This window comes from Anoplophora glabripennis, unplaced genomic scaffold, assembly GCF_000390285.2.
Source record: "Anoplophora glabripennis isolate ALB-LARVAE unplaced genomic scaffold, Agla_2.0 scaffold5, whole genome shotgun sequence".
NCBI classification, from domain to species: domain Eukaryota; kingdom Metazoa; phylum Arthropoda; class Insecta; order Coleoptera; family Cerambycidae; genus Anoplophora; species Anoplophora glabripennis.
Window position 1 is genome coordinate 112,264 of NW_019416525.1, and position 59,704 is coordinate 171,967.

At 34.0% G+C, this 59,704-nt stretch overlaps 2 protein-coding genes across 4 annotated transcripts; both read right to left on the reverse strand.

Moving 5' to 3' along the window:
- Positions 1-213: 213 nt before the first annotated feature.
- On the reverse strand, positions 214-1,334 carry LOC108907424. Its single transcript, XM_018711091.1, has 2 exons — positions 1,281-1,334; positions 214-835 (listed from the first exon to the last, which is right to left on the reverse strand). Exon 2 carries the CDS (start codon positions 804-806, stop codon positions 252-254), a length of 555 nt encoding a protein of 184 aa, XP_018566607.1. The 5' UTR covers positions 807-835; positions 1,281-1,334; the 3' UTR covers positions 214-251.
- Positions 1,335-2,381: 1,047 nt separating this feature from the next.
- LOC108907396 lies at positions 2,382-34,397 on the reverse strand. 3 transcript variants are annotated; one of them, XM_018711059.1, is made up of 2 exons: positions 34,247-34,397; positions 2,382-3,077 (listed from the first exon to the last, which is right to left on the reverse strand). In XM_018711059.1, the coding sequence occupies exon 2, from the start codon at positions 3,057-3,059 to the stop codon at positions 2,517-2,519; it is 543 nt and encodes a 180-aa protein (XP_018566575.1). In that variant the 5' UTR covers positions 3,060-3,077; positions 34,247-34,397; the 3' UTR covers positions 2,382-2,516. The 3 variants fall into 3 exon arrangements, with proteins under 3 accessions (XP_018566575.1, XP_018566577.1, XP_018566574.1); XM_018711061.1 differs by lacking the exon at positions 34,247-34,397 and adding an exon at positions 11,022-11,078; XM_018711058.1 differs by lacking the exon at positions 34,247-34,397 and adding an exon at positions 4,676-4,758.
- Positions 34,398-59,704: the final 25,307 nt, after the last annotated feature.

Here is a 59,704-nt window from a genome sequence, read left to right on the forward strand (position 1 = left end):
GAAAGACAATTTTTTCTTGTTTGCCTTTTGATTTCAACTTCTCAATTTAGTGTATATGACATTCTAATGTTTACAATCCGGTTTCTAATGCGAGTAGATCAAATATTTTATTAAGGAAATTATTAATCACTTATACTCGTGTATTGTTCTTTATTTAAATTAGTATAGGTACAGTCTTACAAATGTTATAAGCTGATCAGTAGTAAAAGTAATAATTTTATTATGTTAATGTTACATGTTACTCATATTTCTCAAAGAACTTCTTCGGCCTTTCCCTGACTAGCCTTAATATATTGAGCGACGCGAACCTTATTCCTCTCTTTAAAATAGTTGACTATATACTTAGTCGTCACTTGGTCGGCCATCTCGTACTTGTGCAGGTCCTTCACTGAATATCTGAGCTGCTTGTTAGCAGCATCTTCGTCGCTGATGCACTTGTCGTGGTGCTGCCGAGAACATTGCAATTCTTCTTCGGCCGAAGCTAGTTGCCGCTGCAACGACTCCAAACGGGTTCGTAAGGATTTCACATTCGCTTGCTTCCTCCCGACGTCTTGCCTAGCTGACTCTTTGGCCGCCATTGCCTTGTTCACAAGGATCCGCGCCCTTCTGTTTCTAGCCAAACTCTCAGTCTTCCTCGTGTTAAGGTCATTCATCGTGTGTGTGAATTCTTTGCACGCCTGTAGCACGTGGTGTTCAAAATCTCCTGCTGGATCTGGATCTTCATTTTTCTCGTCAAAATCTTCTGTTGGTGTGTCTTCTTTCATGTTTACGTTTCCTGGGGCAGTAGGCAAGGTTTCACCGCTCATTGTTCTACTGGTTGCGAGTGAACAGCGATCTATGGAAGGAGAAGTTCAAATTAAAATTGTAATTTCACATCAAAACATAATAGAGCTGTATCTTCATTAGCAACAATAATATAGCAATTTGTAAGACAAAACAGAAGTGATGTGGGTCAGTTGTTGCTAATTTAATTAAATTGTTGATAAAATAGTGTCGTGTAATGGACTGTACAAATAAACAGGTTCTAAATAGCAATTAAAGCCAACTGTTACAGCAGGAAGATAATTTTCATAATTGTCTAAACAAGAAGTACAAAAACAAAATTTTATCTTTAGGTACATTAAATAGTTGAAGACTATGAACTATTATTTTAGAGTCGACTACAGCAACAGCACAAATTAAGTAACTTTAAGCCCATATTCAGGTACCATCGCAATAAATTTAAATTTAGGAAACTATTAAAATTATTTCTAATACTACTTTGTAAAAATTGTTCCTACCTGTTATGGTATAAGGTCTATATGATGCACAAAAAGGGAACTACAGGCCTATCGCTTCAAACAACTGGACAATGAAGCGTAGCGGGGGATATCCCAGTTTTATATGAAAGTTCAACCTTGAAAAGACCTTCAGAAAATTTGACCTTGAGATAAAACATAAACAAGGTTAGAACCAAGGCTGATACAAATACTTTGTTATCGCAAACATGAATCATTTTAATGCAAATATCTAGAAATGTATCTAGAAACTATAGGAGTGAAGGTATTGGCCAAAAGTATTCGACAAACTTAATTTTAGTGACCTTTAGAAATTTTGACCCTAGAAAAACCGTATACGTCAAGGTCAAAGTGCGAAGGTGATATTATTCGTGACCTTGAGCAATATAAGCCTCGTTTCACCATTATTTTTTTTAATAGTCAGTAAAAGTCACTCTGCATTTAGAAATTAAAGGATTGAAGGTCAAAAAAACTTTATTGATAGCAAATGACCTTCAGAAATTTTGACCTTGAAAAGTGTCAAGGTCAAAATGCGAGGGTGATATTGTCCATGACCTTGAATAATATTAGCATCCTTTCACTTTTTTTTGGAACATTCAGTAAAAGAGTATATTAAGGAATTATAAGGAAATATTTATTCACTTCATTGAAAGATAGTTGTCTCTACACAAATATTTAATAAATTTTAGAGGATATATAATTAAAACAAATTGTTCAAGGCAAAGATCGATTTTTTCATTGTCTATAAATATCACCTTATCTGAAGGTTGTACAGATCATTCTTTATACAACAGAGATACCTAATTTCATTAACGAAATAATACTTGCGAATTTTATAGAAAGGTATTTTATCACCTTAAGTACAATTTTATGATTTCTTATCGATTTATTTCATTTGTTACTGAAATTTTAAAGTCATAAGTATGGTAATCTGTATGATGTGATATTGGTTGAATGCTTATATATTGTGCAAATAAATTTTATGTGGGTTTTAAAAACGTGATTTTGTATACACCCTCAAAATTAAATAAATTCAAGTACAAATAAGTATATTTCTTAGCCTGCAAAAATAACTTAAACACTTTATTTTAAGGGCAGTTTTATTTAAGAACTAGTATACAGTCTTACAGAGGTTATACGGATCAGTACCTACTACAACAAATACATCAATGCAACTTTTACAAAAAAATTACATTTCTCCAATAATTTGGTAGGTACTTAGCATATTTCCATGGCGCTTCACTGGCCGCTTTTAGTACACTGAAGGGCGTAGGCTTTCTTCTTTTGTTGAAAAAAGTTGGTGAAATGTTTAGCCATGAGCGTTTCCGCCATCTCCAATCTGCGCAGATCCTTCACAGAGTATTTGAATTCCTTGTTAGCAGTCTCTTCATCCCTCAGCCATCTGTCATACTGCTTTCGAGAAATTTGCAATTGTTCTTCGGCCCAACTTACTTGCCGACGCAGTGATTCCAGACTTTCTCGTAAAGATCTACAATTGGCTTCCTTCCTATCTAAGTCTTGCTTAGCCGATGCCACTCCTGCGTTAGCCTTGTCCAGAAGGAGACGCGCGTCCTTATTTTTAGCCACACATATATCTTTCCTCGTGGCGAGATCGTTTATAGTTTTTGTGAAATTTTTGCAAGCGTTTACCACTTGGTATTCAAAATCTTCATCTGTTAGATCTGGCTCAGGTTCTTCCTCCTCGTCAGAATTTGTTGGTGGTGTGACCTCTTCTTCCGTTACTAGACTTTCTGTGTCGCTGGACAAGTTTTCACAGCTCATTTTTCCAGTTGCAGTGATCTGTTGAAAAAAAAATTAAATTTTAAAACTGTAATTAGTAAGGAATCGTTCATTGTAAGAATTGTAAAATATAAATTACTAACATAAGAACGCACCGAGGTCGACAGCTGTTCGACCCAAAAGACCTTGAAAACCTTCTCCTTGAGGAATACCATATTAGCCTTCGACTTAATTTTTATTACAATTAAAAACAAGTAGCAATTTTTGTATCAAAAATTACAAGTACCTAACTAGCGGTTCATAATTTTCTAATAGTTACATCCGAATCAACTTAAAGTGAAGTTATATTGAAAATAGTACCAATAAACAATACAATACAGATGGTCCATTGCTGCAAACTACCTGCTTATTATTATTTAAATCAAATTAAAGTTATTTGCAACGATAATACAGAAATTTGCGAGACAAAACAGCAGTTAGTGTAAATTAATTGTTGATAAAATAGTTTTGTGAAATATATATAAAATAAACAGGTCTTTATGACCAATTAGCACCAACTATTGCAGTGCCTAAACACATAACTTATGGCTTTTTGTCTAAATATTATTAGTTACAACACAAATATTATTACTTACTTTTTTACTCTATTTTAGAGATATTCAGCTAATACAAACAAATATTTTCTATCTAGGAAACAGCTTTAAAATAGAGTAAAAAATACGAGAACTAACAGTAGAACATACGTTTAAAAAAATTATCACTTTCCTCACAGTAACAGATGTAGACGATGGAAAGTACAGGCGTAGCACTTCTTAGGAACACTGAACTCTAGCGGAGGACATCCGCATTTTATACGAAAGTTCAGCTTGGCAAGATATGACCTTCAGAAAATTTGACCTTGGAATAAAACAAATATCGTCAAGGTCAAAATCCAAGGCTGATATTCGCGACCTTGAAAAATATTTACCTCGTTTCAATTGTTTTTGAATATTTAATTCATTAAAAGAGTTATCTTAATTAATAATGAAATATTTTGTCAATCCATTACAAGATAATGTCACAAATTACCTTTATACAAATAATAAAAAAATAATAGAGACTTTACACTGTTTAGAAAATTACAATACGACCTTAAAATATTATTTATAAATTTAAGACAACTCTTTCGGGGTAAAGAATGATTTTTTCGTTGTCTATAAATGTCACCTTATCTGAAGGTCATAAAAGGTCATAATCCTGTATTATTATGAATATTATAATCTGTATCACGCGAATTTCTGTAGTTTTTACAAAAACTCATTTGTATATACCTACTCTTAAAATTTAAGGAATTAAAAAAAATGCTTTGCTATCGAAAAGGTGAACGAAAATATATTTCTTGATTGTGCAGGTGGACGAGTTTGACCTCAATTACGACCTTGAGTTGCAAAATAACGAGAAATAAGAATCTAATAACATACTTTACAGAACTGACAAACTTTGCCTTATAGCTGTGTGAAATTTTTTTTTCTAAATGTCTAGCAGTTCGAAAAGTAGCATATTTATTTCACAAAGTCATTCTACGAAAAAAGCAGGAAAGGCAGAGTTTGCACAGGAAAATATCAAGATAAAAGCTCAGGCACAAGCCAATAGCTAGCGCTAAAAATACCTGACCTTACCATTAAAAATAGAATATTCATAACATTTCCTTCAATTAACAGTATACGTGGCCGTTTTCCAAACTTCAACCGGCCTGCTAAGCGCAAATTGTTCGCAAACTGAAACTTGAAAGAAAGCCTAGACTTTGTAATAAATCATATATGCTAGTCACTGCTCTTTTATCATTAAATACAAATCCATAGGTGCAAAATAATCATTCATTTTAAAATTAGAAAGATATAAAAATAACAAGGAACTATTCGAAATATGTATTGTGAGTATTTTCAATGTAACCTTGAAATGTAACTGACACAATTCGCAAAAAATTGAGTATTTCTTTTCCCTTTTTCATCTTCTGCGTCCATCAGACAAGTTCGTTTGTTGTTGTCAACTGTGACAAAATAATGATAGTTTTCTTTTCATCAACATATCGTTTTCAATCATTATTTACTTGCATTGTACGTACCTAGCACTTACTTCGACATTAATAATTATGTTGTTATTTAATTTTACTAAATTACATAACCTGGAAAAATATTTCCTTGAAGGGTTCAAACATTGTACCTACTCGTCTACAAAGCTACGTATTATATTGAAACTATGCTCGTTCGCAGTCTACAAGGTCATTGGGGACATTTGGATTTATGCCTAGAGTAGGTAGAGTAACATTAAAACTTTCTGTCGTATTCACAAAATGGTTACTATAAGACTTAACGACTGATAGGAATTTTCAAACGAGATTAAAATCTAAAAGAAACCAGCTGTTCAGCTGTCCAAACGTTGCTATGATAACGTTTTAAGTGTACAAAAAGACCCGCACCCTCCGATAGCGACAAATTTCACGTCTGAATATGGGGTTGGAAAATTTTTAGTACATGTCCTTCAAGTGGTTTGAAGGTCATATTCATTTTTCTCTAAATAACTCAATAACAATGTTTCAATTAAAATTCGTATGATTTTGAATTACAGAATAGATGACCTTGAATTTATCAGAACGTAACAATCTTTTGACCTTTGTTTGAAGAGGTCACTGTCTAATTTGTCTTTGAAAATCCTACAAATGTGAAATATTTTCGCAATATAAAACAGCTGTTAAAAAATAATTAAAATATTGTACTAACCTTAAGAGACATTATATTTTATGTTGATTCATATACTTTAGGACGTATTCACAATTTTTTTAACGAAAAATTAACCACTTGAAATTCGTTTTCAACTGAAGTTAAGGTCTAAACGAAACAAACGCTATAACACAAATGGTACTGTGGTAAAGTTTAAGAAACAAACAACCCTCAAGTTATCCTAACCGAATTCGTGAACTAAACATTAAAGCACCCTCACACAGGCTCAAGGCTGTATAGGTCAGGTAGATAACCCCTCTACCTGATGGTGGTAAATATGCCCGCTTGTCTTTTATAATTATGCTGTTGTGTTATTTTATTAAAGCATCACCGTAATCTCTGGAAAATATTCCCTGACAAGAAGCTTGAAAAGTGCACATTACATCGTGTTACTTTTTATTAAATGTATTGTAGTACAACCCCACTGCCTTTGTACGCAAAGCTGTGACCTTGTGAAGGTCGAATCATACCGAACATATTGAAAAAAATCTTTATTTCATTTAGTTACGCTTAAAACTAGCTAGCAAGTCTCATAAAATCGCAATGGTAATTACGCCAAGTGCTTAATCTGCATTTTAAAATAAATGCTTTTTCAATAGGTACTTGTAATCTATATTACAAGGTCGTCGACTTATTCTGCTTTGATGAGGACAAATAGATATGTCTATTGCATGTCGACATCTTGCAATAATCATGGCAGCTTTTATAATTAGGTTGCTATTTTATAACAGATGTAGTAGTCGCAGCCGCTTCAAAGTCGTTACGGACAATCTAGTCGAGCTTGGTACTTAAAGGCATGACCTTGCAAAGGTCAAATCTTACCTATACGTATAGAATAAATACTAGAAACTATGGTTAAACATCAAGAACTACTTTTATACAATCATACCAATTGGCGTTAATGTCACGTGCGTTAATGTGCCTAGATGTATACAAATTTTATTAGCAGTCTTGAAGGTCATTAAAAACATTGCATTTGAGCTTTGACCTTAAGAAACTTACACTAAACAGGTACAATAATCGATGGAAATATAGTTTTTACTTTAGTTACAGCCTTAATTATGCAGTTTTTTATAAACTTCTATGTAAAAGTATGTAGCAGACATGTTTAGTTGAAATTTATTGTTGATTTGGAATTTGTTTTGTGTCTACTTTTCCAAGGCTTTTAAAATGAGATAAGTGGCTTATCAAAAATGACTGTTAGTTGAATCTAGTAAGTTAACTGCATTATAAACCTCAAAACTTAAAATATAGCACTGAGAACCCCCAACCCAAGCCTTAGCTTGAATAACCTTGTAAACTGAATTCGAGTTTGAAGCATATTTCGTTGATTCTTTGAATTATTTTAATAAATCGTTGGAATCGTTTCTAATATCGGGAATTAATCTTTTAATGTAACACATTTAAACGTACGTAGTTTGAAAGGTATACCACATACAATCTTGTAGAAATAATCTACTAAGCCTATTTCCGTTATCGATAACTATATAAATATTAATTCCAGTTACAAACAAAATATGATGAGATATCAAAATTATTTTAAAAAATGTTATATCTCTAAGTTTCTCTTGAACAAAACAACATATTGAAGTGAAATTTGTGTGCAATAAAATAGGAACGAATAACCAGTGGCGTACGGATAAGGTATAATGGTTAAGTTTAAAAAATTAATATTAATACAAAACGGCGTTGACCTTGAAAATTTGAAAATATTCGCCTGCGTCGCTTTTTTTCTTTTTAGTCAATCAATGAATATACTTCACCTATTCTCAATTTCACGAGCCGCCACTGGTATATCGGTTTTAATATCTTTTTTTTATCGAGGGACCGGACGGACGTATTTGAGGACTGTCCGAAAAAATTGGAAAATTTTCCCACTGATATTAATATTAAATCAAAGAGAGGTTACGTCATTTTTCTCTGCGTGACGACCCCTCTACGAATTTCCCCCGCCGAGCCCATGGTCGCGCGGTTTGGTTACGTAAACCGATCTATCAACGCCGACCTTGTAACTTTCAGCTAAACAACCAGCGTATGTTGTGTTCATTCAAAGCAATCAATACGAAACACATTTACCATTTGAATATTTAAAGCTTCGGCTTTTGTGCGGATACGCCGTCCCCGCCAGTGGCGCGCTCATGAAAAGTTTCTGCAGCCTAATCCAAATATACGTCACGGCGGTTACTCGTACATCTGCCGAGCACATTTTATTATTTTATTTTCGAGACCCCCCCCCCCGGGGGCGCGCCACTGGTCCTCGCAGATACTGCACGGGGATAAGCGGGAAACCTTGAACTGATATATCGAATGTTTAGTAAAGTTGTCGGGCTGTAATGAAAAAATCTAATTCATTAAGTTCTAGGTCTTTCAGAACTGTGCGTTGGATGTTGGTAATGGTTTTTGTATGCATGGGTATAAGGTTTTCTAAGATCATGTATTTTCCATCCTCGAAACGTCCACGAGCAGGTTTAATGGAGACTAGGCATTTTTTTAATCTTCACAGAATATTAAACTGTTTATGTAGGTATCCCACCATTGGAGGAAAATTTGTTCGTGACGTCATGTTGCACAATATCTCTCAACCAACAATATTTCTATCTCTTTCACATACCACGAGATTTTCCCCAACGTTATTATTAGTTAATAATCGTTTTTGTATATCTAGATTTCTGGTATCGGAGACAAATTGTATAAAAATTAACTCAACATAACGAACGGCACTGGTTGAAAAGTGTAACTTTAAATTTTAATGTCAATTACTAACCATTACTAACTAGATCTGGATAAATGCCTATAAAAGTTCTAGTAAACTGAAGTAAAGTCCTTTTTTATAAAAGATTTGGGCAGAAAAAGATTCTATTGCAGCACTTATACAGGGTGTTTCAGAAAGACCTCCCGTAAATTCAGGGGGTACGACAAAAAATAAAAAAAAATTGTCATATGAACTATATATCTATCTCCTCTTGTTTTCGAGATACAGATAATAAAATTTTTTAAATATAATTTTTACGAAAATATCCAAACGGTGCGAAATATTTTTATGAAATTTGGTATTCCGGGATTTTTAAGGACGCCAAATACGCTGGTCTAATTATTTTTTGTATATTTTATACTTATGCTACATTCATAGTACATTTTAAGTTCTAATTTTTTTGAGGTTAGGTTTTTCGGGCTCCAATTTCTAATGTAATGTAATGTTTTATTTTCTAAAAATAATATACTCTTGTTAGAACTTCCTAATGTGGACGGTTTTCGAGAAAAATATTTTTAATTGAACTCTTACAATATTACGGTGTAGAAAATAAGTGACTTTTCTCAAAGTAGTAGTATGTCAAAACTTATTGATGGATGTCTCATAAACAACGTATACATTCTCAGTAATATTTTAAACTCTAATTAACTTTAATCAAAATTTTAGTGACTGTAATTAGTCATTACTGACTACAGTCACTAACAATCACTAAAATTTTGATATAAAATTTATTAGAGTTTAAAATATTACTGAGAATGTATGCGTTGTTTATGAGACATCCATCAATAAGTTTTGACATAAGCCTACTTTGAGAAAAGTCACTTATTTTCTTCACAGTAATATTGTAAGAGTTCAATTAAAAGCCTTTTTTCTCGAAAACCGTCCACATTAGGAAGTTCTAACAAGAGTACTTTATTTTTAGAAAATAAAATTGTACATTAGAAATTGGAGCCCGAATGGTAAAAAACCTAACCTTAAAAACATTAGAAAATAAAATGTAATAATAATGTAGCCTAACTAGCGCCCTCTATAAAATATCCAAAAAATAATTAGACCAGCGTATTTGGCGTCCTTAAAAAACCCGGAATACCAAATTTCATAAGAATATTTCGCACTGTTTGGAAATTTTCGTAAAAATTCTATTTAAAAAATTGTATTTTGTTGCTTTGTATCTCGAAAACAAGAGTAGACATATAGTTCATAAGACAAAAAAATTCTTATTTTTTGTCGTACTATCACCCCCTGAATTTATGGGAGGTCTTTCTGAAACACCCTGTATATAAAATATACCTATATAGTTTTTTTAAAGGCGGTTTCAGCTAAACGAAAATAGACCAAAAATAAAAAGGCTGAGGCCTAGGCCCTGTTTTACTGGGTATTTATTTCTTATCAAAAAAATATTTGCTATAGCTAAATTCATATTCGACTTGAACCATGGTACTGACAAAATCTGCCTTAACATTATGTTTTTTTTTACTTAATTTTAACGGATAATACAATCTTGTCTATGAAATTATTTCCTCCAGCATATCTAATTCATTTGATGAGAATTCTAGGAAAATTTTCAGATGTAATTTATTAATAATAAAAAACGTATAACTTTGAATTTATCATTACAAAATGTTATTCTATTGCACCGAATCTCCTCTACCCTATGCGTCTAGCTGGATAATACTGCCCCACCATCAACTAATAAAGAGGACGATGAACGACGAAAACAATGAGAGGTAATATAAATGACAGCGTAGTAATTTTAAATAGTAAGCGATTTCGCTCCGCACTTTGGCAACGTATTATTCTTGCAACGTAGCTAAGACACTATCTATGAAATAAAAAGCTTTGCAGGCGAATCACATAGAATATATTGCGAAAACCAGTAACAACTGCTTAGAAAATTGCCTTATATTAAATATTGATAGCGAATGTGTAAACCGGAGCGAGACCCTTTTCTTTGTCTAGAAGTTTTTAGAACATTTTTTTTTTTAATTTTTAGTATAAAAAGAAAATAGTTCACATAGCCCAAACAGCTTAGTTTTCGAAATACAGGATGTTAAACTTTTTGTAAAATATGAGCGATGATATAGATGAAAATTCTATCCAACAGCGCAACGTACATTTCTATTTAGTGCGTATCAATCGCGGATTAATTTTGATGTATGATGATGTATACATATAAGAAAAAAATTAATAAGAACATATAGTATTTTGCTTTGTATTTTCTAATTTTTATTAACTTTTAATGAACATGCCCTGGTCCTGTGCAAATGTTTACTTCATTTTAGTATGTAGTGGCCGCAGTATACTTCACCTAAACTAGATCAATGTCAGAAGTCATTTACACAGTGATTCACAACCCAATGCTTTAAAAAAATGGTAACAGATACTTTTTGACACAGTTTTACATTAAATTACAGTTTTCGACCACATTTTGTTTATTTTATCCATATTTTTTTACTGGTGCAATAACTGGAAATTAAAGGAAATTATATTCACCCTCGACAATGGAAGACGAATTTTTTATCTCACACAACCGAAACCATCGGAAGGAATAAGTATCGATAGTCGTTTCCATCACTCCGACCGGGTGCTTGGACTTCTCCCGCTGTTATTTTCTCGGACGTAACGGCGGCAGTAAAAAACAATTAACAGCCGAGAAAATGGAATCCATTCCAATGGAGTGGCGTGAGATTGAATTAAATTGAAGTAACGGTAAGTTCGAACATTATGCGTAACATTACTTTCTTGCACCGGTAAATCCGAGAAGCCAAGAAGTCGTTATTCTTCGAGTACGCATTCTTTCAGGTCATGTGACCGCCAGGTCAGGATCCGGACTTGTAGGCTTAACCTGAAACGGTAAAGGTTAGAGACGTCTCCAGTTTATTCAACTTGTTCAAATAAGACGCAGTTCAGCTCAGTGAATTTTTACTTTGAGTACTACACCATGTGGATGTCACTGAGGACATGTCGAGGTCTTGCCATGGGGTAGCTCCTAAGCAACTATACTGGTTAAACGTAGTGTATGATTAAATATGGCTCGATAGTTCGGACGTCTTCATAGGACAACAAACTAAAGTACAGAGACAAGCTGCTCTGGAAACTTGATTTTCCTATACATTAAAAACTAGGGGACCGCCTGGCCGGGTGTCTTGGCCGGTGGATTTCGATCTGCCGAGGTATGCATCACGGACGCAAGCTGGAATTTGGATGGGTGACCTAAGGCAGGCTCGGGGACGTGGCTGTGGCAGCCTACCAGAGACCTGGGTCGCTCAACATTTTCCGCATGCGTGTGGTCCCCGATACATACATACATACATACAAACGTACATACATACATACACTAAAAACTAACTACCAAGAGGCACCATTGGTATTGAAACATAATTGTGGGCTGTCGGCGATGTTTTAGATGTCTGTCATGCTGGCATCGTCTGTGACGGCTGATGGTGGGTAAAACCTCACCCTACAATCCTATGTGTTTTATAAAACTAAATCTGTTGGTTGAAATATAACGAGCGTTCAAATAAAAACGTGGTCAAGTTGGTTCTGAAAATTTGGACGTAGGGCGTAGCGTATAGCAAATGAACTTAAACGTCATCTGTCAAAGCGCTATATCGCCGCTATCAATTTGAATATTTTCGTTTTAAAAAGCGTTTAAAATGGTGTTTTCTCAAGAACAAAAAGTGTTTATCATAGAGTCCTACTTTAGAAATGGACGCAAGATTGATGGAATATGGAAGTATTCTATTGAGGAATGTTTCATAGAATTTCAAAATCAATTTCCCGTTGTTGAGTACAAAATTTTTCAAAGTGCAGTTCAGCGTTGTGTTAATGTTTTTCGTGAAACGGGCAGTGTAACAAGAAAAGAAGGAAGCGGCCGACCTAAAAAGCGGACTGAAGAATTAAAAGAAAATGTCCAACAAATAAATGGAAAATGCGCCAAGAACTTCTATACGTGTTTTATCACAAATGGTGGGAGTATCAGTCGGTACCTGCCACACAGTGTTAAAAAAAGATATGCGTTTGTTCTCCTATCGTTTAACTTATCAGCAAGAACTTCATGAAGTTGATTTTCCGCGACGGGCTGTATTTTGTGAATGGTTTTTAAACAACTACGGTGAACTTCATAATATCACCTTTTTTTCTGATGAAGCCTGGTTTCATTTAAGTGGTTACGTAAACTCACAGAGTATGAGAATGTGGTCTTCTGAAAAACCAGATAACTTTTTTGTCGAGGGCCCTCTACACGCTCAAAAAATTGGAGTTTGGTGTGCTCTCAATCGAAGGAGGATTTATGGACCTATTTTTTTAATGGTACTCTTACTGCGCAAAGGTATAGAGAAGAAATTATCGCTCCTTTTGTTAACCAGCTGGAAGAAAACGAAATTACAAACTTTTACTTTCAACAAGATGGCGCAAGGGCACATACGGTAGGCGAGACGATGAATATGTTGAGGGAAGTTTTCCAAAATCGACTAATAAGTCTCAATGCTGAACATGAATTTCCACCGAGGTCATGTGATATTACGCCGTGTGATTTCTTTTTGTGGCCTTACCTTAAAAACACTATTTTTGAACTGCCTATTCCTGATTTAAACTATCTGCAGGCTCGACTTATAGACAAGATTCGTGAAATTAACAATACCCCGAGCAACTTAGAAAATGTCTTTAATTCTTTGAGGAACAGGTGTGAAAAGTGCTTGGAACAAGGAGGGGGACACTTTCCGCAGCTCCTTTAATTGTTTGTTATTGTTATCACGATTATTCTTTAAAATAAAGTTATATAGTCATTAACGTTATTGAAACTGACAGCTGTTATACAGCTCGTTGAGAAATGAGGTTAAGTTGGTTGCTATAAGCTACTCCCTACGTCCAATGTGTCAGAGCCAACTTCGACCACGTTTTTATTTGAACGCTCGTTAGTTGTAGGTGTGAGCTACAATAGATCACAAGGTCGCAGTTGAGGTCTAGGTTTCGGAACAAAAATGTAATATTTTCCAAAAAAAATTCATTTAAAACGTAGAAAACGTCTGAAACCGGCCCTGCCTCTGTCGCAGGCAGTTTTCCAGATAAACATCGCGTAATAATTGGATGTTATTATCGAATGCTCGTACCTGACACAAAAAGAGACACTCAAGGTAAATTAAGGTGCAACGTCGTTAAATAATCTTCCATTATTCCGTATTCGCTTTTTAAGTAAACGATGGAACAGGATGTTTCGGGACCCGTGACATTTGATGACATTCTCGAACGGTACATTTCTGGAAACGTGGAATTTGCTTTTTTTAAGAGACAAAATAATTGAAAAACTGTTGATCACATCTCTGGGGATCCTACAGATTGAAAAGGCAGGACAACAATATGTACTACTAATTAATTGTTGTTGTAAAAAACAATGCCTGCAGTTTTTATATGTTTATTTATCACATACAGGGTGTTGGCAGAGAGTGGAAACGTTTTTCCTACCTACGGAAAAGACCAACTCGTGTAAGTGCATTATTTTTAAAAATATTGGCGGCGATGGCGACCACCTAGTTCTAACCGGATAGAGCGGCGTGTTTTTCGTCCGTTTCTCGCGCCAGCACTGAATTTTATGTCCCCGCTGACACACTTTTCAAATTTTATAGCTCCACGGATGATAAATCCGACTGAATTCATTCAAAACGCACTCGCTCGTCGGCCATGGGGACGCTAACTCGATTGCTAGACTATTATTAGCGAAAATAGGGCAACCATTTACTAGCGCGACCAAAACACGCAGATAAATTTAATACCAACTCTACGCGGTGGCTAAAAGAAGCTGCTGCACGTTGACGCCGCCACCTACGGCATATTTAAGAAGTAAACGTTGGATATTAGATTATATTCACAAACTTTGGTATAATTCTTGTACTAGATTCGAAGTCCATAATAAATGCCCGTTATTTCCCTTCTATTCATCCTCGTTGATACTGGTGCTTAGCCGCAGAGATGTGTCGATAGCCCAAACAAAGTAGGATCTTTGGGTGATGTCCCTGTACCGATCCTTACATAAATCATTACGATTTCAACATCCTACAAGTCTTCAAGGCCATTTGTATGCCTAGTAATTGACTTGTTAGCATATTCCGCTCATGTTCAGTTAGGCAGAGATGAATTCACTGTGGAACAGTATAAATAAACATGAATCCGAGGATATCTTGGTTGAAAAATTGAATTATTCACCGGGAATGTGTAAGGTTTCAATGAATGGGTGATTTACATCGTTCTCTCCTTCCTTTACGACACCTTCGTGTGATTTTAAAACGTATCGAGCTGTGGATGTGCTCTATTGTAAAAAGCAATTGGTTCTCACAGTCCACACGTAGTATCTCCGCGCATATTAGCGTGTTTTTCTAATACACTTGCCACATATGGTGCAAGCGATTTGAGATTTCTAACGAATTGTAACATTTGCGTTGCAGATGTTCTTGGATCGACGATTCCTATGAATCGCGAAGGTCATCCTCTTATCAAAAAGGCTATGTGAATGTTGAATAATTTACTATTTAGGTTAACGCGACCCAGTAAGTAATTTGACCTCATTCACTTAAATAATTCCTCAGTTAGTCAAGTTTTTTGACGTTAAGAGGTATTTAAATAAATATGACATTTTTTTTTAAATTCCAACGCTCTGTATTAGAAAACGAACGTTTTCCCTGCCCCTGTTGTTCTCGGGGTAGGCTATCAGAACGCCTAGGCCCCCCTGATCTTCATTTCGGTTCTTATTTTTAGTTATAAACTGTAACTGGTCACATCCAATGTTTTCAAACGTTTCGTCTTCACAATCAGCGTCTCCAGTGGTGATCCCGCAACAGATCACCGCGGTTCAATTCTAAAATGTACGTGATGATTTTGGATTAACTCTAATTTTATATGAAATTTTTACTCGCCTTAACAAGAGCATGTATTTAGTGAAAATGTACAAAACATTTGAGCAATTACGTGCATTATAACAATAATACACCATGTCATCACATACATTCTTGTTTTTTGCGTTATAAAACGTTGAGAATACAGCATGGAGACAATAAATACGCCCATAATTGTGACTCACTGCCCCTTAATTGAAAGAAAACACACTGCAGAAGTAAATGAGATAAAGCAACCTCAGTAAACGGCTCTGGAATGGCTTCATTTCATTCGGTATTGATCCTCCATGATCAATACGCTCGAGGTTAAAGTTAAGCAGTGAAACGCAAGTTAAGCGCTGTTTCAGTGGTATATAACATGTCCAAAATGTGCTCGTGTGTTTATATCAAAGCTTTTTTCAAAATTCTGCGAAATATACCTTTCTAAAACCTAATTAATTACAATACCTCATTGCGTTACAGGGCTGTGCGCAGGTCTAGCGTCGCACCGATGTGCGTTCGCCTTTAGACTCACGCAATGACCTCTTCGGATGACCTCTTCTTCGTTTACCTTATACGCCCCCGGGTGGTCTTGCGCCACATGTCAGGTTCCCTTTAAGAGCGACATTTACGGCCTCTCAACGAAGAAGAAAGTTGATGGGCAGTCAGAGGCTTGCCAGCATCGCAATTACTTCACTAATAGTAAAACGCCAAGGGTGACATAACGCTTGTAACTTACGGTGAGGTGTTAAAATGGAAATCATTACCCGAAAACTTTGAAAGAACTGTTTATCGATATTGCGGAGAAGTCATGACGAAATACAAGTTGACTTAAAAGAATTGATAAACTTAGAATACAACGAATAAAAGTGAAGAATGAGTAGGTTTTTGTAAAATAGGAGTAACTTGACACAAAACAATACCCAACTAGCCACGGTTCCTTCATATTTAAAATTACTTTATGGTGAACTGAAGCGTTGCGAAATCTGTTCGATTCGTTGAAAAAATGCCGAATTGTTACAAAATTGCAATGCACTGAACCAAGACAAATGCTATCCGAACATCACACTGTGAAATATACGAAATTGTTCTTGTTATATAGTCCAGTTACTGAAGCATTTTGGCTACCAATTTTTTCGGATGGAATGGAATAGCTCAAGAAACAAAAGTTAGTGCCGATGTGTGCCTTTACTCTATTAAAAATAACCTCACGGTTTGATAGACGGACGAATTTTTTGTAGTCAATACTTTTTGAGTTATTTGCGCCTAAACATGTTCGTTTTTAGCCCAAAAATGCATGTTTTTGAGCCATTTTCCGCGAATATCTCAAAAACTACAAGGTTTATCAAAAAAATTACCATAAACAAAAATGAAGGTAATTAAATAGCAAAGAGATTGCTTGTTTTTTTATTTTTGTAGATGGTATAGAACTCGAGTTATGACTCCCAGAAGTTGAAGTCAATTTCGAAGATAGCTATAATCGAAACATTCAACGTGGGAAAAAATTAAAGGTTTTTCGAGGAAAACTTATGTAACACCTATTAAAGTTCTTGAAAAGACCTTTAAATTGATTGATGGTAGAAGTCGTTAGCATGAAAACTAATGATGTTACAATCAAAATAAAATTATTGTCTTGATTTTTGAGAAAAAAAATATCTGCATTAAAATTAATGACTTGACGGAAACAAAATTAAATGTATTCCTTCTGCAATTTACTTTATTTATGTATTAACAGTAGATTCTGGGAATTTGAATGATTTTAGAAGCCTAAATTTTAAAAAAAATCATTTACTTTTGAATAACATTTTTAAATTTTTTTTAAAAATCGCCTTTTTTCAAAATATTTCAAAAACTAACAGTTATAAAAAAATGATAGAATAAGAAATTGTAGCTTTCTTACTGAACAATTTGCTTTTTTTAAATTTTTGTAGGACAAAATTTGACTGAATTATGACCGTTAGAAGCTCAAAACTTAGCTTCAAGACTGCACTTCCTGAGCCCTTTTAGCTTACAAATCTAAAAAACGAAGGGCTCAAAAAAACTGCAAATCACAGAATTTAAAGTGCTTTAAATTCCCTACAAAATGTTTGAGTTTGAGTAAATTTATAACTGCGTATTTTTCGGTAAAATTAATCAAATCATCTTTGTGTACTTTGGAGCACTTGTAAACTGACTGATTTGAGTAAGTATTTTAATAATATACATACACACACGTATCCATTAATAATTTATAAAAAAAAATGTATTTGATATTAATTTAATAAAAAAATATTAAGAATAAATTCAATAAAATTAAATAAAATCATACTCACATAATTTTTAGGAAATGTTTCTATAGGGGGTAGGGTTTTTTATGAGGGGTAGGTCTTCCGTAAGGGTTTTTTGGGTGGTAAAAAGTTGCAATATATCATAGATCATTTGAAAACAAATAAAAAGTTTATAATTCAACATATGCATACCATTAAAACATCTCAAGTTTTCAATATTTTATTTTATTATAAGGGATGTTTTTTAAGGGTTGCAACTTTGTAATGAGTCGTAAGCTTTTTTTTATTACTTTAAGGAGTTTGTCAAAAATTTATACAGGATGTTCCGCTTAAAACACCCCAAACTGATTTATCAAAAATTAATAGAGGCGTCAGAGAATTATGAAAAGAATTAAACCAAAATAAGGAAATAAAGCAATTTTTTGACTTTGGTGTGTGAAGTTCATTCATTGCTTATATTTCAAAAGTTGCTGAGAAAATCTAGTCAGGTCACTGAACCATCTACATCGCTACATTTTTTATGTATTTTTTTTCTTTTCGGGATATCGGACTAGAAAGATTTACACGAGCCACAAGCATATTTTATTTTTAAACCTGAGTTTAATTTTTAACTACAGAAGAAATTATCGCAATTGCACTAATCACTAATCACACTAATTAACATAATTGTTTTTAATTGTTATTACTTGGTAATGTTCCAATGTTTTAATTTACAATTTAATATACCTACGTTTCAAAATTATACACCTAGCTCCTTTTCTTTAAGAGTTACTATAAGCGAAATCAAGAAGCGGAAGCACTACCTACTTATAATTTTTGCAATTAATTCACATTAGTAGAAAAAAGTTAATGCTAAGGTGAATAACAAGGAAGTGTGACTTCATTGTATTTCTTTGTAAACAAAACAAAGACATCGTACACGAGCAGAAAGACTAAATACATTAATTGTTTTAGAAAAATTGTGAGTAAAAGCAACGTAGTTTTTCGTGTTCTTGTAGAAAAACAGTAACACTTTTCTCGAGTGTAATGTGGTGTAATCACGCAGTTAATATTGTTTGAGGTGTCTTCTGAAGATGAAGACGATATGTTTCTTGAAACGTCAGACCTCCCAACTGATCCATTACCTTTTTATGGAGAACCATATAAGCATCGATAGAACGGACTCCGCATTCCTCGATTATAGCCCAAAATAGATATTCAGGTTACAAGAAGACAGCTTGCAAAATTTTCTCACCCAGAAGTTATTAATTCACAGCATTATAAATACAAACCGGCGGCCATTTCTTGATTCTATCGATTTCTCGATGTTCGTGCACCGAAATACTCATTAGTTTTGGCTGTATATCCACCTTTGGCCGGTGCACGGATATTCCGAGTCATATTTGCAATTAATTAAGGGCTTATCTATGCAAATGGGTAATTTTTGGCATCACGCACGGCAGGGTGAAAATACAGGGTGGACTTACATTGTGACAACTTACTTTAGTCCAAAAGTTGATAATTAAAATGATACGTGGCGTCAGAGTGATTTTTTTTTCATTATTTTATAATTACTTCTCAAAATTACAGATATTGCACAAACTTTGAGTATCGGTCATAATTTTGCTGTTATTTATCCTCACAAATCTAATAAGAACCCTATTGAAGGTGTAGTGGCTCAGTGACTCGTGTGGGAGAAGAGGTGGCCAAATATTATTCTACGCGTGCTTTATGACCAGATACACTTACCCTTAATATCTTTAACTAATCGTGCGGAGACCATTACTCTATTTATAGCACTTATAGCAATTATTTCGGTGTTTATCAAATTGATTTTGAAACCGAGTGCTCTGAGTACCTTCCAGAAACATTACATTTACGTTTTATACAACTATTGCCCTGTGGTAAATCTATATCGGATTCTAAATATACTCCGTTAGCAAGTGTAGCTATTTTCGGATTCCGCTCCAGACTTTTGCTCGCGAATTAATCAAAATCGCCCCGATTATTTGATCGCGACAAGGGACACAAAATAGCAGTTCCTCACGTATATAACAGTTCTTGTTAACATAAATCGCGGGTATTTTCTGATAGAGCGACCAAAATAACAAAATCAAGATCTACAACATGATGATTATGTTATAATATTGCTTGTATAGTATATAATGTATACCAAGCGACACCTGAGGGCAAAGTTTGGATGTTCATAAAAGTTTTCTCTCGTGTTTTCAATACTTTCATCTGTAGAATCGCCTCTCCAAGTAAGGAAACGGAATTTCCGGTCACCTCTCGAAATTTCAGGTTCAATTAAAAGCCCGTTATTAATTACGTCCTTTCATTTTTATCAATAGCGATCGGTAAACATGTCGCTATGTACCTACATATCTAAAACGCCTACTAGATATCGTATTACCATAATTATAAAGCAAACAGATAGGTGGCCAGTCTATATACTTTCATTTGTGACTACCCAGGCGTTTCAATTTTTTATCGCACTTTGCCATAATTAATATTGAACCATAATCGGGATATATTTAATGTTTTACAAGTAGGATTTTAATAAATTCGTTTTTTTTTTGAACATGTAGCACGTTTTAGAACTGTTTTATCGAGAAAATTTCTTTTAGGCGTAATTAATTTATCTCTATCAATTAAAACGTCTGGAACATTTCGGTAGCTGATGCAATACTACACAGAATTAGTGAATAGTTAACTGTAAGTCCATGTTATAGCAGCGAAAATGTCCAAATTATCCCCGTAAATCAGGCGGCAGTCTGGTGACTTTTCTACACGTTGCAACTCCATTCAAAATAATACGAATGGATAAATCATATAATGGATATCGCCTATCTTCTTGTATGTTATAAAATTTTGCATAAATATCAGGAAACTTCCCTGGAACTTATCCCATATGCCTTGTTTCTACTATTAATCATATAATTAATTTTGCTGTTTTCTTCTGAAGTTTGACAAAGACCAAGAAGCTACAGCTGGTTTATCTATACTACCTTTTCATTAATTCCCTTAGTTATTATATTATTGTATGATATCATCGTACCAAGACAAGTTTCTAAGCATATTCAAATTCTACCATTTCTAACGATGCACATGTTTCTATGAATCACGAAGGTCACGATTATAAATTATCTTCATATTAATATTATTACCATAATCGTAAACCAACCTGGAAAAACCGCGGCTTGCTGTGTAAAAAAATTTAAAAGCTGTTTTCTTTCTCGCCCGGTAATAGGAGTCGGAACGGGGTGATTTGCGATATTATTATTTTAATTTTTATTTTACCACCTCACAAAAAAGTTGGTAGATAGACTTAATTAAGTGAACTGGAAATGATAGCTTTGCGCTATAATTTAGCGAGAACGCTTTTTATAACAAAATGGCTACCTACTCTTACCTATTCTGTTAGACAGTGGCGTCCCAATTTTTGATAGTTAACAGATAGTTTTTGCACTATTAAAATTTGTAACAGTATATTTTGAATTTCAACGATTTCATCAATTTTTCTAGTCTGTTATATCGTATTTTTTTCTCATTGTAGATATAGGTATCCAAAGTCGAGTTAGTTAATAAATTTGACATTATAATTCACTGTCACAACCCCCTTATTATTTTCCAAAGCGATTAATACGGCGGTGAAAAAGTATTTGAAGGAAACCCACATACACCGACAACTCGTTCTGTAATAACCAGCTTTTGCTCAATTATGGGTGACCATGACTGAAACACTGTAATAAATGGTCGTGGCTCGAGACTAAAGGTTAAATCTGCATAACATTCCTCAATTATGCAATCGCAATCACCGCCCTTTTGTTAAAACTATCATTATTGGGACAATGTGACGGTTTATAGACGATTAAGATAGATTAGACATTGCAGGAGATTTATTGGTCACGGAAGATATCAATTTTCTGTATGTTTTAAATTATCAAAGCCAAGATAAAAGCTCCAAACCGTTTGCGATGTGATTTCCGTAAATCTATAAAAACCACTCCAATCTAGAATAATTTCTCGAACTGCAACAAATGCGAGTGAACAACATACCATCCGTGAAACATTAAACGCAAACACGGTTTTGGTTTCATTACGATCACTGTAATGCATATCTCGAGAATTTCATTCCGGCGATATGCAAAACCGCGATAGGTTTTGCTAAACAGCCAGGGAAAATTGCTGCGGTATTACGTCGACACGACTCGTTCGAAATTGCCGTGTCGACCACACATAAAGTGTTTAATCTCGGGGGGAAAACGTGCCGCGTTCAGCGCTAGTTCTGCAACACCAAGCGACACCCGTTCCCATCGTTTATGGTCGCGAGACAATAAGATTGATTCTAGAGAAAGTTACATGCATAAAAAATAAACTATCGATGATATTAGTAAGTCCCTCGTTGGGCGCCAAAAAAAATTGGCACCCGACGTGGTTTTGTTTTATTTGAAATGGACAAATAATAAAAAGCAATAAGAACTAACTTTACTTCTCGACCATATTCATTTACAGCACACTTAACACCCTGCAGTAAATTATTTAATGATTCACCTTGATGATCCGTGTGTCATAAAGTTATTTCGATCTCTGCGTTACACCTCTTTTATTTTACGCTTTATGGGTAATTACGTCCATTTCCTAGATGTTCATTAATAGGAAGATTCGCATTGACACATGCATATAAGAAACAATTTAACTAAACAGTGATCAATTTTAATAACAACAATGACATAGTAGTGCTAGCAACAATTACCTTTTTCAGTGGAAGTTATTAAATTCATAACGATTTCTGAGGATTCTCTAATAATTTTTTGATAATAAATTTACTATATTACAGTTTTGACCTGTATTTTTTAATTGCCTGTGTCCCGTGTCATAGGAGCTGTTGTTCTTGGGTTTCTATTTCCTGGTAAAATCTGGAGTTACAATTTGTAGTGTGGACGCTTGTAATATTAACCTAAAACGGGACAAAAGATCTTCAGTCGAGAAAGAGTGGATTAGGAGGTACTATAAAAAATTTACAGTAAGCATTATAAGTAAACTTTTCGAGTGGAAAGCCCCAATAAGACAAAACAGTAACCGACTTTGTTTCTACTAACTCTTTAGTGATAATTAGTGTTTTCAGTATACCTGTACTGATGTAGAGATCCATGAACAATGTCCATTTTTGTACGGAGAGTTCGTCCTTTGTATATGTGAACACCAAACGCTGGTGGACTACCATCTGTACATCGTAAGTTACCCCTTTGTGTCCGTTTCTCTAGTCACACCCTTCTCAGCCCACTTCTACATGTGGTTCAGTATTGTCGAGTTGAAACACCAAGCCCGAGTCCACTCGATCTGGGAAGGAACAGGATCTTCGTCTTCCCCGCTCCCGACGAGCCGCCTCTGTTCGCGAAACGAGTTTCTAATCCCATCCAAACGCATTTCTCTCGCGATCCTCGGAAATTTCCACCGTAATAATTGAGCCCAGTAAACCACGCCAGCTGTATAGCGCAATACCGAGTTACAAAACATCCGAAGAGCGGCGGACAACGCTGACACTCTTCTTACTTGCCTTCTGTTATCTAACAGTAATTCCTAGGACGCGATCGACCATGCACAGAAGGTAAATACCTCGTCATCAAGCTGGCACCGCGATTTTTGAAATATTGGGCCGATTTCGGTGCGTGGGTTTCCTGGAAGGTGCTCCGAAATAGGAAAGTCCAGTCTGTTAAACTCGAGGTGTGGTGGTCTCAATGGTTAAATCAAGTGTTGTCATCACTGATACCAGAAAATCAACGAGCATAATATCGTAGCTTTAAAATCAATCCTCGATCAATTTTGGTGGCTTAACTGTGACCGTCCTAATTAACCAATTTCAATTTTTCAAAAACCATTTGGAAGGTTAAGCGGTCTTTTCTATGTGAAAAAATTTTCAAGTATCTAAATTGCTTTATTTGAGGCTCTGCAACATTTTGAAAAATTATTTTGCGAAAACTATCGAATCGATTTTAATGAAATTTGGTGTGTTGTTTTATTGTACTCTAAAGTTTCTTTACCAAATATAGAATGGCCTCGGAGCAATTAAAATAATTTTAAAAAATTATGCAAAAAACGATTTTGCCTTTTTTTTCATCAATTATTGCTATTTTGCAACATCGGTAATAAATTTAAACATTTTTAACTTACAGTATATTGCGCAAAATTCGATTCTAAAACTTTTTTCCTCTTCAATATTGTTCCAAAATGCATAGGTTCCAAGATATAAGTAAAAAACTAAACATTTAAACATTTTTGCAATTTTGAAAATGTTCCGGACTTCGCCCAAATCTAGGGATCTACACTTTTATTACGTGAGTTGTACTGAAAGTAATCCAGAAAAAATTTGCTTGCCCCCTCTCACATCCACCTCAAAACAGATCCGCCCTGGTCCATTTTTCTTAGGAAAAGTTTCAGTTTCACAATTTCTTCTAAAGACAGCCGACATTTTAAGAAGTCTCAACTGGCAACTAGTTCGGAAATTTTCCAACACTGCAGTTGTGTCACCGAAATACTGTTTTTATATCAATGGTGTGCAAAGTTATGTTCAAGGGACAATTTGTTAGTGGTCTCTTGTCAGCTGGGATGAATGAAAAAAACTCACTTTCATACAATCAAATTAGGCAATCAAATTCACTTTAATGAACCTGTCATTCACAAAACTGTTACGTTGGGAAACTTTCGGAAAGTTACGTTAATTTTCAGATGCCGGAAAAGTCTGTCACGTGGGATAGCCTATAAAAAGTGAAACCGAACTTTCCTATAATTATTGTTTTATTTATAAATTTCATATAACATTTTTCTGTCAGCCCAAAACCGGGACAGGTGGCAGGTTAAAAAAAAATAATTAAGCAGAAAGTCTTGTTAGATTGCCAAACATGTGGCAGGTATTGGAAAAGGTTTTAAAAAACGTGCGAAATTGAAGAAACATACATGTGACTCAGCAGTAAACGAATAATGATTGTATGCTACTGTGAGCCAGATATGAAAAACTAAATATAGACAGTTTAATGAAAAAAACTGCAGCAGTAAGACTTGTGTGCAGAATAATTGCTAAGTCGTCTGTTTGTTCCATAACTTATATTGAATTTGTTAGTAATTAATAAAAAATCCAAACAAAACGGAATTTGAGTATGAAAAAAGGACTAAAAGAGGCCAAAAACAGACAAACAAACCATTTGCTGGAGTTTTTATGATCGGAGCTTTATACCAGAGGCCAAAGATAACTCGTATTCACAGCAATTTTCAATTTTGACCGAGAACACTTTTTAATGTGTGTGGTCCTTTAAAATCTTAGACCTAGAAAAAGCATTGCGGTTTGTTCAAAAAGTACATATTATTAAAAATATCTATTGGAATCATCATGACCCAGGCGTCTCCAATTTCTGCTGCCATGTTGGTTTTTTGTTTCATCATATTCATGTATCATCATTGCGTAGAACAATAATTTTACTAAAAAGCCGACTTATCCAGTCTTCTATAGCTTAATTGTCAACATCTACACCCATCTTGCAGAATTTCCTTGGAACATGAGACCAAGCCAATTTTCAAGCTCCAATAGATGCAAATTTTTTCGTCTACGCTCCTGACTGTGTGAACATAGGAAACGCGGTTTATTTTCAGCTCCACTCAAGGCCACAATGTAATCTGTATAAAAAAACAATGAAAAAGACTGCGAAGTGAATACCAAGTAGTGAAGTCGAGGCTCATGTCAGCAAAGGCCTAAATGTGAACAAAATTCGATTACGGTAACCGAAAATATACAAATGAGGACGCAACCGATATGAAACGTTGCTGCCTTTGTGTGGGTACTAATATTATCGACATGATTTCAAGGAATTCCCATATATTGAATTTTTACAATAAAGGTAAAAGTACGTTACAGCTTCTTAGTCCAACCAAATTACATTTGGGAAAAAAAAAAATTGTTACCTAGACTTTTATAAGTGGAAATGGTAAAAGGGCTTATAACAAATTTAAAAAAAATAAATGCGTGAGCAGGGGCGGCGGAGGGTTGATTTGGGGGGTTGAAAAGTTATGAAAAATTGTATCATTGAGATTTCTGGCGAAAGACAAAAAAGTATCCAATACAAAAGATGTAGATCATACAAAAATCTACAACTTTTGTACAGGTCACTTTTTAACATAACCTCAACATTTCCGAGAAAAATGTGAAAAACAGAGTATTTTCTGATTTTTCGTTTTTTATTTCTCATTTCCGCAAAAATAATTTAATTTTGACGAAACTTGGTGAAAGTATACCTTTCTCTGTCTTAATTAACCTCAAATTTTTTTAGATAAAAAAATCAATAAGTTTCTGATATATTCATTTTCTCGGCCTGAAGCACTTTTTTTCAAAGAAAAATTCTACTTAAAAAAATCATACAGAGTTCTGCCAGTAATCATTTTTTTCGTTTTAACGAAGTATACTTTTTGGTTAAAGCTTAAAAGGTCTTTGGCTATCATAAAAAATTTTCCTGAGTACGACTCTGAACGCTTTCAAAATACCTGTATCTATTGGAGGAGAGAGAGAGAGAGAGAGATGAGAGAATACAGCACAAAATATTCAACAATTTTTTTTAATCCATAATTTAAAAAGTTGTACCTTATATAAAAATAATACGAATTTATGAAATATTTTATTATTTCTAATTAATATTGCTATTTGCTAGTAGTAAAAAATTGTTGGATATTTTGTGCGGTATTGACTTTTATACTGTTATGACTTCATCCAATAGATATTTTGAAAGGGTTCAGAGCCGTACTCAGGAAAAATTTTAAATTATAGCTAAAACAAGCTAAAAACTTTTTAAGCGATTACAATAGTATCCTCTAATTCAGAATTAAAAATGACTAGATTTTGTCATAAAAATAGCAGCAACGTATTTAAAAAAATTAACCCGATGATGGCTCCTTGAAGACGAAACGACGGATTGCAAAAATGTTGACGCCATTGTATAGAGCGAAAAAAGTGGCACTCTAAATATGTAATTTATTTTAAAATTCGTTTTCAAATAAAGCCAGCGAAAAATAAACAATTTTGCAAAATTTCGGGTTTTTTCGGATATCTTCGGAACTACCCGGAATTTTAAAACTTTCTAAACGGCATATTGTTAGGTATAAAAAACACAACTTTTTTCTAATCTGAGCCACCCCGTATCTCTTACCGTTTCCTAGATCCTAATGCCTAAACCCATCCTTATCTTGGACACACTGTATATCTATGAATTCATCAAACTTTAAAAAAAAATAAGTACACTAATCGATCCTACGGAAAAAAAATTATTATTTATTTTATTTATTCACTATTCGACTTATGTTGATAGCAATACTGTACAAAAATAGCTTTGTATTAAACAATGAGACAGTTTTTTTTATATTTTTTCCGTACAATTGAATGGTGTAATCAGTTTTCTATTTTTTTAAATTTAAACAAATTATCAACAATTAGGTATTGAAAAATTCATTGTTGCAAGTCATTTTTTACTTTTTTGCATTTTTGAGCATGTTTTTGAACTGTGATTACAAATTTTTTTATTTTACCAAAAAGTAGGTATGTCAACGAAAAAAATGATTACCGGCAGAACTCTACGATGATTTTTTTAAGTAAAACTTTTCTTTCAAAAAAAGTGCATGTTTTGAACTGTGATTAAAGATTTTTTTATTTTACCAAAAAGTATATGTCAAAACGAAAGAAATGATTATCGGCAGAACTCTGTGCGATGATTTTTCTAAGTAGAATTTATCTTTGAAAAAAAGTGTTTCAGGCCGAAAAAAATGAATATCTCAGAAACTTCTTGATTTTTTTATCTAAAAAAATTTGAGGTTATTTAAGACAGAGAAAGGTATATTTTCACCAAAGTTTCGTCAAAACTGAATTATTTTTGCGGAAATGAGAAATAAAAAACGAAAAATCAGAAAAAAACCTGTTTTTCGAGATTCTCGGAAATTTTGAGGTTATATTAAAAAATGATCTCTACAAAAGTTGTAGATTTTTGCATGATCTACAACTTTTGTAATAGATACTTTTTTGTCTGACGTCAACTTTTACCAGAAATCCCAATGATACAATTTTTCATAACTTTTCGTTTATTATAAGCCCCTTTACCATTTCCACTTATAAAAGTCCAGGTAACAATTTTCATTTTTTTCCCCTCTAAATGAGTTATTTTGATCGGTCTATCTAGAAGCTATTGGTCATTCATTCAGTTGCGCTCATGCTCAGAAATAATCACAAACTAGGTAGTTATGCATTATATATTATAACCACAAATAACAATTAGAGTTGTTTGTTTCGTAAGTTGGGTTAGATAAATGGTCCAAAATTTTACATCTGTTTTGTAACAGAACCTAACACTGTTCTCTAAACTGTATCATTTATTGTTTATAGTTTGTACTTTATAAATAAATAAATAAATAAATAAATAAAGTCGCAATAAACAGCAACAGAAGCTGAAAAATTAAACTTGGTTTCAACTTCTTGTAGGAAACATTTTTGATTTGACCTATCAAGCTATCCAAAAAAATAAAGGACCTCTCTCCAATTCAATTCAAGACTTCGTTGTGCCTTTTTTTTCATGAAGGCAATATAAACGAGACTTCATTTTCCATTAGGCATGCCTCTATTAACTCCCGTGTAGATAGTTGTCAGGCATCAATTCCACTCAACCAGTTGGTCGTTAATTTATTTCATATTACATTACGTAAACGGTCATGGCCAGGCGCTATTCGCTGACCGATTTTTTATGCATGTTCTCAACCTACGAAACCGCTTTTTGTGTTGTAGGAAGTAGGCATAAGCGGTTCCACAGGGCGAGCAGCGCGGCATGATTTAGTGGAGTATCAGCGCGGCAGCAATGTAAAAATGAATTAATCGAATATCTACCAAAATATATACAGGGTGATTCCTGCTAGATTATCTTTAAACGTCTCGCCACCATATTTTGAAACTTATCCGACGTATTTTTTTATCATCATTCAGCCGATGACGCCTCTTGGTATTGTCTTTATTTAGCACTGAATTATATTTATAAAAAGGGGGTATCCACCAAAACCGCCAGATCCCAGTCCCTTACACTTCTTCAGGGATCGTCTTTGTAATCTATGGCGCTTCCATCGACTATTCTTCAGAACCTATCCAGTTCAGGGTCGGCAGCATCACCATATCACCGAGATACTTTTTCTGCCAATCGGTTGGGGCTGGCCCGTCGTCGTCCTATCGCTCGCCCCGCCCCTGTCTGCCAAACAAATCGGCCGACTTCCTGCTGTTGGCGCGCGCTTATCTGCCAACGCAAAACCGTTACGATTTCGGCGGTTAATTCTCAAAATTTCCTAATGCTTATCGAGGATTTTTGTTTATGGGAGTCAGAAGTCGATCTCCTCGCGCTTGTTTGTCTCGCCGCGACGTTTCTCGCGCGATCTAAGACGTAATTTTCGCAGATAATGAGGTTTATTTTTGTCACGACAATGGGCAGGTTGTTATTTTTCGGCATGTGTTCGTATCGTGCGTAGATCGATTCCCCGAAATGATATGTGGTATGAAAATAAAAATTTCTGCGGTTCAGTAGTCAAGATTCGATATTTTCGGAAAAATTGGGCATCGGAAAGTTCCTAGACAAATTAAAAAAAATTGAACTTTTGTCAAAATCTAGGATAGAAAAAGTTCTAGACACTATGTTTAGCTTTTAAGTAAAAAAAATAATCTAATAAAGAAATTATTGTCATAAAAATACTCTACTCGAGATAGGTATACCAACTTAGATAAAATCACATTCGAAGCTTTTCTAAAATTTAAGTAGAACGTTATTATTATTTAATTTCAAGATTTGATATCCATCTATTCAATTTATAGACTCGTAAGTGCATATTTATAAAAGAACACCCTGCATATTTTATATAATTAAGTGAAATGTTAGTATTTTATTTATATCACCAAACATGGTGGTCAAGAACCCTTTAATGGCTTAGATATTAACAAATGTTCAGTCTTTTCGAATTATGGCGGTTTTTTTTTCATATTTCTGGAGAAAAAAATTGTTTTTCTTTTATAACTCCCAATTTTTCCGGTCTCTCTAGTACACTCTTCCTAGATAGTTTATTTTTGCATTATGATAGACCTGTTATACCATATATCAAATAAAAACACTTAAAAATAGTGTTTGTGAATCATTTTCCAAAATACCCATAAAGAATTTATTTTAACCCAACAAAATTTGTAGAAACATGAAAGAGTAAACAAAATGGCGAACAAATCTCAAAAAGAAAGTCCATTTCCTTCACAAACAACCAACGTATTTTCCGATCAAGGATGTATTAAATTATTAAATATTTAATGTTAACAACACGTGAATATCTCTTTGAAAGAACGTAAGTCAATATTAGACCTTAGTGACGGTTCGTACAGAAAAGGAATTTAAAGGTTTATCTCTTAAATCTGATATATCCCCAACTGTTCTTGTAATTCCATATATTTTTCTTACAATAAAATATTCTCTTCATCGGGAAGTTATTCTTGTAAAAAACTGTTATTCGGAAACATGAGCCACTTTTCTCAACTATGTAGGTTAATCGAAATTCCGTTACTTATGCTTGATACATTGTTTTATGTATTTTAGTATAAGAGAGTAGCTCCTTTGAGTAGCAGCGCATCTGCATTACAAAGTCTACCATTGTTTCATACTTTTTGTGTAGTTTTGGATCTTCATGTACTTTTCTAATATTTAAATTTTTATTATCTTTAAATTTCAATAAATTTCGTCTTATATGATTTATCTGAACTTCTAATAAACTATTTATAAACAATTTGAGAAAGAAGGATTGAAAGATCAGTAACGAAGTCGCCCAATTAAACCCAACAAACTTTCTTCCTCGGATTTTTAAATATTTAAACTTCGCTAAATGCTTTTCAAGTGGTGCGGCAAAACTTTTGGAACTCAATTAACAATTTCGGGTCTATTTAGACATTTAATGTATTTAGTGGAGTTCTGTAACCTGTATTTAAGCATTTACATTTTTTAAGGATACAACGAATATGTTTGTTTAATAAAAATAATTATATTAGGTCGTCGGTTTTTATACAGCTGTATACAAGTAGACAGTACAAATTTTTTTGTCAGTTTGTCTTATAAACTAAATGTACCTACTAAGGTCAATTTCTAAAATAAAATTCACGCCTCTTTCGATTGAATATCGAAGGAGTTGATAGGAAACATAAGTACCATTGAAATTTATATTACTAAAAAAGTGATAACCATATATGATATAAGTATTTCTTTGAACACACATGTGCCAAGTTTTTTGAAATGATTGTGCTTAAAACATGAATAAAAAAATTCTTCAAACGACAAAATAAACCTACCTAAATGACCCATATTGTAGATACATGATTAGTTACCTTCAAAAAGTCATTTATCGAAATTTGAGAGGTAGAGTTAATCCTTGTTTCCAAAAAGTGCATCCAACGTTAAAATAAATGCTTTCAGTTATTGTCCGATTGTTCTAAAAGGGTAAATTTTAATATTTACGTTCATACCTAAATGTTTATAAAAAATATATGCCCTTTTAACCTTGAAAAAGGGAAGTATGATTACAATTTTACTCATCGATATTATCGCGAAGAAACATAATTAAAAAAGTACTAGCAGCTAAAATTGCCTTGTTTTAATTGCGTTAAAGTAATATTTTAATGAAACGATCCTAAATGGACGGTACTAGCCCCCTCACCCCGAAAAAATAGCGCGAGAAGCGCCCATGGCTCGCGATGCGTGACATCGCTGTTGCCATGGAAAAGTTTGGGAGTGCCAAATCGCACCGGCCGTCCCCATTGGTCGGATTCCGGCCCCGAATATCTCTCAGGCACCCTAAATGTGCACGGACCCAAATCGTGGCCCGATAGAATAGCACACATTTAACCTTGAACGCGCGTTATATCACCCATTATGAAAACATCTTCGCAAAATTCCCAAGCCGGAACCGATGCCTGTTACATCAGATTCGGCGGCGTTGCGATGGATATTTCGAACCGCTAAATCGACAACTCATCGTCTGTCTTGTGCGTGCCACCCCGCCCCATGTCTGGTCAAGGTTACGCAGGGGTTGATCTCACAAAGGGTGAGGCCCAACCCCTATGTCTGCGGGACGCCATTTCACGGCTCTGGCAATGGACGAAAAATATCTCTCGCGGATCTTTAAATCTATGGTGGATTCCTAGTAGTACCAACTTAAATCTTAAATGAAACAAATGATCGAATAAGTTCGTGGCACACTACGATAAGGAATGATAAGAAATGTAGGTACTTTGATATCACGCCCTATCCGAGAGGCATTCTAAAGTTCTACAATCTTAAGTTGAGAAATTGCAGCCGCTAAAACAATCGAATACAGTGAAATAAATCCTACGCGCATTTATCACACAAAAAGTACAACATGAACGCGGTAAACGGAAATTACAAGGCTGTGACGTAAGCTACAGTCCATTACACAACTTGGCGAAGCGATTGCGGGCCCGTTCGGTCTTCCTCGTTGGCAACAAATGGATTAATAGGAGAGAGAAAAAGACTGACTATATTTAAAAAAAAGTAAGCCCAAATCACTCCCCTGTTCACCCATATTGAAAGTCTTGGCGTGGAAATTCAAGCCGAATCCTGATAAACACCACACAGGACAAGTGTGACGTCATCGGGGAAAAACCCTCGACACAACCAACCGCACAACCCAGACCAAGTTCTCACTTTGAGAAATTTAAAAATCACCACTCGACGGTGCAATAAAAAAATCGTGAATAATATGCGATCACCGGCAATAAAAAAATTACATTGCAACCGTTCTACGTAGCAGGCGAGTTAAACAAGATGGCCGATCGGCAATGCGGAAGTTATCGCGAAAGTAGGTCGTACGTCGAATAGATTCGAGCTGAAATGTTTAATCTCGAGCCGCGACCTATGCGGTAGGCGTAAAGGCCCAACTACGCACTGGAAATTACAAGACACTGGCTGGATAATGCCAAAGGAAGGTCTGAACGCGAACGAAGCACACTACATGACGATTTCTGCAAAATTAAGAAACGCGGGCGACTTTCTGCAGCGGCTAGGCCGCGGCAGCGGTGGGGGCAGTCCTGCGCGCTGGCATTGGCCGCCCCTCCAGCTACATTAGAATGTGACGCAGTGCGCACTTGATAGCGTTCCGCTTCCTCCTGGCCCCCTCACTCCCCGCATGTATTATTTTGGAGCGCTGGGAGAAGAGGGAACGCGCAATAGCTCGGTCCGCGTCGCACCGCGACACGTGGCAGTTCGTTGACCTCGATACACGTGGGGCACCGCTTCAGCTGCAACGTTGCGCAATGGGGTACAACGGAATGCGGACAGCAGCGGCCCATTTCGAAATGACGGACGATATTTGTCGTTTGCCCGGATTAATCGATGTGCACCTGCATGGACACTTCCTAAATTGCTTTTTTCTGAAGGGGTCTCAAGTCTAGCGTCGTTTGACAGCCACTGTACAGCATTGAAAAGCACGAAAATAACAACTCGTTTTCTTGAAACCATTAATGAACAAAAACCGAGTCAATTTCGTTTTGAAAAAGTAAAATATGTATCAAGATACAATTAACGATAATAGAACGCAATAACTCACCATAAGGTAACCTCGCATTCATAAAAATATATGTGTAATCAACATAATAATTTGCAAAGTAGCAAATCGAGCAGGAAATACGCATTGCTTCACGTTTCTATAATTTCGCACTGCCTATGAAGCATAAAATGCAGCTCCATTAATTCCGCTGAAATAAACAGAAATACCTAAAATGTTTTAAAAATACGTTTCCATATTTGAGAAAAAAGCTTATACTAAACTATGTTTAAATTAGATACTAGAAAGCGATCAGTTATTATTTACATAAATTACATTGCATATTTCTTTCGATCTTAATCTTTCTCTTCATTTGCAATGCTCAATTAAGTTTTACAAAGTTCTGTAAAATTCCTAAAAAGTATAGGTCTAAATATCAAACGCCTTAAGCTCTGTAATAATCGTTCAGTAAACAATAAAAAACTAAATATGTTTACCATTGTATTAATTCTAGGAGCCCCATTAGATTTAAAAGAATTACATAAATAGAATACATACTTATAAAACAATTAACATTTAACTACGTACCGTATGTTTGTTACCTTAAAAGTAATTATTTTGATTAAACGGTAATAAATAATAACTGACGTAAAATGCAGCAATGAACAACACACTAAAATTGTACATTTTTTAAAATACATGTGTACATACGCCTCTGTACGATGTCGTAATAAAAATTTCCGTTGGAGATTTTACAAAACCTGTTTTACAAACCGTAGCTTGACCGACATCACTCAACATACACGTACCAACGAATTTACGCAAGCGAATTTCTTAAATCAAAAAATCACTCCCACTAAAACAGATATTTCATACACAACGACCGATTTACAACTTGTTACAGAACAGAACTCAAATCGTTGTTTAGAAACCGCCGACAAAGAACCTTCACCTAAATCGGCATCACACAAAAACCGCGCAACTTTCTATTAACAAAAATGCTTAGGCAACTCACCGTTTCAGTATCCACCACGTCATCTGCAGGAGGAAATGGGCAAAATTAAAACACTAAACATAAAAGTCACCGCAAGCAACCAAAAACCAACGCTAAGCGACTCGCTCGAAGCTTTCCAACGACTAAAAAACCCAGCGAGCTTTGGATTGGAACGGAGAACGGAACAAAGGCACACTTGATGGGGAGAGTACGCTCGCTTTCAAGTATTGATCAGCTCGCTTCGGGCGACCTCGCGACTCTCCGCTGCCGCAAAAGTGGGTCACTAGAAGGATACACGTGTCGCCACTTCGGCCTTGGCTTACATGCTCCTAGATGATGATAATACAAAGGGACGCTGTTGCCGGATCTAGCATCGTTCGGGCGCGCTGGCTTATCGCGCGATTTAGATAAAAAATAGATTTATTTATTTTATTTATTAGTGGCTGATAAAATTATTACACCAAGCGTCTGTGCGATGTTATGTCGAGTGGCTTTAATTTTGATGGAAATAGTATCGATACTATAATAGTTCCCATGTTATTGTCCTGCCCAAATTTTGTTCGTGCCACTCTCTTGATTTCGACAATGCCTATGTGTTTTTAGTCACGAAAATTGAATAATTTCAAATATTTCGAATTTTCACCACCAAGAACGGCGGTGACAACATTTTTAACATTAAGGCGAAGTTTCGCAGTGTATTAGCTATGTCCTGTCCAAATTTTATTCGTGCAACTCTCTTGGTTTCGAGCCTATGTATGTTTTCAGCCACGAAATTTGTAGTGGTCTTAAATTTTGATTTGTATAGTGTAAACTGCACGAAAAATCATGGGCGTATCCAGAGGGGGCTCTTATTTATAAAATAAATAAATATGATTATACCTACTTCACGTAATGTATCAAAATCTGTAACTGCTAGTTTTCAATGTTTACCTGTTTTGGAAGACAAAGGCACACCGACACACAAAAAAGTGGTCTGCATCTTTGATTTGACCGAATAGGCTTTATGTATTTCGCTGTACTGGATCCGAATCTGAAGTCCGTTTAGCTCAGACACCCCCAAAATTTTGAGTAATTAGCAAAAAATAGAGAAAAATCGCCGAAAATTACGTTCGTGAGCGCAATAAAAATCGAAAAAAGTTGTTCTGAACTTGATCAAGTGGGTTTCTTATGTATTTTGATGAGCTGAATCTAAATCTGAAGTCTTTTAAGGTGTTTCCCCCTAGAGTTTGCAAAAATTGTACGTTAATAGCTATTTTTGCAAAATTTTTGAGTAATGAAACTCAACAGACTTTAGGTTCAAATTCGACTCGATAAAATTTATCAGAAGAACTAACACTTGATCCTATTTTTAAATTTTCTTACTCTCATTAATATGTTTTGCTATTTTCAGATATTTTTTGCGTTTTTTTTTTTCAAAATCTGTGAGGGAATACAGCTAATAGATTTCAGAATCGAAGAATTCAGCGTACTTGATCAACATCAGAAAAAACGTGCTTTTTGGCGATTTTTCGCTATTGTTTGGTGATTTTTCGTTATTATTTTGCGATTTTTGCAAAATCTGAAGGGAAAAAGACTTCAGATCTGGATTCAGCACACGTTAATAAAACGTATACTTACTTTTTCCAGTACTGTTAAATAAGCAAATAAAAAAAATATATGGAACACGAACTAGTTTTTAAAATAATATTCATTCTGTTACTTAGGTACTTTATTTACTAGGTACCTATCTTTTATTGAAAATTAATTATGTAATAACTATGTGGAAATTAATTAGTTAGGTTTCCCCAGAAATAAGAAAATAATTTCAAAGGAAAACGCAATAGGTACATGCAATTAAAAAAGAAAGAGTAGAGGTAAACACAATTTCGGAACCGATTATGTTTTCTTTTTTTTTTCGACATTCCTGGAACGTCTAATTACACATCTCGCTTTCAAGGTTATTCCACGCTCTAAAGCCCGTGAGTAACCGTGGCAACGCCGCTCGTTCGAAAGAGTTTATCGTGCGTACGGTGAATTTTAAATGTAACAATGAAAGTAAGGAAGTACTAGTTGTTCGAGGAGAGAGGCTTTCTTTTCTGGTAGGTACCACTTGACAAAACGGAACAGTCTTGTCGGAATGACGTGAATAAAATTAATCGCTGAATAAGCATAGGTACAAGCATAAACAGTTAGTCAGATGGTTTAAAATAATGTTTGCCAAATTATTTACTAGGTAGGGATACGGTAACGTATCGTTACAATCCATTGTTCTGTACTCGCTGATATAAATTAAGAAGCAATCGATTTGAAATTGACAAAATGCAATCATAACTATTCAGATATCCTTTTGCGCCGAATAAAAATTCTGCAGACGTTATCGTAATAGGCATGCACGACCGATATAATCCGCCAGGAATTTTTTTTATATCGAAAATTTTCCCAAGTATTTGCCGTCGAGAGGTAGTAATCTTATCGTACGACTCGAATTTGTTTAAATAAACTCTGATAAATTATTTGAAATATTCGATAACGGAAAGATCCCTTGAAAAATTCGTGGCGAAATATGCTCGTTTCTTATACAGGATATTTCATAATATACTTTTGCAAAAAATTAAGGGAGCAAAAAAATTTTTCGAATTTTTAGTGATTTTTCAGAATGCTGTATCTCAGTTAAAAATTATCGTATCAAGGTTTTAAAAAAAGCATTTTAAAGCGCCGAATGTCTAGTTTCCAGATTTCTTAGCTCAAAATTTTTAGGGGCGATAGTCATCGCGAAATTCTAAGAAATAAGACTAAAAAAATTTTTTTTCAATTTTTTGCGTTTTTTTTCCCGGTCCACGGGCTTGGAAAAAATTTTTACACAAAAATCATGATATGGACTTGATAGCCTGTTCATTCAGCTTTAATTTCTTTTATTTTAATTTTTCTCTACGTTAATTTGACCCGGAGATATTCGACTACGAATACAAAAGCATCCTTTTGGCTTTAACCATCGATATCTCAGCAACTAATGATCAGACAAAAAATTGACGGGCAGTTTCGAAATCTCGAATAAATTTCCTACAAGGCTATGTAGCGTTCTTGGAAGAAAAAAATTTTCTTTCATCCTCGACATTAACTTGAAAAAAGTGACTTTTTGACTTGTTTTGTTAAGTCGACCGCATCTTTGCTAATATCGATGTAGAGTCTAATGCTTGTACGAATTTTTACACCTCGATGTACCCCCAAAAGCTCCGTAAATGGGCAGATCGATCTATCGAACGGTTTTTCCGGACCGCTTATCAAAATTTCAGAAAAATTTAAAGGAGCAAAATTTACATTTCTGAGCACCCTCTAACGTTAATTTTTAACTGAGATACAGCATTTTGAAAAATCACTAATAATTCGAAAAATTTTTTTGCTCCCTTAATTTTTTGCAGAAGTGTAGTATGATCTGAATCTGCGCATGATTGAAAATCATCATAAAAATTCAATAAAAGTTGTTGAGGAGTTTTATATGACAAAACATATTTATCAAATTGCGATAAATAATTTGGATGACGTCACCGATTGCGGTTTTCCATGTGCTCTCACGGTTTTATTATAATGGCTGCTATCGGTTCGCCGATTTACCAAGTCAAGCGTTGAGAAAATTATTTAGAACAAGACCTCAAATCTAACTCTAAAATTAGGCCAGGAAAATAAGCTGGGAAATGTCCATTTCTCCACTTTTTGTTTCGGCAAGCTGAATTTATTACTATAGATGCTAAATATTATGTACAATAACATATTAGTTTCCACAGTCATAAAAATGGGGGGAAGATTGTTTACAGGGTGGTTAATTGTATAATTTTTAAGTAAATTCACGTTTTTCGCTTATAACTTTTTTCCGTTCATTTCCACGAGAAAACAGTGAAGTACTTTTTTTTCGTCTTCAAAATACAGTACCTACAAAACTAGCTCTCGAGCGTCAAATGATTAGATCAAAAGTTATAAACAGAAGAAGTTTATTTACGATTTTTTAATTAAACATTTATAACGTGCGTTATTATTACCAGAACGTTTTGGCATCGCATCCTCTCATTCCTTATCGCTGTCTAATAAATCACAGGAAATCTGGAATCGGTAACTTGATTACTTGAATAATTTACAAATTATGGCTTTATAAACAAATTAACTAATTATTAGTTTGGACGATCCCGAGCATCTTCCACAATCGTACTGATTTTTTTCAAGCTAGATTTCATAATAATACGTTGAAATCTATATAATTTTTTTTAATTTCAAATTTGCAACCTGGAAATATTTTTCATTTTTTAGCCTTAGTTGTAAAATGAAATATACGACGCACAACCGTGATATAGTTATATATTATTATATATTCGGAAAGTTTATGAAAAGAGCTTTAAGTTAATAAAAAAAATCGTCAAGATTCGCTTGAAAATAATATATTTGACAGTCTGTAACTCCGTTGTTTTTCAACGAATCTTGACGATTTTTTTTTAACTTAAAGCTCTTTTCATAAGCTTTCCCAATATGTAATAATATATAACTATATCACCTCGTGCATCGTATATTTCATTTTGTAACTAATTGTAAGGTTAAAAAATAAAAAAAAAATCCAGGTTGCAAATTTGAAATTAAAAAAAAAAGATAGATTTCAACGTATTATTATGAAATCTACCTTGAAAAAAATCAGTGCCTTTGTGGAAGATCCTCGGGATCGTCCAGACTAATAATTAGTTAATTTGTTCATAAGGCCATAACTTGCAAACTATTCAACTTACCGATTCCAGATTTCCTGTGAGTTATTAGACAGTGATAAGGAATGAGAGGATGCGATGCCAAAACGTTCTGGTAATAATAACGCACGTTATAAATGTTTAATTCAAAAGTCGTAGATAAACTTCTTCTGTTTATAACTTTTGATCTAATCAATATTTTTTGACGCTCGAGGGCTAGTTTTGTAGATCTTTTGAAGACGAAAAAAAAAAAAAAGTTATAAGTAAAAAAAACGTGAATTTACCTAAAAATTATACAATTAACCACCCTGTAAACAATCTTCCCTCCCATTTTTATGACTGTGTAAACTAATATGTTATTGTACATAATATTTAGCATCTATAGTGATAAATTCAGCTTGCCCAAAAAAAAGTCGCATCCAACTCTATATTTCCTGAACTAAATGCGCTGTGGCGGTTTCTTAGTTTAAAAAATAATAATAAATTAAGATCCGTCTACAAAATTATTTCTTTTCAAAAACTATATATACGTTTTCCATATGTAAAAATTATGTTGGTTGTCGACACGTACGGCAGTGTTAAAAATAATTTAACAACGCCTTATCTTCACTGCCCAAGCAATTCATTACTTATTTATATCATGTATTAGTCATGAACACAGCACATTTCCGATAGCATACCTATGAGCGACCATAACGATAAATAAAAATTCTTCAGAACCGTATACGCGACGTACGTAAAAGTTATGCGTGTTTTTAGAACTGCTCATTGAATTAAACAGTTAATTCGTTCAAATTAAGGCCTATATTAACTTGTTTTTCTGGGAAATATGCGTGATATTTGCAAATGTACATTGCCCGCTGGGTGTTTCCCGTACAGTCATATTTATTCGTGGAATATGTGGAGATCTTTTGAGACGGAATAAAACGAAATTTACCATCAATATAATATAATTTTCTACACATTATATACAAATTATTATAACTTTTTACCTTTAGCAGAGAACTTTCTTAGGGACGCCTATGAAACTCATAAAATTTTATTGCTGGGCGTTTTTGTACACGTTCAACTGACTTCGGAAAGACTTTACAGTAAATTGACATAATGGCGTCGAAAAGTTAGCTTCTAAACACCCTGTACGGTACATTTATCGCGACAGTTGACTTAAAATATTCCTAGAGGCGAGCTCTTTGTTCTTGGCAAAGTACACGATCGTGACGAAACTATCATTTCTATAATTAGTCACAAATACATCCGAGCACAATAGAAAAAATCGTTAAATAAATAATTGCCCGCCAATAAATACTAATGGAAATTGCAGTGTATTAACGGTGGGTATACTGCCATGTTAGAAATACTCTTTGATTTCTAGGAAAAACGGTAATGTCGAACATGTGACCCACGCTTCTTAACTGCCGTGCTAAAAGGAAAGACCTTAACAAATGTGCTGTCATTCGGGGGAAATAATGAGTTGATAAAAACAAATTTAAATCTTTACCTACGATATACAATTGTTTGGAAACATTGGCAACATTGTATACGTACTTACCCATCTCTTGAAGCTTGTCAACGTTTTGAAAAAGGATTAAATATCAAATATCAAATTTAATATCAGTTTTCTAAAAACTGGCCTGTTTTATAATATAAAATCTTTGGATCCTGAAAAGTAAAAATATTTCAAAAGGTGACTCTTTGGATGGTTGTAAAAGAAAAGTTCCTATTAATCTATGTTCAAAGGGTTTGACTTTCGAGAGAGAGGGTTACATTTTTGAAAAATATAAAATTTACGCAAATATGTATATTTCCGAGGATGTTTAATGTAAATTGACAAAACCTGGGCTAGTGATTTAAATAAGTAAATATACAAATTCAACAATTATGTGAACCAGAATTTTATCCAGAAAACACATTTTTTTTAATTAAATTACGTTTATCATTCGGTCAATAAATCGATATAACTCTATAACAAGAAATTTGGTATTTTATGACTTTATACCTATTATTAGAGAAACAACAAACATATTAAGCAAAAATAAATTATTCATATGACCTCATTTGCTATGTTTAGACATATAAGTTATAGCAATAAAATTTTTATTTATTCAAATTACATTCATAATATTTGGAAATCTTTTAGGAATGTTTTAAAACAAATTAAATTTGCATCGCTTTTTTTATATAGTCGAAATTTACTAAAGTTTTTAATAAAAATTAAAGTAACAAAAAATTTTCATGAATTTTCGAAAGGTTATATCTCCACGAAAAATTGTCGTATCAAGATAAATAAAAAGTGTTTTTGAGGTTTTCGTTTTTTGTTTTCAGGTTTTTTGGCCAACGTTTTTTTTTTTTTGGTTCTTTTTTTGGGGCTTTTCCAACCCCTTTGGGAAAAATTCCTATTTTTTTTTTGGGGCTGTCGATGGACAATTTTTTTTCAAATTCATTCATTCCGGGGTTCGTTTGGTTTTTTTTTTGGGTTTCATTTTGTTTTTTGGGGGTTCCCCTTGTGCTTTTTGTTTTTGGGGTTTTGGTTGTTTGATTGAAAATTTTCCTTTTTTTTTATTCTTGGTTTTTTTTGCAGGAATTTTTTGCCCGTTAATTTCAGGGCCGTTTTTAAAACTTTGATTAATTTTTCACCAGGGCCTTTTCTTGTTTTTGGAAAAAATTTTTTTTTTTCATACTTGACATCAATTTGAAAAAAGTGCGAAAAATTTAGAAAATCTACCGCTAATTTACAAATATTTATGAAAAGACTAATTTTTGTCTAAAGATCTTGAAACTATACTTGAAGCTTCAAAACGCTTTTTGTTATTTGTCACTGAGATACAGCATTTCGAAAATCACTAAAAAATTAATGAAAATGTTTTGTTCCTTTACCATACCAGTGTGTACACAAAACTTTTCTGTAGCCGAAAGTACCGACTTTCCTAAAAACATTGCCTACCAATTTTACCAATAATATTTATACATTTTTATACAAAATATTTAGATATTTTGTCTGTAGGTATATTAATGTAATGCCTATCAGATCATCTAAATCTAAATATTTTAAAATATTGATTACTTCAGTGAAAACTTTCATAATCGCTTGGTTAACTTTCTGAATATTATAAATTTAGAATCTTTGTCTGAAATTTACAAATATTGTAATCGTTAGATTGTAACTTTCTCCTTGATTATTTGGCAGAACCTGCCTATTCAAAATTAAGCAATTTTAATATTTGCGTATAAATCCGCACAACAAAAATTGCACAATAGAAACATTCTGCAAAAGAGAAATTTGTAGTACCTGTCATCCGAAACAAAAAACTCATATTTAAGCATTCGAATTACGTAACCTCAAAATAATTAATACCTACTACCTACATTCGTCCAAATTACCTTGAAGAGTAAATTTCGTCAATTCGTCTCCAAGACGCCACTTACACTTGCAGACCTGAATCTACTAATAAACAATAAGACTCGTATGTTCCCAAGACAATAGCAGTACTCGACCAAACCTCAGTAATAATAAATTTTATGGACTTACTTGTTCCTAGGTCTCTTAAGCATTCACTTTTACAACTACGGTTAGTAAAACGAAAACGCGCTTAGGAAAATCGCTGTTGCCAAGCATCGATCGCCGCTTGTTCCAGCGCCTACTCTACAGCGCAGTCCGCTATGTATTTAACGAAGCTCACAGTCTAAGCCGGCGAGGCGATTAGAGGAGGGCGGTCCGGGCTGTTAGAATGGTCGGGTTTTTCATTAAATCGATAGAGAGAACCTTCACATTCTAATGGGAAACTAGTTCAAGGGACATAGAAATGTGTTGGCTTAATTTTGGTTTTATTCGAGACTGTGAAAGGACTCGATGAAATGATTAATGTTTATCGTTATTTTAGGTTATCCTCAGTAGGCTCCTTATTTTCGTTTATCCTGCAGTACGGAGTTCTATTGTTTAATTTGCGTCAAGCGTGTTTATGAGACTTGATGGAATTTTAATTCGCTCGAAGGTGCACCATTTCCGAACAGTTTCACATAAAACTTCACTTTGTTGATAAATAAATACAGAAAGAAAAATTGGCTATTGCCCAGAGAACTACACACAAGCTTTATTTGATGTTGAATAAAAACCACTGATCGGAGTAAGTCATATACAGGGTGATTCGGTTTTTATTGCTCAATTTTAGGAAATGAAATTTCTATTAAAAAAAAGGTATACTTTCCGCCACTGCTATATGTATATGCTTTATTCGAAAAATGTTTATTTTTTATATAGGGTGTTGTTTGCATAACAAAACTCTATTTCTTGGATAATATATCCCAACTCACAGACAAGAATTTTAAAAAATATTTATTTTAAAAGAGGTTTTAACTGTTCTTTTAAATTTTATGACATCGCATTGAAAAGTAATATTTTTCAAGTATAATATACAGGATGTAATTTTAAGTGAAAAGACAGTTTTTCTAATGGTAATAATACTTGTTCCCCAGAAGCCACACAAAAAAAGTTGTCTTTACTTTTCATGCGACATATGTTATCCGAAAACCTCCTTATAGTTATTTGACTATGTCAAAAAAAGAGGGTACAAAGGAACTACAACGTAACAGAAATTTTATTGTTTGATATGTTCAATTGACCCAAAAAAATGATAAAACCGCGGAGTGCTACCTTTTAAAGGGGTGCGTTTTTGAGAACGAAGTAAAAAGGTGGTATTTTCAGTTTTTTGAGTTTTACTCGAAAACTATGCATTTTTTCACTATAGTTGTCACCAGAAAAGTTGTAGCAAATTGAATTTCCAATCGAAATGAGACCTTTTAAAGTCAAAAAAATTATTTTTAACAAATATATGCCCAATAAACGAGTAAAAAAAACCCGAAAAAATGCGTTTTTTTTTTCTTTTTGGTTTTTGGCCCACAACTTTTTTCTGAGAGGAGTTAGGTATAGGCATTGCTCTACAGAAAAAAAAGTTAATGTTTTTTCCTTTAAAATAAGCCTTTATAGAAGTACCTACGACTAATAGAAATCGAGATACATTGGATCAAAGTTGACTACTTTTTGGATTTTTGGCCAATTTTTACCCTTTTTTGACGATTTTCGCCTTATAACATTTTTCTGAATTAATTTAGGTATAAGTAATGCCATATTCAAATGAAAGCTGGTTTCAAGACCTTTAAAATGGTGCCTGGTAGAAGTTTGTACAATTAAAATCAACCGAGATATGTCAATTTAACCAACGATACTTTTTTCTCTTTAAAAATTTTTATTACTTTCGGTATTATTTTGTCTAATAAATTTATTTTTATGAATGTGAAAGTTAAAATAAGTTTCTAGGTGATTGGATATTATTATTTATCCTATCTAGACAATAGCCTATTATACCAAATTTGGCGCGAATGTGTTATATTTTGAAAATTTGGTCGGCCATCTTGGATCCGCCATCTTGAATTGACCCCGGATCCGTGATCAGCGAACCCGAAAACCCCCATATACCAAATCTGGCACGAATCTGTAATTTTTTGAAAATTCGTGATATCTGACCTTAATTGACCCGTTTTTTTTTTGAGGTTAGAAAATGAACCATCAATTCTAACTGCGGATTCACGTTTGTCGGGGTCCTAACACTCTTAACCATATAAATGAACATTTAAATATAGACAACTTTTTTTGTATTTTTCCTAGCACTTTTACGTGAATTTTAGCAACTTTTGACCTGTTTTTTGAAGTTAAGAAATTCCTGTGATGTGATGGCTCAATTCTAACACTGGATTCGTGATCAGGAGGCAAAAATACTACTGATAACATATGTCGCATGAAAAGTACTGACAGCTTTTTCTTTTTTGTGGGGTTGTGTAATCAAATAATTAGTTGAGATATGCAGGGTGCTTATTAAGTACTCGTACAAACTTTAAAGGGTCAATTTTTGACTAAATTTAAGATAAAAAAACTGCAATGTAAAATAATATAGTAAAACATTTTAAAGTCACCATATTTATTGAATTGAATTCCGAAGGATGACGCTACGCCAGTTTCTTGACGTAAGACTAATGCGTATCTGCCCTTAACACCGTCGGCATCGCGTGAAACGATAAAATTCTCAGGCCTAGATCGACTGGGAACCGCTCTGCTGGTGCCAGCATCTTGAGCGGGGTCCTCTTAAGCCGCCGAGCGCGGAATAGGTACTTATAACACGATTTGGGGTCGACACGTGGATGGCCTAGTAGTGGCCAGATGCGTAGAATGGGAATGGACGATGCTGGCGCGTTTTAATTTTTCCCTGATGAGGTAATAATGCAGTTTGGCCTTACCGCCAGTGACGAATTAGGAAGTAGGAAATTAGAGATAGGATGTGGTGGTGAATGTTAATTTTATATTTTAGCTGCACAGGCCAGTGTAGGAGAAATTTGTAGGTGCTATAATATTAAAAAAAAAAACAGTACTTCTATACCTCATCATAATTAGGTATAAGCAGGTTGTACGATTAGAATAAGGAGACCTCGTTTCACGAGAACAAAAACAGCATATACGGGGTGTTCTACAAGCTCTATGACAAAAGTTTGAGAGATGGTAGATAGCTGGGTTAATTTCAAACAGTTTTTCTGATGTGAACACAGGAAAAATTCGTTTTTGTTTAGAAGTTTAAACATTTTTTAAGAATATGATTTCATATTTCAATCAAAGTGTCCTGACAAATTAAAATGATGGTAACTTTATTTGTGTTTAATGTTTATACATTAGTTAACCTTTCAACAAATCAACAAATCTTAAGACTATAAAAAGTGTTCAAAGTAGTAAGTAGATTAATTTTGTACACTGAACAAATGCGTAGCATGTTTAAAAAATTCAAGGACGTCTTCTATGGCTGGTATTAAGGCAATTTGATAAGATCAACATACTAAAGGCGTCCTTTTCAAACTAAAGTTTCCAAAGAATAAAAAAAAATCGATTTTACGTTTTTAATGTCTAAACGACTGGAGATATTTTTAACAATTTGATACAAGTTTTTGGTAAATTGTAAATAAATATCCAGTGATGGAGGCTGTGGGCATTACCGTTTCTTCTTTTTTTTCGCAAAAAATGATGAATATGATAAATAACGGAGGCCCGAATACTGATCCCTGTGGAACCACTGACGTCGCAACTACATCAACTGATTTATAACTACTATATATTCATTACGAAAATCTTTAACGTTCTGTATTAATCGATAAGGTTTCGAAAACAACTTTACACTTATAGAAAGTGCCAATATGGCATCTTAATTTTCTATGGCTAATTCGGTGCATTCTGCATTTGACGAAAAGCAACGGTGCCCGCTAACATTTCACCGTCGATTTATTAATAATCCAAGAAGTGGGTCAGCGTGCGAGCTTATGCGTTCGTGTACCAGTTTCCCGCCTTTCTGGCACACGCTCTCGGCGGCCCATCCTCTATTTGTTCGTTCGGGATAAAAAAACGCACCGCAGTTAATTCAAATGTAGGCGAGGAATTAAAAAACCATCTAACGAGGTCGGGCCGGGGACTCAGGGCCTTTGTTAGGCGATTGTGGGATGGGAGGACGAAGAATTCACAGGTCTGGCTCGCGGTTATGTTCCGAGGCCAGTGATAAAATGGAGTAGTTTCCGTCTTATTTTTTGTTCAGTTTGTTTAAAGTTATTTAATTTAAATTGATAATTTTGATACGTCGAGAGGGGCGCTCCTCAGGGACCTGTACTGGGCCCACTTTTAATTTTAATTTACACATCCCACCTAACCAGTTTTATCCACTTCGACAAGCTGTACAGCTTCATCCAAGTTTTATTCAAAGTAATTGGTCGATATCTGCTAACCCTAGCAAATACAGTATACTTCATTTTGGTCCCTCTAATCCCCAAACTGTTTAATTTATCAATAACATATTTGCTCCCGCAAATTTCGTGTTTGAATATGTTTATTGTAAAATATATATATTATTGTTGGTACTTTTACCTTTTATACATGGGTCACCACAAAGCAATTGTCACAAAGAACAATCTCCCTTAGTTTCGGCATTCCAAGCAACATTATATACTCGTAAATTACATTATCTCAAGGGCAAATAAACACTTGTCTGGCGCCTTCCATGTGAACAGCTGAGGTTTGATTCAAAGCAACCACGATAGTTTTCATTATAAAATAAACAAGTGTTACATTAGGTAGTCGATAAAAAAGTGTTCAAACATTTCAGAACAGGACAAAAGCAAAATCTAACCAGTGGCGTTGGTATCGGGAGGAATTTGAGATATTTCAACTGTCAAATAAGTCATCGCCGTAGGTGAAGATCACGACAGAACCAAATTTCGGCGACGGAGGCTCGGACTACGGTTTTCTAAGCGGACACGTGTCGGAGACCCGGAAAGTAGGTCACCGTGGATTGCATCACGCTCATGGGGCTAGCGTAGCGCCACGGTCTCAGCATTTTCTCCGATTCCGATGGCCGGGCCCCCGCACCCGCGGCCCACTTCGATACGCATTTGCGAAATCGATTTACGCACGTGGGGGAGCCGCCGATGGGTGGAATTTGGAATTTCGCACCTTGCCAGGGATTTTTCCACGCGCCGGTACGGCAGAGACGTGATTCGGACTGTAGAAAGTTAATCAGTGTGGAAATCTCTTAATGCTTTGGGTCATTACTGGCAGGGGTCATCCTGTAAGAGCCAATTTCCGTCGTCAAAGTGAATTTTAAAAAATAAATAGAGCTTTTTGTTTAAAGCAATTCCTACACTCAAGAAAATATTTCTTAATGGCCTAAGGAAAAATATTCACTTACTTCTTTAACACAAATTCAAAAAATTCTACCGACAAAAAATTAAGAAAAGTTATAACAAACAATTTATAAAAAATAAAACAGGTATTCCAATGAAGCCTCACATAGGTTCTTCCCCATTTCAAATGTTATAAGATTAAGTCAATAAATATCATTTGTTTTTGTTTTTCATGAAAATTCCTGTAAATAATAAATGGTGACAAATTGACAGACAGATGCAGAGAACACCAGGTACTCCTCTACAGCAGAGGTAGAATGGTGGTACAATTAGTAATTTTTATTAAAAAGAATACTGCAATCCAGTAATTAATTTTTTTCTTTCGCAAATTTTTTATCGTGAAAATTTTTCTGAATTAAAGATCCCCTAAAACACCTTAAACATCACCCACCCGCCGCCACTGTGGTCACTAGGAAGCATTAATAAAAGTAGGATCAGTTACTGCCAAGACTTATCGCTATTATTGCCGTCAGTCGTTAAAAGAAAAAAGTATTTACCACACTTCAGGTAAAGCTAATTTATTTTCTTGGGTTTTACATCGCAATAGAGAAACAAACAATTTAATCCTACATTCAGCTTCGTTATTAGAAGTTAAGCTCTGTTGCTTCTTCAATAGCAACGTTAATGCTTATAAATAATACAGTAAGATTTCTAAAATGTAAGTGGTGTAATTTGTGTTTATTTTATTTATAGTTATATTTTTTATATTTATTTAAATTCGATAAAAAGTTGATGCAGTAAAAGTACTTGAGGTAAACCGTAATATAAATAACAGTATAAATAACAAAATCAAAACAAAATCGTAAAAATTCGAGATAAAGCTCGTATTAAAAAAAATGTTGTTATGCAATTACTGTAATAATTATAACAATTATTATTGCATTATTATAAATTGCGGTTTGTGATAAAAACAAAATTATGGAAACAACAACACATGCAACCTTACGATGTTTTTTTACGAATTAATTATCGATTACGGTTTCACAAACAATGGATTTCCTGTAGTGTATTTTTGTACTACGCATACGTTGACGTAATTTTGTAATTCCTCGGTTGGATATTAAAGCAATTATTTCCATATCACGTCAAGAAATGCCACTTTCTTAATGCGAGATAATGTTGGCTAATTGATTGATAATTACAGAAGAGAAAGGATTTAACACAATGAAATGGAAATCCAATCAGTTTTTCACGTTTCTTTTTGTTATTGTTTTTTTTCTCAGTTTATAAACAATTAAAAGATTACGATTTAATTTCTCTTTTTAAACTAATGTTTATGCTAGAACAAAAATGTTGTTACTTATTGGTTTAATTAAATAAATTGCTTCAATAATATAACTATTGTAATAGAATGAGTTGGGGTAAAGATTTTAAGATATCAAAGAGAAAGGCAAATTTGGGAAAATAAAAAAAAATTAATTTTAAAGAAATAAATTATAAGTTGAATAAGTGTGACCAATAGGAGTACAGTCGAAAATAAGAAAGGTAAAATAAAGAAAAATCAATTAAAAATTTTCGTAAAGAATGAATTTCAAACAAAATTTAAAGAAATATAATGTAATAAAGTATATTCGAAATTGAAAATGTAATTGGTAATAAAAATTTGGATTACTAGAATTAGAAAGCGATTTAAAAAAAACACTGTGTGGACATGAAAAGAAAAAGAGTGAGGTAACTAAGGAAGAAAAATAAAAAATTGGGGGAGCTGACAGCTAAAGTTTTGAAAATAAAATTTTTAATTTAAAAAGGAAGATAATGTGATTGACAGAAAGAAACAAATGTAGGCAATAAAGAAAAACCATTTATAAGAAGGAGTAGAAGAACATACAATAAGAAGTGGATCTTATTTGTGGAAGGGCGAAACGCGCGGTGACTAAGAGACGCCTTCATTATAGCCATCCTTCTCTATCGCATGGATTTCTATGGCTTATTTTATCGCTCTCACGTAACTTCAGATAGACCATCGCTCCATGTTCACTACAACATTTTAACAAACCGATATTTTATGAATAAACTACATGGCACGTACAAATATTTTCCATCTTCTGTGAGGCTTTGGCTGTAACTTTGGTCCGAGGTCAGATCTGCGATAATATCGGCATCATTAACCCGTTTTGCTGGGCGCCCCTAGAAGTAAAACTCCTATTCTCCCGTGACCGAGTTTCTGGCTGAGGATTTCCCGATTTTCCGCATTGCACATCAGCAGAGGAACGCTCGTAAATCTTCCAGTACGGCATATTGTCGGAGGGTGCCCTAGTAACAGAGGAGAAACGTGGAGGGGTCGCGTCGCCCCTCGCGTAATTAATTTTTGGCTCTCCCAGTAACTAGAACGGAAAGGAAGCAGCAGGGGCGGATTTCGATGAAATTCATTTCGTTTCCTAGTTTCAGATGCACAGTGGCAAAGTTACCGGACTCGCACCGGAGCTCATTCCCCCTCTGAACATCACACTTATAAAAAAACAGTGATTTAATCAATTTTCTCTATAAAATATCTAGTTATGATGCCCTAGCGCCGGCCCTGGAATAAATAAATTAAATGTAATTACATAATATTGAATCCCTTACTTATTTCTAAAAACGTGGCAAGTTTTATCAAAATCAGCCTAATAGTTTTTGAGATACTTGAAGGCACGTTTTTTGTATTAACTTTAACGATGTATCTCGAAAACGAAGCTTTAAGACATACAAGTTCATATAAACTCTTTTTTTTTATTTTTGCGACGCCCTGTATATGATGGTAACTCCGCCATGTCGCACCCAGCGCTTGCCTGTCCAAATGAGCAGCTCCAGAAAGTTCGGAACGATCCGAATTTCCGGCCAGAAAGAACAGTGCCGGTCGCGGGATCGATAGATCGGCCCATTTGGCGTCGGGCGCGCCCATTGCAGGCACCAGGACGCCTGGAGCATTGATTGACCCAGTGACCCCATTTTTGGCACTATTAATAGCACCGCGCGAGACTGTGCCGAATAAACAATAACACAACGGCGGTATCATTCCTTCCGTCACACTGACAATGCCGATAGTACCTATTCCGCTTTCAGTTCTATAGAGCGAAATAATGCAGGCCGTTTCCTGCTTTTTTTTTAGTTAATTCTCGCAGAAATGGGGTACAAAATATATTTTTTTCGAATTGCCGTTTCGTTTGCGCCACAGACAATGCGATTGGCAATTGGTTGAATAAAATCTCGTGAAAAATTACACCAATCATGAGCTAATTTAAAAATAACATTAAGACTAAAATGCACAATCCTTCTCGTTGATTATGTAATTAAATTTTATTACGTATATTCTATTCAAATTTGAGAAATGTAAAAATTACTATTTTATTTAGTTCTAACCTCTCTGCATATAAAATTATTGCACTAACATCGACATTAATCTCAAACCTTAAATTTCAATGGTGGTTACATAAATCCAACAGATCTTGCTGCCATTTTGCTAACGTCACTGAACACCATGCTTCTGCCTATTATAGGTCTAATAGATTAGCCGAAAGAATTTCTACCTGTTACATCTGCCCCGGGCACATGCATTTCTAGGAATTTTAGAAAACCTCCCCTATACCACCACCGAGATATCCACCCTCCGACAACCCTCCAGCCATCTCTTAATTATTTATTTAGGAATTCGGGCACTTTATTGGCTGAGAGGTTAGCCCGAATGGTCCTCGCTGGGGCATCCCATTCTCTATTGTAATAAAATGGCTCAAAATAGTTACAAAATTTCCTATTTTTTAAAATACACTTTTTTTCATTAAATAAGTTTAATTATGTTTACTTGGCAATAACGATGATCAATTTTAATATTTTGATTAACAAATTACGTATAGTTCAGTCTCTAACAAAAAAAATAAAAATTCTAGATACTAACTGAATTGAATTTTGAAATATTGATTATCTATTCTAACTTTTAGCCCGGTCAAAATAGACATTTCAAATAACGAAACTTCCGACAAAGCTAAATTTTGGTGGAGACCTTGGGTACACCATTAGTAGTGTACTTCGACGCGTTTTTTTTAAGGTGGATTTCCCGGTAGGCATACTCTACGAACTGTTATGACGGAATTTTCAGGGACAATACTCTTTTAACTGCATGATGATAATTAATATTGGTTATTGACTTTAACTGTAGTTCTGATTTCTTTTGATATTTTAATCTGATGCATACTCTTCAAAGTCGACTTCAACAGTCATGTCTTCTTCGATTTCTTCTTCTTCTTCTTCCTCTTCTTCTTGCTGGATGTTCATAAATTGTTCAAATGAAGATGAATTAGCTGTCTCTTCATCGAAATCACATGAATCTTCGTCTGTTGTCTGTAGAACGTGACTCCTTCAACTTTTAGAATCGCGATATCTCAGGAATGGTGGTCCTTAGAAAAAAAAGTATAAGGACCATTTTTGTAGATAATTTTCAGTTCTATAATTTTTGTCTGAACTACTTTCTTGATAAAACTTACCGTTTTCGAAAAAAATCCAAAAAACCTCAAATGTTGACTTTTGACCCCGAATAACTTTTTTAGCACACATGGGATGGGTGGGGACTTTTGACACTTTATTTCTAATGGTAGCCTAGGTCTCCACCAAAATTTAGCTCTGTGGGAATTTTCGTTATTTGGCCACTATTTTTATGACTAATTTGACCGGACTATTTCTTGTCGCCAGTAAAAAGGAAATAAATAGGTATTACCTCCATGATTTTACAAAAAAAAATTATAAATAAAAATAATCATAATAACAATAATAATTATTATTGTTATAAATAAACAAACAAAAGCTCGATTACATATATCGGGTGTTCTCAAAGTTTAGTCATTTAATTTAACATCTGGTAGAACTCGTAAAAAAATGTCGATTTACCAAAAATCGTTTATATAGGTAAAAGTTGCCCAATAAAGCAATTATTAATAATTATTTAAAAAAAAAATAAAATTTGCTATTAATTTTTTGACCACTCCTTCCATACAAGTACCTAGTAACAAACACTTTTTTGCTGCTCTACAAGGAACAAATATTAAAATCGGTTCAAAGAAATATGTTTTCTCAGTGTAGGTCATATTTTTGTGGGAAATATGCCTGTCTATCTTTCTATCTAGTACAACACACTACAGGGCACTGAACCTTTTCGAGAATAGTTTTAATTCGTTGCGTTAGTCGTCACACTTTCACTGGGCTTGCCGCTTTTCTAAACAAATTTTGTTTAAAATATTATTATTATTATTTCTCGTTCACCAGATTCCCCCGAAATTATTTAATACTGCAATAGCTTGTTACGCGTTCGAGCAGTTTCAGCCTTTCTCTTTGAAAGCATCTAAGTACTCACAATTAAAAAAAAGACATGGAAAACGATAAATAATTTCCTTGTGATCCTCCACCACCTACGTTTAAGTTTCGCGTGAAATTGACCTAAAATTATATGTATTGTACCTACATATTTCAGCACTTTAATAAACAATAAATAAATGTACAGGACCTTCCGAAAATATAACTCCAAATATAAATATCAGATAGAAAACGTAATTTTAAACAAAATGTTTCTTATTTAAATGGGACTAAAACTCTTGGCAAAAAAGTTATGTGGCGTTAAATGCGCATTGTGTATTTTCTTCCAGAAAAATGTATTATTTGCAGGAAACGCCACGTAAATTTATCCGTTCTGCAGAAATTCATAATCAGTTGCGGATATCCCATTTGCGAGAATTACCTTCATAAAACAAACGGAAATTATATTGTACTTATCACTGTAACATATCTGTAAAAGAATAAATTAATGCAAAAGCATGATCGAGGAGAACTCGTTGAACATTAAAAAATAAACAATTACCTCAAAGTTATCACACATTTTTTTCACTTTTTTTAAGGCAACTAAATTTCAATCAAATCGTATATAGTATATTCCAAGTTTATTTAAAAATGTTACATTTTTCGCTAATTTCAATACCCTTAAGTTGGGACAAAAGTAAGTAATATAGATTTCACTTGCAAATAAATTTGCACCAATATATCTTACTAATATAAAACAATTCGGAACAAAGTAATAAAAAATTTAACAATTGCCAAGTAACTGCAAGGTTAAAGCAAAAATACTTCTTAAAGGAAACTGCAATTTAAAATCCCAGAAATTCGACGCCACTGAGTATTTTTTAAGCACAGTAAGTGGTATTTAGTTGATAGCTTTTTTAAAACTCCAAGATGCCTTTTATTTCGTTCGAAAAACCAAGTTGTTAAGTTTTTTTTTCAAAATACAGATATCCATCAATAAATTAAAAAGGATAAATTGATCATTGGCGTAAATAGTGTTAATTATTTGATCGAAGGGTCGTGTTACAAAAAAATAAAAAAGTAAATAACTATTTCTAACTATGATTGATGAGGAACGAGAATTGGAATGAGTATTATTTCATTTTTATCAACAAATAAATTATATTCTTCATGACATTTATTAAATTAAATTTGTACGAAAAATGTTTTTGGGGGGTATATTTTCATTACACATGTTCTTGTAAACTCTCATCCATCAATTGGTTTTGTACTGTGGGTGACAAAACACGATAAATAAATAAATTTTATTTAAATCGGACGAAGTACTTCAGAGCTATTTGGAAGAAACTAGTTTGCGCCATCTAGCGACTAAACGAAGCAACTGTGTATAGAGATAAGTTCAGTTAAATCGCTTCAACAATCCATGGTAGTTCTTTGTATACGGAATATTGAACCACCCTGTATAAACCACAATTTATGGCCGAATCGCATCGCTTTTCACGTTTTTTTTTTTAATTTTCTTTTAATGGATAATCTTGTATTTACAACCCTTTCGTTGCCGCACCACTAATCACCCGAATTCGCCCTGGGTGGCGGCAGAGCAATTTGGGTTAGTCTAATTTGCGGTAGTGCGCGTAGAACGATCCTTGACCCTTATTCCAGGATCGGTAACACCCCGAGTCCCAGGATTTGGTGGCGGCGAGCAGGCGCGCCGCCGCCCGTCGATACCGAACAATGGAAACCGCCTCCAACAGTGAAAACGGGGAATTTTCACTTTTTCATTATGCGCTCTAAAAGTATGCCGCCGTTTACGGCATATTGAATTATTATACTTCGGATTTGGTAATAACAATAATGGAATTAATTCAGTGTGAGTGGGACGCAACCTACAAAGTACGTTATAGGTTATATCTCACCCATACTCATCCTAGCACACCCGCGAAAAAGGTACTTATCAATAGCCGGCTGTTGGGATCGAACTCACGACAGTGGCAACATCGATTCAAAAACTGGCACCTTTATTTTCATCTTGTAGATTGTTAGAGATCATCAGCAGCATATTCATCATGTCATCGGGGGTACCTCAAGGATCTAGCTTCGGATCATTATTAATTTTGCTGTTTTAATACTGCCCAAAAATAAAAAATCGATGGCTATAAAAGACAAATACCACAAATGAAAGACTGATTTCACATATTTTAATTTTTGCTTTTGAAACTTTTTGCAATTTAGTAATTTTATAAGTTGTAAATTATATCTTTTACCTATTTACTATATCTACTGTCGTAGCAGACACGACTAGACTATGAGTCAATCGATTAAAATGCATTTTAAACAAAATGGTCGAGTTACATCATCTCTTTATGAAATAAATATAAAATGTATTTTAACATTTTCAATGTATAAAGTACTGTCTATATACCTACATTTAAATATTCTGTAAAAACCAAAGTGTTATCATTTTTTTGCTTAGCCTAATAATCGTGTACAGTATATTAGGTACTTTGATAAACGAATATACTTAAAGTGACTCTATTTTTATAGATATTTAATATTTTACTAATAATAATACCCTGCAGTGAACAAATCTTTAAATTCGTATGTTTATAGCAGTGGTATCTGTGAACTGGCATATAAATTACTAAAGTAAATGCCTTCTCATATTATTGATTTCTATAATGGAGTACTTGAGGTTCGGCCATTCTTTGATAGATGGCACACGGGTACTGAAGAGAAAACTAACCGTTCCTGTTAATAACTGCAATAGATGTCGCCGCTAACAGTGAAAATTGCAAAACGCACATTTAATGACTAAGTGTTGATTCCAATCTCCCCTTATAACAAACAGCAAACAGACGATCGATCACTTTTAAACAAAACCTTATCAAAATGGAATGATAACAATGATTACACAAATATAATCCTTTCGTTTTACAAAGTGCACAACAGATTTTCGATGGAAATAATATTTATTATTCGAGTATACAGACATGAAAATATTCCACACATTGCCATTTTTCGGGTTTGTCACCCCAAAAAACCTCCGTAGTTGCCGAGAAAAGCCTGGCAATTTGGACAGTAGTGACTTTTCGTCTGACATTCAGGAATGCAGTAAGGCAAAATGGCACAGGGACAACATCCCCTGGAATAGAAAACAAGTATGGCGTGAACTCAAAAAAGTTAAAAAAGAACGTAATTGCCATTTTATACAAAAATTTCATCTGTCCTTCGATTTATCTAACTAGATTAGTGCCTGTCTATTAAAATAAATTTTTCGTGCGATATTTTTAAAATATTGCGTGCTGTGGTGAGGCGTGCAGGAAATGCAATTCCATAGGCGTATCATTTTAGAGGTTTACAAAAAATGTGAAACATAGCACAACAAATATATATATGTCCGAAGTGAACGGCTCATACTTACATGCAACAGAGGAATACTGCCACTACGTGTGTCATCATCGAGGGTTGTAGTATTACCATGGACAATATCAAAGAGTGGCAAGTGGGACAGATGAGTCTCGTGGGGCCCGGTCCAAGTGCAATAGGCGTCTGTATAAAAAAAACTAAAAAAAATAATAATAAAATAGTGTGTGATATACGAGAGAAAATCGTTAGTTTAATATTATTGCAAGAGAATGGAAACCTTGAAAAAAAGGCGTATTTATAACTACACAGAGATATATCAACTTTGGGAATCTCAGTTACTTTTCTCCTTCCTATTCCATACTCTGATATCTATTTTAATTATACCATTAATTTAATTACCACTTGGCCCGCTTTGCATCATTTTGTTTTACGTAACATTAAAACGAAGATATGACAGCATGCTTAAGTTGATAATTTTAAGGTAAATTAACACATGCTGCTAGCCGAATGAAAGCCGCTAGATAAATTGGCCATTAGAAACTTTTCTGTCACTTGTCACTGTTCGATTGTGACAGGAGTGATTACTGATTTGTCAGTGTCAATACAAAAGTTGTAGATCATGCAAAAATCTACAACTTTTGTAAAGATCACTTTTTAACATAACCTGAAAACTGTTTTTTTTTCTGATTATTCGTTTTTTATTTCTCATTGCCGCACAAATAATTTAATTTTAACGAAACTTGGTGAAAGTATACGTTTCTGCGTCTTAAATATCTACAAATTTTTTTAGATAAAAAAATCAAGACCTTTCTGAGATATTCATTTTTTTCGGCCTGAAACACTTTTTTTCAAAGAAAAATTCTACTTAGAAAAATCATCGCACAGAGTTCTGCCGATAATCATTTCTTTCGTTTTGACATATACTTTTTGGTAAAATAAAAAAATCTTTAATCACAGTTCAAAACATGCTCAAAAATGCAAAAAAATAAAAAATGGCTTGCAACAATGAATTTTTCAGTTATTGTTGATAATTTGTTTAAATTAACATTTCAACCCCCCAAATTGCCGCCCCTGCTAGCGCATTTATTATAAGCCCCTTTTCCATATAGGTATTTCCATTTATAATTCATAAAGTAACCAGAATAATGGACAGGTTTAGAAATGTATTGTTTGTACTATATGCCTAAACACAACCACCTCCTACTGCCAATTTTTGGACTTTTTCTCTAGTTTTCGGGACTTTTTTCAGCAAACCAAATTTGTTGCACCCTAACTAAACACATTGCACAAGATGGACAATAATGTTCCCTGACCTGACAGTCCTTTCATATCTATTTCTCTGAAGAAAGGTTTATATTTTTAGAGTAGATCGAAAAAATTCTTTTCAAATTCATTCCTATTTCTGCTTATGATTTTCAAAAATTTGTCATATCATCCCTTAACTTCTAGCCTCCATAACTCTGTTAATTTTAATAATAGAAGAAAAAGTCAATAGATCATTTTTATGTAGAATTTTATGCACTACAACTTTTATATTATAAGATTTTTTCTAGCTCTTACCCCTTTTGATTTATCTTGAAAAAAAAAGCATTGAAAAAATTATTACTGTCACTGTTATTACATAACTTGAAACTAACTTACATCAAAAACTCAGGTTGGCCAAAATTACGATTTAAAGGTAGTTGATTGGACTATTAACAGCGTAGATTTGATTTTTTTTATAATGCCTTTTTTATGTATTTCTCCATTTATTTTTCACATATCGTAAGCTCGATCAGTTAAAATTACTGCAAGTTCTTCTGATGTAGCTGTTTCAAATAGGTAGTTCATATTTTCTTGCTTTGCAAAACTGTATAAATTAAAGCCATATCGATGATTTCTTCATTCTACAGGACAATTCAGTTGAAGCTGTTTATTTATATTCTATGATATCTTATTCTGGGGATGAGGGAAATAATATAATCTAATAAGTTATCACCACAGACAACTCTACTTGGTCATTATTGTCAGAAAGGCGTATTGTTAGTGACAGACTCTGGTGAAAAGAAAACCAGTATTCTATTAATAACAAATTTTAGTATAGTTACAAAAATAGTACGGTAACAGTCCATGGCAATTAAATACTTCTATATAGTAATAAATCTAATTTAAATAAGGAATGATGAACATCGTCTTTTCCTGGAGCTGAAGACGTTTTGTGACTATGAAATTGTTAATCGCTATAACGGCCGATAAAGGCTTGACAATTTGGGCAGTAGTGATACTTGGACTTGCAGCTATCCACGAGGTATGGAACGATAACGCAGCACCAAAATCCTCTGAAATGAGGTAATATTCAAATTTATTTGAAACAAAGCAGTAACTACATATATCTATTATGCACGTAAAGGTGCAAAGCAGCAATTTCTCCAATAGTACAGTCATTGTAGCTGAAAATCAGCTGTAACCTCCGAATTCTTTGAAACTGCATGGATTTGCATGAAAATTTAGAATAAGGCTCATCTTAGGCTCAAGTTCAAAAGTGACATAAAAACGATTGGCGCTTTTTGTTTTCTAGGGGTAAAAACTACCCTAAATGAAAAAAATTGAAAAAATTAAGTTTTAAGTATTTTATTGATAAAAATCGAACATGTTCTATGATATATTTGATCTTTTCGACCCTTTATTTAACCTTTAAAAACTACCCCTATGCAAAAAATAATGATAAAAAATTACTTTTTAAAGATTTGGAATGATTAAATCGTGCAATTATTTAAAATAGAAGTTACCGTATAGCTAATAAAATAATTTTTCCCTTTCAATCTATCAAAAATGATAGAAAATTACTTTTTAAAAGCTTTAAAAAATTTAAAATAAAAATTCTCTCATTGCTTATGAAAGAATTTTTATCTCATAACACTTTTCAACCCTTATAAATCACCCCTGTGTTTTAAATCTTGGAATGTTATTATTATGCAATAATTTAAAATAAAAATTCCCTTATATTGTTTATGAAAAAATATTTTACTTTTGCCATTTTCAACTCTTATAAACTACTCTTTTACCAATATTAATGTAAAATATTTTTATTATAATCGATTTTTAAATATAATCAATCATAAAAAAATTGCTACGCTGCATATAAATAATTACACTAAATTTTTTTACTTATTTTATTTGTATAATATGTAATATATAAAAATGAGAAAGCCTATTTTGCTCCGAAAAAATGTCATTGGTTTTTTTACCATAACTCGGTTAATTTTGAAGCTATAGTATCCTACAAAAAAGCATTTTAAAGATAATTTCAAGAGCTGTAAGATCGTTTGCATATAAAACCTTTTAAGTCCTTCGTTTTCGAAGGCCTTGAGACAGGTCATTTTTTCACTAAAATGGATACTTCAAGCGGCGATAT

Excerpts from the sequence above, each read along its gene's own strand:
- LOC108907396 (XM_018711058.1), bottom strand. The coding sequence starts at position 4,696 with ATGAATATTCTATTTTTAATG. Across the intron at positions 3,078-4,675 it reads TGAATATTCTATTTTTAATG|ATCACTGCAACTGGAAAAAT; the intron begins GTAAGGTCAGGT and ends TTTTTTCAACAG.
- LOC108907424 (XM_018711091.1), bottom strand. The coding sequence starts at position 806 with ATGAGCGGTGAAACCTTGCCTACTGCCCCAGGAAACGTAAACATGAAA.